The sequence below is a fragment of the Silene latifolia genome, chromosome Y, assembly GCF_048544455.1.
Source record: "Silene latifolia isolate original U9 population chromosome Y, ASM4854445v1, whole genome shotgun sequence".
NCBI lineage: Eukaryota > Viridiplantae > Streptophyta > Magnoliopsida > Caryophyllales > Caryophyllaceae > Silene > Silene latifolia.
In genome coordinates this window covers 179,002,615-179,074,703 of record NC_133538.1, presented here as the reverse complement: position 1 = coordinate 179,074,703, position 72,089 = coordinate 179,002,615, and the positions used below count along the sequence as shown (strand labels likewise).

At 36.7% G+C, this 72,089-nt stretch overlaps 3 protein-coding genes across 3 annotated transcripts; all 3 read left to right on the top strand.

Annotated features, from left to right (window-relative positions):
- The first annotated feature begins 15,028 nt into the window (after positions 1-15,028).
- LOC141629525 (uncharacterized) lies at positions 15,029-16,567 on the top strand. The gene has a single exon (XM_074442510.1). It carries the CDS (start codon positions 15,029-15,031, stop codon positions 16,565-16,567), a length of 1,539 nt encoding a protein of 512 aa, XP_074298611.1.
- A 16,679-nt stretch (positions 16,568-33,246) lies between these two features.
- On the top strand, positions 33,247-35,354 carry LOC141629524 (CDT1-like protein a, chloroplastic; the record flags this gene model as incomplete). Its single annotated transcript, XM_074442509.1, has 5 exons — positions 33,247-33,480; positions 34,045-34,623; positions 34,684-34,861; positions 35,134-35,224; positions 35,345-35,354. Coding segments are annotated over 5 exons (1,092 nt in total), but the record flags the coding sequence as incomplete, so codon positions are not given.
- A 12,502-nt stretch (positions 35,355-47,856) lies between these two features.
- On the top strand, positions 47,857-48,477 carry LOC141629523 (uncharacterized). Its single transcript, XM_074442508.1, has one exon. It carries the CDS (start codon positions 47,857-47,859, stop codon positions 48,475-48,477), a length of 621 nt encoding a protein of 206 aa, XP_074298609.1.
- The last annotated feature ends 23,612 nt before the right edge of the window (positions 48,478-72,089 follow it).

The following is a 72,089-nucleotide window of genomic DNA, read 5'->3' as shown; positions in this document are numbered from 1 at the left end:
ACTCCAAATCAGTTCATTGTCTTTCAACAATAAGAAACATAAAATCATATTACATCTAAAAAAAAAAAAAAAAAAAAAAAAAAAAAAAAAAAAAAAAACTGAAAATCATGCCAAAATTCCACTGCCCAACAAGAGTTTACCAAGATCACTCAGACAAGCAGGAATTCATCATAAAATACACAGGATGGAAACCCAAAACCTATGCCTGCTAGGATATCTTCACAACAAACACCGTTGAAAAAGAAATCTCAGATGGGAGTCAAGAGGCACATGAATTCCTAACTCTGGAGCCTATGATCAACTGTATCTTTAACAAGCTTTCAAAACCTGATAAACTTAGCATATCCCAAGCATGCAAGTGTTGGGAAAATGATTTATAGTGGGCACCCAAATATCTAAGGTTAACTATGATTATAACAGGCAATTGGTGAGGGAAAACAACGGGGGTGTGATTAGACTTTACAGGAATAGAAAGTTAGTCCACAGATTCTGCGCATGCGCATACCACAACTCGGGCAACGAAAAGAGGGCATATCACAAGAGAATGGAGAAAAAACAGGCAGCCAATGACGAGTACCTAGTCTACCAATCAAAAGCGTCAGGAAGTGAAAGCTACTATGACTCCGACTGTTAGGTGCAATGTTGTTCCACCTACATATTTGTTTTTCGGTTTATTTCCTGTTTAGATAACCTATGCTACAAAGTCTGAATTTTTCACGTAAAATATAGACTTGCGTAAGACTGTTGCAGGATGTAATGCCCTGCTGAGCATATAAGCCCAACTGATAGACTATCATGTTTGCCTTTGGGTTCCCCATTGGCTATTTTGGAGCAACTTTGTGATGTATAATACGTGTTTGTTTTAAAGTATGTTGCCATCCTAAAGCAGTTTCACAAAATGAAAATGATAACTACCGTTGTTATTTGTCCTTAGATGATAATAGTCATGTTGGTCTTCTTGACAATGATATATTGTTCTTGAGGGGAGGCTGTCATATGATAATAGGCCTAAAGTATGTTAAGCTCTTTAACGTACATGCTATATGTTTCCTTCTTTTGGGCAACTGTTACCTGTGAGTGTCGTCTTACCAATAATTGTACTGCTAATCTTGATTAATTTGTCCCCAATCTTGGTTCTATTTGTGTAAAACATTGCCCTAACAATTTAATTAACCATCCTCGAAACCCTAATTTCAGACCTTCGCCTAAAAACCCTTATTTGATAGTAGTGATAACAGTAGAATAGACTCCAAGTGCAGCACACATCTATCTGTCGTCTCTCCTTCGCTCATTTTGGGTTCTCTTTCCTGCAATTTTTTTGGTTAGTGAGCTCCTTTAATGGAATATACGATGTACAAACAGATATTCTACGATGCACAATTTTTTTTATGAGATAAATCTTATAAGGTCGTTCGCTGTACCACAATCTAAAACTGAAAAACCGATGAAAGTGAAATTATCGCACAACTGAGGAGTCTTCAAATTTTAGACTGAAGACACATTAATCAGGAAAAAAAATTGGGGGGGCATAGGGTATACATTCATTCCTGTACTAATTAACAATGATCATAAAAAAAATTAAAAAGGTCCTGCCTCAACAATTAAACAAGAGGTTAACAAAGTCAGGAGACCTAAATGGAACTAGCTGAGAGTAAGCCACCACAGGGCAGGCTGCACTGCAAGTATGTGTTGTGTAATACATCACTTTATAAATACAAAGGCCATTCTCTCTGACATGGCCAGTAGATCGTCAAATTATTTCCTCGAAACTAAGCCCAGACTACTGAACAACCATTCAGCATACAATCGAATCAACAAAACATATAAAAATAACCACTGCAGTATCTGTTAACAGGTTTGATGCAAAAACATATTTTATCAGACGTCAATGTAATAAACAATTGATGGAAGACCTCTGAATTGAGTTTTAATACATATTTTCATATAGATTAAAGAGTACGCTACAATTATGTGCAGTTCCTCTTTTACTCTGATATTTGTACACAACTTTGCTACACACTATCGGACAAATAGAAGTAACGTCAACGGAATCAATGGAACCCAACAACAACATCTTCTCTTATTCCATAGAAAGGTTCTGCGCACTGATTGTCTCTTCAACTTTTGAACATAGACTATCATGTCTGTACGTTAGAGCACATCTTAATTGTACAAGTAGCGTCCCATAAAGGTCAAACGGTTGCTTGATGGATTAATGTGCACATAGGAAACACAGACTAACAATAGCCATAACAACCGAATTCATTCTGCAATATTCAAGACATGGAAACTATACAATTAACATACCAGCACTAGTAGAAAAAACACCTATTGCGTCTATCAATTTACGTCGGTTCTACTAAAACTGACGCAAAAAGCTCTTAGTTTTGGCGGGAATCCATTTTCGCCCCATAGTCAAGGTTTTCGCGTTTGTTTTTAGACAGAACTGACGTATATAATACGTCGGTTTCTTTAGAAACTGACGTATTTTATCAAATACATCCGTTGTTTGACATAACCGACTTATTTAGAATTGTGTTTTTGCATCGGTTGTATTTTAAATCGATTTAAATGATAATAATTAAAAAAAAAGTAAATTCTTATGCTTCGCTATTACGTATCCGATCATTCCAATTATACTCAAAACCCTCATTTCCAAATTACATTCAAATAAACCCTTATTCTTCCTCACATAACCAAACCCCACCTCCACCACCACCACCGTGCTGCTCAGTCATCGCACCACCACCATCGTGCTACTGTCACACCCCACCACGGCCACCAAAGCGGTCCTCCCGTGCCGTGCTTCTGACGTCTCCAGTTATTTATTGTCATGCTTCTACTGTTGCCGCCGTCGTTCTGCCATCGCCACCCAGATTCTTCGCTGCCCTTTAACACCAATATCGTGCTGCTGTTCGTCGGGTATCAAGCTTATAGCATTGATAATTGTTCGATCATCTTACGTCTTTTTATTTTGCTCGCTGCTGTCCGTCGCCAGTTATTTATTAGGTATGCTCACTGCTGTCCGTCTTACGTCTTTTTATTTTGTTGTTCATTGAGTTTAGATGCTGTTAGATTTATTGTCGTGCTTCTGCTTACACTAATATCGTGTTGCTGTTCATCGGGTACCAATATTTTTTTTTTATTTTTATCAAGTTTACATGCTTAAATAAATTTGAATTGTATTCTTAATTTACATCATCAAGCTGTTAGATCACCTGTTACAAAAAGGGTGACAGAATTGGGATTAGAGGGGAAGGTGGTGATTCAGAATTGTCTATCGTTCACAAAGTAATTCTGGAATGTCATTATATTAGATTCATTCGTGTTTGTTTGATTGCAAAACAATCAGACAAACCAATAATTCAGGCTAGGTCGGTGTTGTTCAGTCGCGACCTACATTTGCTGGAATTTTTTTATTATTAGAATTCAGGCTAGTATTACATGTCGTTAGACTAGGCTAGAGTGTTAGACTTATTTAATAGGCGGCCGCTCTCTGTCTGACATTATTATTTAAATACAAGGTGTTGATTCAGAATTCTCTACGACTAGGCTAGAGTGTTAGACTTATTTAATAGGCCGCTCTTTGTCTGGCAAAATAGATATGACTCTAGATGAGCACGACTAGGCCAATCAAACGATTCAACAGGTTGAGTCAATACGGAGAACGTTGGGTCAGGCCTACTCACTGCAAGTTTGATGCAAAAGGAAATATTGATCAAGTAGACTACCCACAAAATTGCACACAGAAAATCTATCCTTCACTTTCTCTGTTACAACTAAACCAAGTGCTATAGAAGAAGAAAAAACAGGAGAAATGCACCAATACAAGTCCATAAAACCTCAAACAACCCTTTCCTTACAACAGTAGAAGAACCATAAGCAATCATGACTGGAAATTCATAGCCGGCCTTTGAAGGATCTTGATCAGTGATAATTGCTAGACCGTCGAAGTCACAATCCCATTAATTTTGACCCTTAACTTGATAATATATGTTGAACCCATTAAAAGCATTTCCTTGGACTATAAGATAGTTACATGAACATCCATTTCCGTCTACTGCACGTCTGTAATTGAAAAATTTAATGGCACTTGATCAATCTTTGAAGCTAATTCAATTATTTTAGATTATTTTTATGGTTCTTTAACCTTTTGCTTTCTTTTTGCATCATGACCTTTGTAAGAAGTAACTCTATACTTAAAAAAATAGATCAATTACTAAATTTTGTTGGTCATGAACAAAGCCAGTTTCAACTGTCACCCTTTTTTCAGATTAAGAATATTTTAAAACTGTGAAATTGAGAGGTACATCATCAATTATTAGCACATATTTACTTACCCAAATCCGTTACGTGGTGGCGTGTATATGTTTTTTCAGATTTGAATTTCGTTATTTATGTGATTTTTAAACTCTGAAATTGAGAGGTACGTCTATACTGGTTAGGAAAGTAGTACTGGCTGCTTTAGTTGGGGTCAGTTACGGTATTTGGAGAAGCAGAAATATGAAGTATGAAATGTGGGTATTAGGGAAAACAACTGATAAACTGAAGAATCAAGGGTATTATTTCAGGAACCCTCGATTAGTTTTATGGTTCTTTCACCACCCCTAGCATGCCACCTTCTTTATTCCTACTTGGGAATTAGTAAACAATTAGTTTGAGGGTAGAGTGAGTTGTGAGGGTAGAATGAGTGTGTGGGGGAAAATAAAGCGAGTTGTCATGCTAGATTAACGGAAAGAAGAAACTTTTGTAGCAGACTAACACAATGACCTCCTTTCTTTATACACTGCTTTGCTTTTATTTTTTTTCCTGCCTGCTAATCTCTCGCTAAGTGAGATAACAAGTAGTTGGTTAATTCCAAATTTCCAACTACTCGTTGTATCATTCCGCGAGTAGTTACTTCATTTGTAAAAAAAATAGAATGATTACGTCGACCCATTCCGTGTAAATATTTTTCTTACCTGCTCCACTCAACTATAAAAAATTAGGGTTAACTGGTTTCACAGAAATTAGGGTTAACCCCTGCCACACCACTACACCACTGTAATCCCATATTCTTACCTGCTGCACTCAACTATAATCATTCTCATTGTTTCACGGAAATTATATACATACTTTTCTCGGTGTTTATTTATAAAAAATATTCCAGGACTGTCACTGGACTGTCACTGTCCCTGGGTCTGACCATTATTCTAATACAAGCCATTATTCTATTCTTAGCGGTGTAATATGCTGGGCATGGATCGGAATTGGATGTATGGGAAATGAGATTTCTATTTTCTTAAACGGCTTGATGAATTTATCATCCATGTTGTTGCACATCAAAAACAACATGGGGATGAGGAGCATCTCATTTGTCTGTGTAGCGTATGTAAAAACCGGAAAAAGGTAAGTTGTGCAAAGGAATTGCGGGATCATTTGGTAATGAAGGGGGTTAAACCTGATTATCATGTGTGGATATGGCATGGAGAGAAAGAATATGACATGCAAGGTACCTCAAACGCTTTAAATCAGGGGAACAAGTTTGATAATGTGGATGAATTTGAGATGCATGGTTTGGATTTTAATGACATTCCGATTAATGTGGACAAGGATAACGATGATAATCATGATAAGGACAACAACGTAGAGGGTGAGAATATTGATAGAATGATGGACGATTTAGAAAGAGATTTCATAGAATGTCCGGAAATTTTCCAGAGGCTAGTTGATGATTCTAAGAAACCGTTATATCCGGGTTGCTCCAAATTCACTCGTTTATCAGCTGTGTTGAAATTGTATACCTTGAAAGCGGCGAATGGATGGAGTGATAAGAGTTTCACCGCTCTAGTGAAACTTTTATCAGAAATGTTGCCAAAAGATAATGAGCTTCCAGTTAATACTTATCGATGTAATAAAGTGTTGTGTCCATTGGCTACGAGTTACAAAAAAATTTATGCTTGCCCAAATGACTGCATTTTGTTCTGGAAAGGAGTGTCCACGGTGTAAAGCAGCGAGGTACAAGATCAAAGCAGGAGATAAGAAGAAAGGGAGCCCGATCAAGACCTTATGGTATTTGCCATTTATACCAAGGTTTATTCGTTTTTTTGCAAATCCAAAAGATGCAGAATATATGGTCTGGCATCACGAAGAGAGAAATAAAGATGGTAAACTATGACATGTGGCTGATGCACCCCAATGGAGAACAATTGATATAACCTTTCCAGACTTTGGTGGAGAGCCTAGGAATTTAAGACTAGGGCTTTGTACCGATGGAATTAATCCTTTTGGAACTCTTAGTACCCAACATAGCAGCTGGCCAGTAATGCTAATAATTTATAATATGCCTCCTTGGCTTACAACAAAGAGTAAATACATTTTACTTACGCTCCTAATATCGGGTCCTAAACAACCTGGTAATGACATAGACGTTTATTTGGCTCCACTAATAGAAGACTTGAAATTGTTATGGAATGTTGGTGTGCGGGTGTTTGATGCAGCTAGCGGCTCACACTTTCAAATGCGTGTTATGCTATATTGTACAATTAATGATTTCCCGGCTTATGGAAACCTTTCTGGTTATAGGCTGAAGACTGACAAGGGGTGTCGCGTATGTGGTGATGACACTGAATCTGAATAGTTGGTTAATTGCGGGAAATATGTATACCCGGGTAGTCGTAGATTTCTTCATAAAAATCATCAATATCGTAGGAGGAAGAAGGCATTCTATGGTAAAACTGAGCACCGGCCGGCTCCATTATTTTTGAGTGGAAAAGAGTATCACAAACAAGTTATGAACATCACCACTGAATTTCGAAAACCGTACAGACCTCCACCAGATGGGGTGTACCACACAAAGAGGTCCATCTTTTGGGACCTACCATATTGGGAGCACTTGTCGGTTAGGCATTGTATTGATGTCATGCATGTAGAGAAGAATGTGTTTGATAGTATCATTGACACTTTGTTGAACATGCCTAATAAGACCAAGGATGGGGTCAAAGCTAGATATGACATGGTTGGTAGGGAGCGTTTCGAGGTAAAACCAGTTGAAAAGGGGAAACGTACCTACTTACCCCCGACTTGCACAACTCTATCTAGGAAGGAGAAGATGGCATTGTGTGAGTCTTTAAAGGGTATGAAGGTACCGCATGGGTATTCCTCCAACATAAGCTGTCTTGTGTCACTAAAAGATTTGAAGTTACTGGGACTAAAATCTCATGATTGTCATGTTTTGTTGACACAACTCCTCCCTGTGGCTATTCGGTCCGTTTTACCTAAACATGTTAGACAAGTGATCATTATGCTTTGCAGATTCTTTAGTACAATTAATGCTAAGGACATTGATCCAGAGTCTTTAGATGAGCTTCAAGCAGATATTATTGTGACACTTTGCGAACTTGAAATGTACTTTCCCATCAGTTTTTTCGACATTATGGTTCACTTAATCATTCATTTGGTTAGAGAAATCAAACTTTGTGGCCCGGTCTTTCTCAGAAACATGTGGGCTATGGAGCGAGAGATGGGGATGTATAAGAGGCGAGTGAAGAATCGATATCGACCTGAGGCTAGCATTGTTGAAGCAACTGTTGCTTGTGAGACACTTGGATTCTACCAAGATTACTTGACTAGTGTGCAATCTATCGGACTCCCTACCTCTAGGCACGAGGGACGACTTCAAGGGAAGGGTACTTTGGGAAAAAAGTTTATTACAGTTGACCGTGTTTGTTTTGATAAGGCACATATGTATGTTTTGCAACATATGACTGAAGTTCATCCATATTTAGTTGATCATTTTACCTTAATAAAAAGACCAAATCCACATAAACGTGAAGCTTGGTTGGTAAGTGAACACAATCGGACATTTGTACAATGGTTTAAAGAAAAGGTGATGACAGAGTTCTCAGACACAACACGTGACCTAAGTGAGAACTTAAGATGGTTAGCATATGGTCCCAAGCTCACCATCATATCTTATGAAGGTTATGATATCAATGGGTTCTGCTTTTACACAAGTCGTCAGGATGCGAAAAGTACGATGCAAAATAGCGGCGTTATAGTTATGGCATCGTCAGTTGAATATGTAGGAAAGGGTAAACAACCTGTAGATATAACAAAGCCTTATTATGGGGTAGTTGAAGACATATGGGAGCTTGATTATCATGATTTTTCAGTACCCTTATTTCGATGTAAGTGGGCCGATTGTGATAAGGGAGTTAATGTTGATGATATGGGTTTCACTTTAGTAGATTTCAATTTTCTAGGTCACAAAGATGACCTCTATATTCTAGCATCTCAAGCAAAGCAAATTTTCTATATTGAGGATCCTTTATACAAGAAACGGCCAGTTGTTCGTAATGGTAAAAGACGCATTCTTGGCGTAGATGGTGTTGTTGATGAAGAAGAGTATGATCAAGTTGATGAACTTTCTCCTTTTTCGACCACATGTCAAAATTCGCAAGTACTACGTGACGAAGTCTATGTGCGAGATGACCATGATGAGGGATTATGGTTTGATAACTCCAAATAAAAAATAACATCCTTCGTTGATTTCTAAAATAATTTGTAGACGATTATGTCATTATGTCATTTGCGTTGCTGATGTATAATTATTTGAACTGAAATTTTTTATATGAAGTAATGCTATTTGCTAATATTTCACAAATTTTCGGCTCTGTTTCTTTTTTTTTTTTAATGTCATTATTTGTATTAATGAATCGAGTAGAAGCATACAAGAAGACTGCATCTGTTTTTGTTTTCATCATCCCTAACTAATTGATGACCCGTTTATCTTTATGTTCATTTTCTTAATTTTTTAATTAGGTTGTTATTTGAATCTCCAATGTTACTCCCATTTATGTATGAGGTTATTTTTCTTCATTTATTCATACTAATTTTTTTTTAATTAGATTCAGGTCCACAATATGGGTAAAAATGGAGATAAAGATTCGCGTCCAAAAAAGAAGACGAGGGGTCCGTCAACGGGACAAATTTTTGAAGAGATTCTTAGTAATACTGATATTGCAGCAGATCAAACACAAAATGAGAAAAAAGAGAAACTGTATATTGATTTTAATGAGCTTGGTCAGCCTTATGGACGGTGGTTGAAGAAATTTAGGTCTGATATGGGAAAGTTGGCGCGAAATATCAGGATCATTAAAAGTTGGAAAGATGTAACAAATGGCGAGAGAAATACAATGTGGCGTTGTGCGAAGGTAGTAAATTATTAGCATTATGATTATTTGAATTAAAAAAATTTGTATTAGATCATTAGTAGCATTATCTTTGTTTTTTTTTCCAGAAAACATGGAATCTAGAGGGTGACAAAAAGAAGTTTATTTTAAGGCTTGTGCGTAATAGATTTAAGGATTGGAAGACGAGGATGACAAGCACTTACATTTTCCCTAAAGAAAAGTCTGATGATGGAGAAGAAACAGATGGGGAAGAAAAGTCTGATGATGGGGAAGAAAAGTCTGATGGAGAAGAAAAGTCTGATAATGGAGAAGTCGCTATTAAAAGTCCAGTTGGAAAGTACAAACAACTGACGTAAGAGGATTGGGACGAGTTTGTTAAGCAGCGCATGACTGCTGATTTTCAGGTCAGTGTTGATATGGCAGAATAATCTGTCCGGTGGAATTCCTGAGTTGCTCAAATTTGGTATCAGTTGATGTTGCATTGAATTTATTATCTGGCATTATTCCTACATCTTTTGGTAATCTCAGAAATCTTTCTGAATTGATGCTTAGCAGTAATAACAATTCGGGTTCAATACCATCTAATCTTAGGAATGCTAGAAATTTGTAGTAGAGTCAGGTTAATAATAATCAAATAACAGGTACAATCCCAAATGAGTTGGGTAGGTTAGCAGGATTCAGGTTTTGTTTGCATGGCAAAATAGTTTAGAGGGAAGTATCCCTAATGAGTTGGGTAATTGCATTAGCCTTGAAGCTTTAGACTTGTCACATAACTCAATCACAGGAAGTTTGCCCAGTAGTATATTTCAGCTCTGAACTTGGGATAGGACAGTGCAAAGCCTTACAGATGCTGAACGTGGGTAATAACATCTTACTGCTTTATGCATTTTTGGTTCCTGTGGCTGCACTAATACCTTCAGCCATAGTGGTACTGGTACTCTACCAAAGTATCAAGGCGGGAGTGCTTTAAACAATGGACGACTAAACTCGTTTCTAGAGTGGCCGAAAAAGTCAAATAAAGTCATTTCTAGAATGGTTGAATGTCAAAGGGTGCCTGATGTTTAATACTCTTAGTACTTCCTCCGTTCAATTGAATTCCATGCGTTCCAGTTAATACATTTGAGGTGTATTTTAATAAACCGTATAAAATTTAACCAACGGTCCGGATCAGAGGGAGTGTGTGTTTCCAGCTCCAACGGTACTAATTTTCTTGCAGATTTGTATGTGTTTGCTATTGATGAGATCATAAAACATAAGTCAGCAGTTAGCATTCGTTTACTTATGTTATAACATTTTGGTCATATTTTGGATTCGCTTTTTATAAGAAAAGAGAAAAAAGGCTCAAAACGCACAGAAGCATAATGTACATCCACATTAATTGGGAAGAGCCTGATATGTAGGCAAGCAAGATAAATGGTATGTAAAAGAACTTAAGAAAGAGACAGACAATCAACCTAATGCAGATCACGCTCTTACACAGAAAGCGGTAGTGGACCGTCTTAGTGATAGAGGTTATGCTTGGATCAAAGCACATACCTCGCCAAGTACTGCTGAGCCTCCATCAGAATTGCAAAAAGTTATTGATGAATATGTAAGTTCATTCTAAACAAATTAATATTTTTTTCTTATCACTTCAGTAAATATGTTAGTGTGTGCATTATTATTGCATTGTATCATTTTTCCTTCATAACAGGGGATTTGGAAGGAAAAGGAGGAAAAGGGGAGTTTGTTCCTTCTAGATTTGAGGATGCGTTGGTGAAAGCATTAGGGAAACCAGAGCACTCAGGGAGTACGAGAGGAGTTGGCGGCTCTGTTGGTCTCCAAACTTATTTTGGAAAACCACCGATTCGAGATAATCGTGGAAAGCGGTATACAGATGATGACATCAAGTTGCTTATTGAGAAGGCGAAGAGTGAAGCTATGGAGCAAATGAATACACTGATGGAAAAGAAAATAGCTAAAGCTTTGAGAAATGGTAGGAAAATGTTATTATCTGATGTTACTTTGGAGAATTTGCCAAAGAATCATTCTCCTGATGAACATGATAATAGTATTTGTCATTCAACTCATCTAAGTGACCCATTCATCGAATTAAAGGTAAGTTATTGTCAAAAATTATTTATACACAAACTATTTAAATAGTAGTAGAAATTATTTAATATTCTCTCATCAAACCTCCATTTATTCACACGATCGAAGTTTTCCGTCAGCACCGCTTGTCGCCAACACCACCAGCCTCAATCTGTTCACGACGACATCACCACCACTGCCATACTCAAAGTAGATTCTGGGTAATTTTTCTGAACAAATCAATTTTTTCATATATATTGAATTTTTGCTTATTAATTTAATTTAGGGTTAGGATTATACCAAGTTTAGGGGTTTTCTTGTGAATCAAGAGTAGCTTATTTTCGTGTTATGACTTCGCTCCAGTTCTTAAAATATAGGTATTCAAATATAGGAGGTTGGTTTGACCAAAAGCGAAATAGGAAATTCTCACAAAAGCTTCAATTTAGTCTGTGTTTGATTAGCCCGAGCCCGTCGTTGTGCGTTGTTAGAATTAGTCTTCTTCTATTTTCGCAATACTCCGTATTAGTTTACCCTAAATCACATTTTTGTAATTGCCTTTGTTTCTGGTATTTTGGTGAAATTATTTAGAATTATGACTTTTGAACTAAAATGATAAATTAATTTGGGTTATTTAATTGAAATACTTCATACTATTGGTGTGCTTCTCAAAATACTACAAACTCTATTTTAACTACCAATATACTCAACTTTTACACCATTCTCTTTTGTTAAAACAGGTGGAAGGGTTACCGGCTAAACCGGTTTTATATTTATTTTTAATTTTTTACTTTATTATTTTAAACTCTTATGTTTCTTGTACTGCTGCTCTCATCTACTTTATGTAAACCCCATTGATTCTTTCTTCTCCAAATCACTGAAGCTCCATAAATCTCTCCAAAACACCATTGATTTTGTGTATAAAAATATGCAGACCAAAATTTTCCTAAACCCATCTCATCCATACACTTCTCATACTCCAAACTAATACACTCCTCTTTTTGTCAAAAATTAGATCACCATTAAAAGTAAAAAAAACGCCTCCATCATCTATTTATTGTTGGCTCCTCCACATTTTGCATTATCTCCTTCATCTCAAATCTTCTACCCATCTGTTTTCCAAAGATCAATCTTTTTGTCCAATTATTCCCCAAAACTGAAAAAAGAAAAAAAATCAATCAAAACCACCCCACCTTTCAAGCTTTGGTCAATAATGAATTCATCTCAAGAACCCTTAATAATTAAGGATAAACAAGAGATGACAAAATGGTCAAGATCAACTCAAGGTAAACCAATAGATTTAGTACCCAACACCAACCAACTTAATAAAAAAAATCCTTGAATTACATTATGAATTCAAGAGTTTGAAGCAACACAACATACATGTTATCAAATTTCCAATTGGAAATAAACAAACCCAGAATCTATATGGGACAAACTTAATATTCTGGTGATTTCAGTGAATTAGAGAGGAAATTGGGTTGACAAAAGGCTATTTTATGTTTCTTGGTTCATAGAGGAGAATTGAAGGGGAAAAAATGGAGGAAAAATAAATAAAGGCTAAAATTAATGGAGATGAAATTGCAGGAAGGGGAGATAAGAGAGGATAAGTTGAAGCTGGTAGACGATGAAGGAGGATTGATGTAGAAAATGAGTAAAATTATTAATAAAAATAAAAGTGGGACATGTCAATAGAATTTACCGGCTACATTAAGTTAAAAAATAGGCAATTCTAGGGGGTCGTTTGGTTGCCACTTAGAAAACATAGGCATTGGAAAATCACATGATTTTGAAAAACATGGGTTGTTTGGTTGCCATAAATTTTACAAAATGTAGGAATTAGAACTTCCCAGGAACTTCTAATGCCTACATGATGTGGGAAGTTGCTTACCTACCCCCCCCCTGGTCATTGGAAGTTCCTGTGGAATTTAATTCCTACATGAGCAACCAAACACTTTTCCGAAATTCACCTGAATTGGATGAGGGAACTTAATTCCGATGAATTGCATTTTCCTAGGAATATTAAATTCATTGATCAACCAAACAGCCCCTAGTAGAAGAAGATTGGAATAAAACTAGGGTATATTGGTGGTTAAATTAAAGTTTGGAGTAATTTGGAAAGCATCTCAATAGTTTGGAGTATTTCCATTAAATAACCCAATTAATTTGTTGTTGTTTTTTTATTGTACTCTATTCAGAGAGAGCTTCGTCAATCGTTATGGTCTCCCATACAACGAACCAACTTCATATCATTGCAAATTTGCAACACGTAAACTTTGCGTATAACATATTAACATCTTGTCATAATTCCTCATTAATTAAAAAATGACCTTGTCATACTTAAAGGTCGCAATCGAGTTAGTTGGATCGGGTTTGGTTTGGGCCAAGTCGGACCGGGTTATATCGGGTAAGCCTATTCTTTTGGGGCAGTCACTCAGGTCGGGTCATGTTTATCAGCTCTATCATAGCGTCTTCTTATCTATCAGACAGCTTAGGGGGTAACAAACGTTTTTCATATCTATTTAAAAGGATAATACTTAATTTTTAAATGTTAAATCGAATATATACATTTTAAGGGAAACTCACTTAATCACTACTAGGATTTAGGAACATCATTTGATTGACTCACTTCTTTAATTCGGGGATTTTGGATTCAAACACTTAATTATTTTAGTGGGACATTTGAATATTTTAAATGACTTACTTTGCATTGTTTGATGAGTGTACTGGCCAATTACTTTTCCAATGCATCTTGAATGTTTTGCTAAGAAGTATTTAATTAGCCTCTTGTATTGAAGCAAAACAGAAGGAAGTTGGCATTACTTGTGTCACTATTACTTGTGTCACTAAACGGTCAAATAAATGAAAGCATTGGTATTACATTTTCACTTTGCCATTTTTTTACCTCTTGTTGCTCAAACAAAGTACCCATTTGTAAACTAATATCTTGAAATGTCATTTTCAAGAAAGGGCCTTCTAATAAAAGACTATGAACATGTTAAATTGATAATGCAGCCAGAATGCAAATTGAATTTAAAAAGATGTCAGAATTATATTCACAATACAAAAGGCATGAACAAACAAGACCTTGTTCTAATATTTGGAATATTTATGATTGACTAACTATTGGGTGGGATTCTTTCTCGCTTTTCTCTACTAAAGCTTAGGATTTGCATAATAAGTATTCTCAAGCCGGCTATCCATGTACTAGTTAACTGTACTTTATTAGGCAGTCGGGGTCGTCTAAACAGCGTCTATTGTGAAAACCTCCTATGCTCAAATTATGCTACCAACCCCTAGTTCTATAATAGTAGTAGTGAAGATTTCCTGCCTATATATGACACTAATTAAGAACAAAAGTGTTTCAATTGAGTGAAATTTGTATATTTTAAGCCAATTATTTCTATTGATGGATTGTAAACAGTCCTACAAAAGAGCATCGACCTGAAATCAAGAACAAAAGTTTTTGTCTTATGAATTGACCTCGTAATATGTAAACTTGTTGGAGCATCTTCCTTTTGTCCTTACACTAATGACATTATAGTTCTCTCACAGCTGTCTTGTCTGTGTTAGTTAGCATAATATTCTCGTAAATATTTTCTTTGTATCTTTTTTAAAAAAGAAAGTAATGTTTCAATACCTTATTTGCATTTAAGATCAGAAAATATATCACAACATGTCTTAACACAAAATGTTATTGCTATTATTGTCCTCTTTGCTATTGATATGTTTTTAAATTCATTCTAGGTATTGTTTTCCTAGCCATGGACCGAAGTTGGATGTATAATATGAAGCGTTCAACTCTTGAATTTCGGAATTTGGTGAAAGAGAAAATTGTGAGATGTGTTTTGAAAAATGCAGTTAGAAAAGGAGACACGCGCATATTATGCCCTTGTCTTAATTGTGAAAATTTGGAAAAAGTGTTAACACCTGATGTTTGTGTGGATCATTTAGTTTTACGTGGATTTGTGAAAGATTATACACGTTGGATATTTCATGGTGAACCCATAGGTATTTCTGGAATAGAAATAGGTAGACAAGAGACACGAGAAGATGTTAATGATGATGATGATATTAAAAGGGACCGAATAGATAGCTTGATTGATGTCGTGCAAGTTAATTTTGAGGATGAGCCATGTGTTTTGGAGAGACTGTTAAGTGATGCGAAGAAACCTTTGTATCCTAATTGTGATAGATTCACCCGTTTATCTGCTGTAATGAATTTAATGTCTTTAAAAGTGGAAAATAGGTTGAGCGATAAGAGTTTCACAGCCTTGTTAGAACTCTTAGATGACATGCTTCCCGAAGGTCACGTTCTTCCAAAATCTACTTATGAAGCCAAGAAAGTTATGTGTCCAATAGGTTATGACAATGAAAAAATTCATGCATGCCCGAAAGATTGTATTTTGTACCGTAAAAAGTATAAGGATTTGCATAAATGTCCAAAGTGCGGGACATCACGATATCGGGTGAAGGACAAGGATGGCAGTTGTGAGAAAAAGGAAGGCTCTCCAGCAAAGGTGGTGTGGTATTTACCTATAATACCAAGATTTAAACGCTTTTTTGCTAATGTAAATGAAACTAAGAAGTTAAGGTGGCATTCGGAAATGAGAAAAAAAGATGGCAAGCTTAGACATCCTGCTGATGCTCCTCAATGGAGAACAATTGATAGAATGTTTCCAGAATTTGGCAAGGATTGTAGAAATTTACGCTTGGGCCTTTGCACAGATGGAATGAACCCTTTCTCTACTTTAAGTAGTCAGCATAGCACGTGGCCTGTCCTTCTTTGTATTTACAACCTGCCTCCTTATTTGTGTATGAAGCGCAAATACTTGATGTTGTTACTTCTTATACAAGGACCAAAGCAACCTGGAAACGATATAGATGTTTTTCTAGAGCCTCTCATTGATGATTTGAGATTATTTGTGGATGAAGGGGTGATGGTGTATGATGCAGTTGCAAAAGAAGATTTCAAATTGCATGCTATATTGTTGTGCACTATAAACGATTTTTATGCATATGGCAATTTGTCTGGATACTCGGTTAAAGGGAAAAAATCTTGCCCAATATGTGATCAAGGAACTATAGCTCCTTGGCTTACTTATAGTGGTAAGAATGTTTACACAAACTATCGAAGATTTTTGCGACGAAATCACCCTTATCGTAGGATGAAAAAAGCATTCAATGGGACGGTGGAGAATAAAATGGCTCCTATTCCACTAGAGGAAGATGAAGTATTTCAACAAGTCAAAGATATTAATGTTTTTTATGGAAAACCCAACCGATTTGAAAAGAATGCAAAATATAAGAAGAGGTCTATATTCTGAGACCTTCCATATTGGCAACATCTGCCCGTAAGACACTGTATTGACATTATGCATGTTGAAAAAAATGTTGCTGAGAGTCTTATAGGAACACTTCTTAATATCTCTGGAAAGACTAAAGACGGGTATAAAGCAAGGAAAGATAATGAAGAGATGGGAATTCGGAAAGAGTTGGCACCACATGAGAATGGAAAGCGTGCATATCTTCCTCCAGCTTGCTATACTTTGTCTAAGAAGGAAAAAACAATTGTGTGTGAGTGCATTCGTGGTATTAATGTACCACATGATTATTTTTCAATATGAAAAATCTTGTTTCAATGAAGGATTTGAGGTTGATTGGTCTAAAATCTAAGGATAATCATGTAATAATGCAACAGTTTTTGCCCGTTTCCATTCGATCAGTGTTGCCAAAAGATGTCAGATGTGCAATTACGAGACTTTGTCTTTTCTTTAATGTAATTTATAGCAAAGTGATTGATCCTGACTCACTTGATAAGTTGCAAGTAGACGTCGTTGAAACTTTGTATCAGTTGGAGATGTATTTCCCCCCTTCATTTTTTGATATTTCAGTACATTTGGTTGTACATTTGGTTAGGGAGGCTAAGCTATTAGGCCCCGTACACTTAAGGGATATGTATACATTTGAGTGATATATGGGCATTTTGAAAGGATATATAACTAATAGATATAGGCCGGATGCTAGTATTGTTAAAGGCTACATAGCCTGAGAGGTTATTGGGTTTTGTAAAGATTATTTGGCAAATGTTCAACCATTTGGGATTCCAAAATCTCGACATGAAGGAAGACTTGATGATAAAGGCACTATTAGAGCAAAATGGGTGTCTTTCAATTCTAAAGAACTTAGTAATGCTCATTTCCATGTCTTACAACAACTTACTGAAGTTCATCCTTACCTAGAGGAACACATGCAAACATTAAGGGTGGAACATCTCTTAAAGAGTGAGAAATTGTTAGCTGAACAACATAACAAGTCCTTTGTAAAATGGGTTAGGGGAAAAGTGTCGGGCGAGTTGTCAAATACTCCTGACACAGTGGGTGAAACCGTTAAGTGGTTAGCTTATGGCCCAAATAATGAAATTAAATCATTTGAAGGGTATGATATTAATGGCTATTATTTTTATACCGAGCGTCAAGATAGTAAGAGTATAATGCAAAATAGTGGAGTTACAGTAGTGGCTTCCAGTACTGAATTTGGCACTAGAGGTAGTACACTTGTTCATAGTCAAATGCCCTATTATGGGATCGTTGAAGACATATGGGAGTTGCAATATGCAACATTCACGATTCCGTTGTTCAAATGCAAATGGGCTGATGGTAAGAAAGGTTTACGCGTAGACGAGTATGGCTTTACATTGGTAGATTTTAGTAGGCCGCGGTAAAAGAATGAGCCTCTTATAATGGCTTCACAAGCAAAATAAATTTTCTATGTCGTGGACCCAGTAAATGATAAGTGGCGTGTTGTGCTTCAAGGCAAGAGACGCATTCTTGGAGTAGATGATGTAGAAGACGAAGAAGAATATGATCAATTTGATGATATTCCTCCTTTTTCTGATGGTTTGCCAGGAATGCCCCCTCAAAATGACACCCTAGTTAATTATGTAAGAGATGATCATGATAATGTCATTTGGGAAGAGACAAATTAAACTAACTATATGACGAGCTAATTTTATTGTTGATTTTATTTGTGGAACTTTAAATTCATGTGACAATATTTCTCTATATATTTAAATTAAAATAACTATGTGATAAGTAGTAACTTGGAGTTGTGTTAGTAGATGAATTGATGTGACAATATTTCTCTATATATTTGTGTTTGCCTTTTTTAGGCCTTGATTTAATACTACTTACATTTTCAACAAAATAAAACCCGTTATGTTTTTATTCTGTAAAATTCTACTATGTCTATTCCTGCTCCTGCTTTTAAGTCCTTATGTTCAAAGGTTAAAATTAAATAAATACCTGGTAGCAGAAATGTGGTGATTAGAAGCTGGTAAAAGCAACATTTATATGGTCACATATTATTTGGATTTTAATTGTTTACATGCTTTATATTTTGCTCTGAGTGATGTTTAATGTGTAGGAATTTTATGATGGAGGATAATTCCGAGAGTGGCAGCAGTAGTGATTCCCCTGCCGATGAAAATACAAATATGATGGAGAATGGAAAAAGAAGCCGCCCTAAACAAAAGCGAACGCGAGGACCTACTAAATTGAAGAAGCTTGAAGGTAAAGGTCCATTTCCTCTAGCATGAGATAATGCTGGTTGTCCAATGGGAGAATTTGCTACTAAGTTTTCAAGTTACTGCGGTAGGAAGGTTCATAGTCAAGTGAAAATCGCCTTCGATGATTGGGATAAAGATGTTGATGTTGGTCTTAAAAATTTACTTTGGGCAGTTATAGCTGTAAGTCTCTTTATTTGTAATTATTTTTCTAGTCAAACTTACTTGGTTATGGTTAGATATAGCTGTAATTTACTTTCGTTTTAAATTTTTTAGAAAAAGTATCAAATTCATGAGAGACATAAGGCGTCTGTGCTATCTTCTTGTGGGAGTAAGTGGAAATATTTTAAGGAAAAGTTGACTCGGAAGTATATACGTAACAAACATCTTGCTATTGTTATTGTGGCTCTGTGCTATCTTCTTGTGGGAGAAAGTGCTATCAACTAGTTATTTGTCTAACCTCTTGCTATTGTTATTCTGGTAATGTCATTTTCTTCTATAAGGAATCACTTTGAATTAGTCCTTCGGCAGCCAATAAAGTGGGATAAACATCCAAAGGTTGTGTCATCAAGCCTAATCCCATTGAGTTAAAGGTATTTTTTTATTAAGATCGTGAATTTTATTGTACTCCATACTTATTTTGACAAACAAAGTAACAATCTATGCTGGTTATTTGATTTTAATACACGTTTTATTTTACTTTTTAGGAGCCAACAAAGTGTCGACTAACTTGTGTTCATGAAGGGGTGATTTTTGACGTTGCTGAAGCTACTGTTTACCCAAATGAAGATGAGACATAGTTAGTCCATGTTACGCCATTACTTGTTGGTAATGTGAGAGTGTCAATAGATAAAGTTTTGAAAGGTACTGCCCCACTTCCTGTTCCCACACAATTTCTCGCGCGTGTAGCGGGTGCGGCTGGAAGTTTTGTCCAGTGGCCCAAGGAGCTAATTGTGATTGGAGACGAGGTGCGTATAGATTATATTTTATAAGGCTGTATAATTGTTTTTTTGGTCGATCCAACACCATTACAACTATTGACCAGTTACATAGCCTTACAGCAGCAAAGCCTTACGAAAGAACAAAACCTAGATTACAATGCAACACCCTATGCCTCTTACACCAATCCACTTCTTTTTTGCTTCAGATGACCATCAAACACCATCTGTAAACACAACTTGATCTCTGCACTTATAGTTTCCAATAATTTCACATGTCTGATTATGTAATTAGTTATTCTACATGTATTGCGAGACATCGAAACACGGTAGTAAAGTCCATCAATTGTAACACTGACCAGAAATGATTGCCTTCTTTTTTTATGTATCATCTCCCCAGTTTGCAGGCCCTTTAATTTACATCAATCCTCATCCAATCATTAAGTAAGTTGCAACATTCCCTAGTATAAATGCATTCATCAAAGAAATGCTTGTGAGATTTTGATTGAATGCCACAATGGCCATTCCTGCATATACTTGTTTTATTGTTTCTTTATATTGTTATTCTAATAATGTCGATTTTTTTTCATAAGGAATCGCTTTCTATTAGACCTTCGGCTGCCAAGAAACAAAAACAAACTTCCAAAGGTTGTGTCATCAAGCCAACAGGTGCACGTAATCCCATCAAGTTAAAGGTATTTTTGTATTAAGATTGTTAATTTTATTGTACTGCATACTTATTTTGACAAAAAAAGTAACAAACATGAACTGGTTATTTGATTTTAATACACGTTTTATTTTACTTTTTAGGAGCCAACAATGTATCGACTAACTTGTGTTCATGATGGGGTGATTTTCAATGTTGTCGAAGCTACTGTTTACCCAAATGAAGATGACACATAGTTAGTCCATGGTATGCCATTACTCGTTGGTAATGTGAGAGTGTCAATAGATAAAGTTTTGGAAGGTACTTCCCCACTTCCTGTTCCCACACAATTTCTCGAGCGTGTAGCAGATGTGGCCGAAAGGTTTGTCCAGTTTGCCAAGGAGCTAATTGTGATTGGAGACGAGGTGCTTACATATTAAATTTTATAAGGTTGTATAATTATTATTATTTTGGGTGGATCCAGCATCATTACAACCATTTGACCAGTAGCCTTACGAAAGAACAAAAGAAACTAGATTATGCCTCTTACACCAATCCACCATATTCCTGCATATACTTGTTTTATTGTTTCTTGTTATTGTTATTCTAATAATGTCAATTTTTTTCCATAAGGAATCACTTTATATTAAACCTTCGGCTGCCAAGAAACAAAAACAAACTTCCAAAGGTTCTACGATCAGGCCAACAAGTGAGCCTAAGATTGATTATTATATATGGGGCAATTGGACCTGAATGTAAGAAGTTACATAATTTGCTTTCCTTAATGGTTCCTGAAGCAAAAATCTTTGATGTAGTCTTGCCATCGAAAGTATTTTTCTCTGAGACGGATAAAACTATATTTGTAACGGAGGAAGATATTAACTAGCTACTTCGCATGGCTTTCTTGAATGTGTCATGTATTCAGTTGTTCATGATGTAAGTATATATTCTTCTCTTTATCCATATCCTAAATTCAAAGTATATATAAATACTTTATATTGTTGTGGTTCTAATTTTTTGTGTGTATGTAAGGTATTTACAAAAGCATTGTGAGGAAAAAAAATGAAGGCTCGTCTTCTATTGCTTTTTTATGTCCAACAATCATATCTCAAATAGGCGATGATAAAGAGCGTAATAATGAAGTAATGAAGTATGTGGAAAATAGCTTGTATCAAATGAAAAATGTTGGTGTCGTCTTAGTACTATTTTGTCAAGCGTAAGTATATTACCAATTTGGTGATTATCTCTATTTATATTATATTTTTGTGTGGATATTTATTTAAATTTGTTGTTTATTTATATGTAGAATGCATTGGACGCTGATAATTCTTTGTCCACTTGTACAAGAAGCGTATTTTTGTGATCCTTTGTCTAAAAAATGTGATGTGGCCTTTAAATACCTCTTACAAGGGTATATAAAGCACTTGTGCATTTTTACTAACAGTATACATACGCACTTATAAAAACTCTCTCGGCCTAACCATCAATTATATTGTTTTTATAGTGCGTTTCGAGGTTTTAAGGCGCGTGCAGGTTCTACTTTGAAATCAGGGATGTCATTAAAATGGAGCAATTTGGAAGTAAGTTTTTTTAGCCTAGCTAATTGCTATTTCAAACGTTCGGATGACTACATTTTCAGGCCTGCTCAACTACAATTGTATTTCTTTGAGTCCATATCATATACACACATCAATTCCATAATACAGTCGATCTATGCATTTTTGTTATGTTCCTGGCATTTCGCCTTTGAATTGAATTTATGACATTTTATCTTGCATTTGCTCCAATTTTCTACCAGCTACTATATAACGATTCTACTATAGGTGCACATGAAAAAAAGATGTTCATGTTCATAACCATCCATTAGATAATAGAATGTTCTGGGATAGCCATCCATACTATTCAATTCTATATACTAGCTGCATTTAGGCTCTTGGTCTCTATATTCATACCCATACTTTGTTGTATATTTATGATCATCTCCATTTCATTTACCATCTAGGTATCTTGTAGCAACTTTGTCCCTTGCATGGCAATTTTTCTCGTTTTATAGTTCTATTATATTGAAATTGGAGTAACCTTTTGATATTGGTTTTTTTTAGTGTCACCAACAACCTGGGAATACAGAGTGCGGTTATTATGCAAGTGGTACATGTTAGATATTGTGAGGCACTACAATCAGAATATAGTTGATTATAATAAGGTAGTTAATATTTAATTGACAAGTTTTGACATTATTAGTGCACATACTAACAATACAATTTTATTTTCACGTTCAATTATACATATTAATGTTTTGATGTATTGATAGTGGTTTGGATAAAAAAGGCTTATACAGTTGAAGAAGTGAACGAGGTTCGACATCTATGGGCTACTTATTTGATGACGAACCATCTCTAGTTCTAGGTAATTATATCATACTCATCACTTTTAGTCATGTTCATCTCTACTTAGTTTCTTGCTAAAATTATTTTGGAATAATGTATAATTGACGGCTTTTAGCTGTAAATGACATCTGTGTCGATGGAATTGGGAGGTGATAGAATCTTGTTTACATCCTATTCATATTGCAACTTGTTTAATGATTAGCGATTATCCTCAAAATCTACTCCCTTCTCCCTTTTTTATTACCAATCTTTCTTCATTTGCTCTTATCCTTGCATATTTCAATGTTATTGTAACGTAAATATATGTAGGTGAAATAAGCCATTTATTGAAGGTCATAAAGTTTTCAAGAGAAGCATTAAGAGATATGACGGGTGATCTATCAATCTCGACTTGTTATCATTTTTTAGGGGTCATTGAGGATGTATTTTGTGACTATGAAATATTAATCAACTTATATTGTTGAGCAACTTCAATTGTATTTGGAAATACATATGTATTACTGAGAAAGATGCTTTTTGTTATAAAATAGATCAAGTGATTTTTCTTTCATTGGTGTTTAAATGGTAAATTGTATATAGGTGGCTTTTATTTGTGATTAGTGTTTAGCAGAATAGTAGGCACAATAATGGGCATAATGGGACTTCTGACGTGTGCTTTTGGCTACGGTCGTAGACCTGTAGACCGTGGCATAATGTTCAATTTTGGCTACGGTTAATTATTAAGAACCTTAGCCTTATATACACCTTTGTCTACGGTTAAAAGACAATTACCGTAGCCTTAAATGCACTTATGAGTACTGTTCACAACCGTAGCCTTTTCTTCCCTACTTAAGGCTACCCCCAGATGTGCTACGGCTGTACGACCGATCCTTATGTCATTTTTAACCGTGGCCGTATGACATTTTTGTAATAGTGGGAGTTGGGAAATTAAAGTGACGGTAGGAGCAAATTAATTGAGGGGATGTTCAAGACAATATAACTGTCAAATCCCGTCAGTTTTAGGCGTCCCGAAACAGAAATTCGCGCCCAAAATATTTTAAGACGGAAATTTGGGGGCAATTGTTGGGGATAAAAATTACACATTTTATTATTAATGACATGGCAAGCATCTATTGGTGGAAAGCAATTGAGAGGGATCGATAATGTGGCGGACTAAGGTCCATTGGATTAAAGTAAACAAACACACTTACTTGTGCTTGTTTCTTGTGCAAAGGGGGAATGAGTTAGTCAACACCCTATTATTGTGGAACTACCCCCGAATCCGGGAGCAGAAGCAAGAGGACGTTTCTGAGACTCCAGAACTAGCAAGCAGCACCTATATAAAGTCAAACAGAGGCAGATAAAAATCCATTTGATTCTTGACCAACACTTCGACAACAATACTCCTAAGCAATCGATAAACGATACACTAGAAAAATTACCCTTGTATTTCCTTACTTGCATAATTCCGTCTTGATTATAGTGCCAAATTGGTGGAATTCCAACTCTCCCCGCGGTCGTTCCTACATCGGGTTTTCCGCGTCACCTGAATCTTTTATCTCGTTGTTCTTTCGCTCGCTAGTATCGTTACATTCATTTCATCGTTGGACATAGATCGATCATTATAACTCACCAATTAAATCAATCACTCGGTAAATTTTTACCAAAATAGTTAGTATGGTTGTGAAACAGTTTCCGCCTTTGGATAGTAAAGAAGGCGATGAGGGATGAAGGAAAATTAAGATAAGTGTACTCCCTCGGTTATAATCGTTTAAGGTGTGTTTGGATGGAAGGATTTGGAGGGAAAAGAAAAGGAAGGAGAATTTAAAATCCCTTGTTTAGATAGCAAATGAGGGTGAAGGTAAATGGAGGGGGAGAGATTTGGAGTGATCCAATTTCCCTCCACCAAGCTTAATCAAAGTCTCTCTACAATAGGCAATATTTGGAGAGAAATTGTATCCAAACAACCACACTACATTCCCTCTTCCCTTCCCTTCTCTCCCTTTCCCCTTTTCTCCTCCCCTCCCTTCCCTTTCCCCCCACTTTTGCTACCTAAACACACCCTTATTTACCCTTAAGGCTTGTTTGGATGGAGGGATTAGGAGGGAAATAAAGGGGAGGGCGAGTAGGGGATTTAAGGTTCATTGTTTGAATAACAAATAAGAGGAAAGGTAAATGGAGGGGGAAGGATTTGGAAGCCAAATCAAAATCTCTCCTATTATGGGAAAGATTTGGAGGGAAATTGTATCCAAACACTCACACCTCATTCCCCCTCCCCGTTCCTTCTCTCCCTTTCCCTTCTGATACGAGTACGGAAGGGGATAATAAACAACAAACTCAGCTGGGTAAGAGTCGAACTCGGAACCTTGATTCACGAAGGAACGAGATCGTTCTCGATAGGATATTTGACTGAAAGTCCGCCTATTCAATGTGATATTTGGGTCGAAAATCCGCCGATCACAATCTAATGGGTGTTTAAAATAAAGACGCCGATATCAAGATTTGACAAGAACCGTTCAAATCTAAGATTTGTGATCAAACTGATCAATTTTTATTAACTTCTTAAAACTTGGATGAATATTAAGGGCTACAAATTAGACTATTTATAGTAATTAAAACTAGTCCTAACGATCTAAGGAAACATGAGTTTCCTGCTCCTTCGAGACTTCTAAAAGCACCGTGTTATACGGTTTTATTTTCCTAAACTAATCGAGATTTCTATCGAACTATAATCTCCTACTGAATAAAATATATCGGGCTCTAAATTGCCTTTATTTTACTGATAAAATAAGTCCTATAGCTAATAGAAACGTAGTTGAATTTGACTACCCAGCTTGTCCTTCCACGATTAAGACTTCAACTCCTCGAGTTGCTTTTGCTCCAAGGAATGATTCCAACCTCAATTATGCTTCTTGATCTTGACCGTGCATACTACCATCCTTCGAACTCCCACTACAATCTACTACAATCTAAGCTAAACTCATCACTTACGTCATCTAATATCGTATCACCTTCCCTCCTCCCCCTTACCCTCCCATTCACTCCTATTTTGGTATCCAAACAAAGAATAAGAAAGGTAAACAAATGATTGGGATGGTGGAAATGTTTGAGATTCCAAGGTTTCCTTTAATTATTGTAGAAAAACACTGAAATCATTTATGTGATGCTCTCATGCTCAGGAGTATATATATATATATATATATATATATATATATATATATATATATATATATATATATATATATATATATATATATATATATATATATGTAAAATCAAGGTTGAAGTGATATGGATGCGACGTGCCACAACTCAAAGATTAAATACAAATATTAATTACAACTGAATATTAAATATAAACATAATAAATGCTACATAAATCTCAGCAAAATATTAAATAGAGTTTAATAAATGTATTATAAAATTACATATAACAATTACGGTGATTTTAATTTTATATAAAAAAAAAATTTGATAAAAAATTCTGCAATGTATATCATTACATTTATTGAGAAAAATGCTTTAAATTGAGTATACTTTCCATTATATTTATTGACATATTTTGATATGTATTGATGATTAAAGTGAGTGTCTCACAATGCGTTACATTACATAAAGAAAAACATTTTGAGAAAGTTAATACTTAGATCATTATATCCAACAAGAAAAATATATTTGAAAGAATCATTGTGTTTATTAAAAATAAAACTTAAAGATAACTACTAAGTGATAAGTTTTTATGATATAATAATGAAAAAATTATATTGGACAATTTAAATACATTTGAGATTTAAGAGGTTTTAAATAACGTGATAACGAGTGGAGATTTGTACATGAATGATCACTTTTTGGACTTTTCAAGTAGGTTAAAATGGGAAGGCGACTTGCTCCCTATCGTAGAAAAAAGTTAATATTTTGGTAATGATTAGTGATTACTAATTATTAATTATATTGGTACTAATTATGAAAATTGGTCCTTATATTAGTTTGTTTACCTATATTATATGTCGTTGTTTCAAAAAACAAAAGGTGTAAAATTTTATAAATATGTTGTTTGACACATAGCATATGCAAGACATACACAACCAAAACATTCGAATAAGTTGACTTTGACACATAGCATATGTTTGATACATATATATCACACGTTATACATTAAAAATTGAAAAATGCATCAAATTATATTCACATCGTTTTGAGCCAATATTAATTGAGTTTGATCATAAAGTATCATGAAATGATCAAATTTAAGAAATTAATGTTGATTGTTGCATTATTCGAATACATTTATTTTAATTAATATGATATTTGATAAGTCACAAAATTATTTATATAATAACGTTTATCATGAATAGAACTATCACTTACTCCTATTAATTATAATTAAAATTGTATTTATTTTATTTTAAAACATTGAAGTTAAACCTAAGAAAATAAGATTTGAGAAAATTAATTTATTTTTATTTATAAGTAAAGATATTAAATATCATATATGAATTATATTATTTTTCTTCAATTATAATAATAAAATGTTCAAACAGGCCGTGCGAAGCGCGATACTACCTAGTAGGAAGATATTTCTGAGTAGTCTTCTAAGGGCATTAGCAATGGACAAACCTCTAAGAGGTTTGTTCTCATGCCACATAAGCTAATATAGAAACTCATCATATATTTCTTTAATGCAATAGCCAAATGTGCTGATGTGGCATCATAGCTTTTCATCTAGAGTTGATGTGGCGGTTAAATAAAGCACAACTAAATAAGGAAAAAACAAAGAGTAATTAAAATCTGCCTTTAATAAAAAATTATTACTAAATATTATATTCAATCCTTATGTTCAATGATTTTTAATGCGTTATAAATGTCTCATTTTATGATATATTAAAATCTATTTTGAAATACATTTTAGCTGAATTTATAAGACTTATAAATTACGACTACAATTATAATTAAAAGAGGATTAACATGTGGTTTTTAAAATACTCCCTCCAATTTCCTATTATCTTCCCTTTTTTTTTTCATACAAGTTTGGTTATCTTCTCTCTTTCCTTTTTTGGTAATTCATTCATTTTTTATTAATTTCTCTCCCCTAAAAAATCAACATCTCTCATTACTTTATCTATTCTTTATTCATTATTCATTCTTTATTATTTTTTCTCCCTTATAAATTTTACAACTTATAATACTTTATTCTACTTTATTTCTTCTTTCTTCCCCTTTCTTAATTTTTGTGCCCAAAAGAAAGGGGAAGATAAAAGGAAATTGTAGGGAGTATCTTTTACGAAATTATTATTTTCTTTTCCGAAAATTAGCCAAATTTATTTTGAAAAATACTAAGTAATTTTTTTAAATAGACGAAATTTTAGCTAACTGAAGCCTATTTTGAAAAGATTTCAACTACATTAAAATGTTACACTATAAGATATAATTATTTTATGATCCCTATACATTACTCAAAGTATATTATTGGACATAGATAAAGGAAAAACTGTAACGCATATAAATTACATGTGACGAAACACTTTATATTAAAAAACATAAATATCTTATTGGGTTCTTATATATTTGAGACGGGTAAAATTAATATAATAGAACATTTATAAATAGATAAAGTGAACAATCAGTAAGATGTGATAAAAGAGATTGATTGATGAAATTGGTAAGCATTCACAATAAAAGAAAAATTCTTCAGTGTACCCGGGATATGACGTTATCATACACTTAAACAAATAAGAATATTTTTTTTTTGCTAAAGGGTAAGCTTTCATTAATAATTTAAGCATTACAAAGAGATTTTTTCGGGTAGAAGCATGTTGACACTAAAGTGCTAATGAGACTCTAATTGCACTCTAATCAACCAAGCTCTATCCTTACTCGACACATTACAAGATTTATAAAGACAATAACGAATTCTAAGAGCCTGTTGAACTTGAGCAATAACAAAAGAGGCAACACTATGCAATGATGTAACTGCCCGATTCCTCTCGCAACTGCACCGCATACCAAAGAATGAAATATAGCAAAGACAAAGAAATATTCTTCCGGAGTCTACCCCATCTACTTCTTGTAACTTTCATCAAAATATCATCGAGTAAGATCGAATGAAGCCACCGACCCACTCTTGCAGAACCGATCACTATACACACAAAGTGATGAAATAAGTGCACATGATTTTCTTCTCAGAATCGACAGATGCAACAAAGATTATCAGGTGCAATGTGCAGCTGAAACAGTTTACTCTTAAGCATTAAGGCATTGCTGGTGATAAGCCAAGCAACAAAAGCGTGCTTGGGGGCACCCAGATTACTCCAGATGGTCTTGCACCACCAGACATCCACATGCTTGTTTCTCAACCAATTGTAACAACTTTTAACAGTAAAACCCTCAGGCCTTATCTTCCAAACAAGATCCTCAAAACAGTCTATCAACATCTCTTTTACCTTGCAGATTTTCTTCCAATACCAACTAGTATCAGAATGAGGGGAATAAGAGAGGAAAGACTGCCCTTTTAAATAAACATGATGTATCCATTGAACCCAAAGTGTATCCTGCTTAGCAACAATCCACCATACAAGCTTCCCAACTAAAGAAGCTTTCCAAACCACACTTTGCTTAAGGCCTAACCCTCCTTCCTTCTTTGGCACACACACATTTGTCCAAGCTATTCTAGGAGCTTTAGAGTATTCAGTACTCCCTTCCCATAGAAAATTCCTGCAGATTGCATCAACTCTATCCAACACCCCTTTTGGCAATATGAACATAGCTGCCCAGTAATTATATAAGGTAGAGAGAACATAAGTGACTAAAACCAACCTGCCTGCATAAGAAAGCTTCTTAGCTCCTAAGCTTCTTATTCTTTCAACAATTTTATCAATAAGCACAGAACAATCTCTCTTCTTTAATCTTCCTGCTGTAATAGGCACTCCTAAATATTTGAATGGAAGAGTGCCTTCCTGAAAACCAGAAACACTCAGTATTTCTCTCTTGAGTTGATTTCCTACCCCATTAAAGTAGGCATTAGATTTCTGAGCATTCATCTTTAAACCAGAAGCAGCAGAAAAGGAAGCATAAGCTCTTAGCAACACCATTATAGAAGCAGCATCCCCTTTACAATAGAGCAACAAGTCGTCTGCAAACATGAGATGGGTGAGCTTCATTTGTTTGCATAAGGGATGGTAGCTGAACTTCATCTTCTCGAGCAACTCTCAATATTACGGTTAAGTACTCCATACAGAGAGTGAACAGAAGAGGAGAAATTGGATCTCCTTGCCTCAGTCCTCTCTTACCAGGGAAGAAACCAAAAACTTCACCATTCACTGCAATAGAGAAGGTGGGACTGCTAATACACTCCATAACCAGATCACTGAACTGAGGGGGAAACATAAAAGCATCCAGGATCTCCTTAACATATTGCCAATCGACCGAGTCATAAGCTTTCATCAGATCCATTTTAAACATACATCTGGGAGTGCAAGCTTGCCTATTATAGAGCTCGACAAGGTCTTGACACACAGAATATTCTCAATAATGCTTTCGCCTTTAATGAACCCACCTTGATTCATACTCACTAAGTCGGCAAAACACCAAAGCAAGCCTATTACACAGATCTTGGATATGCACTTATAAAGGACATTGCAACATGCAATGGGCCTAAATTGGGTGACATGAGTAGGAACAGTGCATTTAGGTATGAGAGTAAGAATAGTTGAATTCAATTGCTTGAGAATTTTGCCCGACCTAAACACATCCAATACTGACTTCACAAACTTCATCTCCAATGATGCTCCAGAATCTTTATAAAAACCACTGGAAAACCCATCGGGGCCAGTGCCTTATGCTCGGGGATAGAAAAAATAGCTTCTTTAATTTTCGCTTAGTAAATGAGGCTTGATAAAATATCCCTATGATTCTCTCGAGCAAACATTACCCTTCCTTATGATGAGAGAATTGACAGGAGTAGTTTTCACTTCAGTACCCAAAAGATGCTTATAGTAATGTAGGAAAGCATCCTGGATACTCTGAGGATCATCACATTCCTCACCCATCATGTCTTTAATATAGAGGACTTGATTTCTCAAAAATTTACTTTTAATCACCCCATGGAAATATTTAGAATTGCAGTCCCCATCTTTAACCCAAGCTGTCTTAGCCTTTTGACTTAAAAAACGATTAGAAGCATCCAAAAGCTCTTTGTATTCCGGACTAGCACTTGCTCCTTTTCCATCCGAAGACATCCCCAGGATTACTTGCAATCTGCATTTGAATGTATTCAAGGTTCTTTAAAGCAATCCCAGTACTATTCTCAATGTCAGAAAAGTGCTCTCTATTATATCTCCTGAAATGATGCTTGAGATTCTTAAGCTTGCTAACTAACTTATACATTTTAGTACCCTGAGTTTGAAACTCCCACCATTCAAGAAGATGAGGGAATGCTGTGGTGCTTTACCCCACATATTAAAATACTTGAATGGCTTCTTGGACCTCAGACCCTGGCTCTTGCTTTTAATGATACAAGGGGTATGATCAAAGATACCTTCAGGCAGGAAGTTAGCATAAACATCAGGCATACTCTGACTCCATTCAGCATTAATAAGAGCCCTATCTAATCTGCTATATCTCCTGGACTCTATTCCTTGTTTGTTATTCCAAGTGAAAAAGGAACCCATTGCTGGGGCATCAGTCAGACCACAACAAGTTAAACAGTTCTGAAAATCATCAATCTCCTGATCACAAGTAGTACCCCCTAGTCTCTCAGCATAAGATAAAACACAATTAAAGTCTCCACAAACCAACCAAGGCTCATGGACAGTGGCAGCAAATTGGACTAGTTGATCCCAAAGACTCGTCCTTCCATTTAAGTCATTGAAGGCATACACCATTGAAACACAAAAGGTAGTACTTGTGGCTAATTCAGTAACTTTCATATTTATGCATTGAGGAGAGTAGTCAAAAAAATCAATATTAAACACAGCAGATTCCACAAGACCCATACTCTTCCCCCCTTATGGCAACTATTATTTGTTGTTAAGCTCCAACCATCCATAAGAATGCTATTTAAACAATTCTGAGACAAGGCTTTCACCTTAGTCTCAAGGAGTCCAAACAAACCAACCTGATTTCTATGCATAAACCACTTGACATATCTTTGTTTAGTAGGTTTGTTAAGACCCCTAACATTCCAGAAGCCGAGATTATACATTCCCCACCAATTGGTGAGGAACACTACCACTTATCCCAATCCCTTCCTTGGGTGTAGAAGAATTGTTCAAGGCTTCCATGAACGTAACTTGACCAAATTTATGCACTGTATAGGCTCCATCCGTCACCTCTTGCCTGGCCAATCTCATGATTGGTCGAGCAGGAGTATATCCCATAGAATATTTGCCAGACCTATGCCACACAACAGGAGTTTGTAGAGGGATATCTATAGGTAGAGTAGTCATATCTTCAGTTTCTACCATTGGCCCTTTTCCCTTACTCAGTTGAGTAGCAGTCTTCTGTTGAGTAACTGGTTGAACAACTATAATTATAAACATTGTGACTAAATGAGGGGTCTCATTGTTTAGGGCGTACAAAAACATAGTAGAATTATACACATAAGGAAGAAACTTTGTGACTAAAAAATCGAGAATATACATAATTGACAAACTTTTTTTATATGTTAATAAGAATATATAAGAAACTATAATAAATATGTATAAGGTGATCGAGTACATTAAAATAATGAAAAAAAATATTTAAATCACATATTGTGAGGGTCACGAATATTCTGAAAAATAATTTCAATCTCAAAATATTAGTTTTTATGAATATTCACAATGAAATAGCAATATTTTATATTAAATATTTTAAAGTAGGCCCGTGAATTTTTACGGGTTTAAATCTAGTTTACCTACAAACCTCTTACCAACAACAAATAAACCTATTCAAGGTTTATATCATGGTCAACTATACTTTTTTTATTCTCCTCTCACATTCTCTCTCCACAAACCTGGTTACTAATTTGTAACCCCTCTCATTCATGAACCTCAACACTCATCACCAACAATAGAAGGTTTGTTGACAAACCTCTAAAACGATGGACATGTCATCCTACAAATCTCTTGATGAACCTCTATTACTAATGGCCTAATGACTTAATTAAATGCATGTTATTTTCATTTTTCACGAGGGGTATATCAATTTAATGAGTCATCAAAATGCGTGGAAGAACTCGTATCTCGTTCATATGCTACATTCGAATATTTCACATTGATTATTGATGAGTGAATTGATGAAGTATACTGGGTTACTCCTTTGATTGTTAAATAGTTTTGGGACGGAACTTGAATTTGACGGGCTCATGAAAATGTTAGGGTTGGTTGATAGTTCTTTTGTCACCAGTCACCACCGAAGTTTTCCTTTGTGATAATACTTTACTTGATTGCATTGGTAATAGATTGATATCTAGAAAATTGTCTAGGCATTAGCGGCGTTAGATGTATAGCTGTAATCCAGGAGGTTTACTCATCAACATTTGGCGCAATTGAAGTTTCTTTTGCCAGATGAGATTGAAGTGGGGAAGGTCTTATTTCCTGATGAGGAAACTCGCTGTATGAAGTATGATCTTCATCTCACAATAACTGGTTCTAACAAAAGGAAGCGAGGAAAGAAATACTCCTGCCTTAGACACCGCCTAGTCTCAAGGCTTTCGCAATTCCTTAAAGCCCACCGGCCCCACCCTGAGGTAAGAGTGCATGCTGCTTTGTACATATCTCTTAGACGTTCCTTGAAATTTCACTTTGTTCAAAAACTTGTTTGCTGAGCTCAGGGTAGGAAGCTTTATTGATCATTCAATGGTTATAACTTATGACCAATGAACAGTACCAAATTCTGTCTGTTCTCTAGACTATGCCAAGTTTCTAACGACAGAAGTATTGATACATTCCTAAGGTCCATTGACTACCATTTGATGATAAGAATATATTCTCGATATGACTTTTTTCTCCCTTCCTCCTTCCCTGAAAGGAAGGACATGTTTGTGACGTCTCTGTTTTGAGGTGTAGCGTCTGTGCTTCCAGTCGTTCCCTCCTAATGCCAGGGTGTGGAAATTGGTCTCTGTATTATGATGAGACACCTTCAGCTGAAAACTAATTTTTCTGTCGGTATAGTAGCAATCAAGACTATAAAATGCAATTGAATTCATGTTGTTGAGTGGCTGGCTACTTTTCTCTTTTATGGAATTAATCTTCATATCAGTTTACCAATACTTGTCAAGCTACTAAGACCACATTCGCTGTCTATGTCGTAGGGAACTGAGATACCAGAGAAAGAACTGCCAGAGCCTTTCAATCAACTAAAGCAGGATCAGTTATTAAATACCATCAAACAATCAAGCTCTTCCACAAATGCGCATAAATACTCTTACGAGTCTAAAGAACACGGACAAGCACAAGCACAAGCATCTCATCTATCTATATCATTCAAAAAGCATTTTTCAAAGAAAGGCTTGGGTAATCGAATTCAAAGCACTATTCAAAGTTCATCAGTGCCCTGTTACCATTCACCGTCTATATGTACCTCGAATCCCAGTGACGACGAGTTGAAATCTGTCATCCTAGTATCTGGAGCGGCACAATCTAGGCGGCCTGCAGCTCAAATAAAGTATAAGTCTTCTATAGATCATGAGACTTGCCCTTTTCATGTTGTCAAAACTCAGGCAACGTCTATAAAATCAGTTGGAGCAGCAATGATGCCAGCCGCACCATCCCTCCGGACACCGAAAATGTGTAAGCGTACTTCAGACATAGTTGATGTCCTTCCTGGGAATCTGTTACATCTGGTAATATTCAATATTTCACATGTCCAGTATCAGCGCCGTTGTCCTGCTTAGTGCATCTCTCTCCCCTCTTTTAATTTTGATGTTCATGGCTACTGTGTTTTGGTGCAGCTAATGGAGGAAGAGAAGAAAAAGGTAGAACAATCAAAGAGGAAACTGATGATAGTCAACCTGCCAAAGATGTTTGACAGGATCCAATTATTGTTCCAGAACCCTAAATCTTCAGCTATTAGAAAAGAGGCCCTGATTCGCAACCTGACTGTCTGCCATTCAGACATAACTGATGAAAGTAAGCTTGGACAATTACAAGTTCCGTTTCCCAATAGTATACTAATATTTCAATATGCGGCTGTCCCAATATACTGTTATCATAAGAATGACCAAAATGAGGTTTAAATGGAATAGTAATTATCTTAGTGAGTTTATGGGTATGAGTATATTATTTATATAACTAATGAGTTGGTCTCACATTTCATCAAACATTAGATCAATCTTTCATGAGACTAAATGGAAGAATATACAAGATGGAGAAATTTATGGAATACTGCATTGTATTTACAGGTGAAATTGAGGAGCAGCTAAAACTATTGGAAGAAATTATTCCAGAATGGATTGTCCACAATTTTTCACCTTCCGGAAATAAACTGTGCAGGTTAGATATTTTGTTCTTTGTTTTCACATGCTTTGAATTATACATTGTATTCCTTCCTGTAAGATATTTTGTTCTTGCTTTCACATGCTTTGAATTATACATTGTATTCCTTCCTGTAAGCTTTTCATAACTGCGCATGTTGGACACATATTCAGCATCAATCAATCAATATATATATATATATATAGAAGAAGGATCAAGTGAGTCCACCCAAATTCATTGAGTCCATGAGTCGTCTTAAGGGCCATTGAAAAGATAGGATGGAGGGTTGAGATTGAAGGGGAAAAGGGAGGGATTAATGCTAAATGAAGGGGATTGAAGCTAATTAATCACTTTCTCTCCCTACCTTCACTAATCAACCACTAATTTTACTATATAACATTTATTTTTCACTCACTTTTCTCTCATCTCACACAATTATCATTCCTCTCATCTCTCTAAAAATCAAAAAAATTCAATTCCTTTCAAAAATCCAACAAAAATCAAAAACCAAATAATTCAAAAAAATCAAAAAAAAAAATTTCCCCCTCATCAGTCATCACCCGCCACCACCACGACACACCACCCACCACTCACACACCCGCCACCACCACTACGACGCACCTCTCCTGCCGGCCACTCACACACCACCATCCACCCACACACCCGTCACCACCACTCCCCGCAACAACCACACACGACCCGACCAAAAACGCCACAGATCTCCTCCCCTCCTATGCCGCCTTCTCTCTCCCGCTTCTCCCGAAAAACACCCACCCACCACCGCACTCCTCTCTCCCGCTTCTTCCAGGTCTGACCAATACCACCACACACAACCCCATAAAAAGCCAGTTCCACACCACACCACTACCCGACACCAACCGACTGACCAACTCCCTCCCTTTCATCCGACTCCCTAACCGACCTCCCTCACTCGACTCCTCCCTCCAACCACAACCTCCAACCAGAACCGCAGATCTGCCTCACGCACCACAACAGCCACCACCTTCCCCCGTCTTTTTCGAACACACCACCACCACCACCTCCTTCAACCACCACCCTCACGCACCACGGCAGCCACCACCTTCCCCTGCTTTTTCGAACACACCACCACCCTCACGCACCACACCAGCCACCACCTTCCCCTGCTTTTTCGAATACACCACCACCGCCGCCTCCTTCAACCACCACCCACAGCAACACGAGATCTGAATTTAGAAATATTAATGGTGTTGTTGTCGATCAGAAATATGGGTATTGTTTGGTTATGTCATGATGTATGGTGTTTGCTTGTTGTGTTTGGTTAAATAAAAGAATACGGTGATTTTGCTTTTTTTTTTTTTCTTTTCTATTTCAGATATTTTTTTTTTCCAAAATTGCTTGGTAATGTTGTTGTTGTTACAAAAAAAATTTTATTATTATTTTCATTTGTTATTGTGGGTGGTTAATTTTTACTTGCATATTTCGTCTTTTTTTGTTTTTCTTTTTTAGATCTATTCAGATCTATTTATTTTTTTGTGTTATTTTAAAGTTACACGTTTTTCTTTAAATTTACACTTGTATTTCCTCACATTTACACTCGCATTTCTTTACATTTACACTCTTATGAAGTATAATAAATTGTTCTCAGATTTTGTTGATTTACCAAATATGAAATATATTATTTATTATGTAAGTATATTTTGTTGATCTTATTCGTAGATCTAATAAATATATAGTTGATTTTTGAAAAAAAAAACGTATTATCATCATTTTTATTCTTAGATCTGATAAATATATTTATTTTACTCATATTTTTTTACATTTACAATCGTACTTCTTTACATTTACACTCATATTTTGTTACATTTACACTCATATTTCTCTACATTTACACTCATATTTCTTTACATTTACACTCATGTTTTCTTACATTTACACTCATGTTTCTTACATTTACACTCATATTACCTTACATTTACACCCGTATATCTGTACATTTACACTCGTTAAAGTTATATAGATTTGCATTCATAGTTTTTTGTGGATATGAGTTAGTGGTGGAGGACGACGTTGGTGGTGTTTGTTGATAGTCGGACTAAAGTTTTACTCGTAAAGGACCAAAGTTACGCTTGTAAAGGACCAAAGTTACACTAAAAGGACCAAAATTACACTCTTAAACCTTCAAATTTACACTCGTAGACCTTCAAATTTACACTTAAAATACTACATTTACACTCGTAAAACATCACATTTACACTTGTAAAATGTTCAAATTATATAAATTCAAAATTTCCGTCACAAAAAATCAAATTTACACTCTTAAAATGTTACATTTACACTCGTAAAATATCAAATTTACACTTGTAAATGTTAAAATTATATAAATTCAAAATTTCCGTCACAAAAAATCAAATTTACACTCTTAAAATGTTACATTTACACTCGTAAAACATCACATTTACACTTGTAAAATGTTAAAATTATATAAATTCAAAATTTCCGTCACAAAAAAACAAATTTACACTCTTAAAATGTTACATTTACACTCGTAAAACATCACATTTACACTTGTAAAACTCATACAACATTACATTTACACTTCTGAAATCTGAAACTCAAAACTGATTAATTAGGGGCTAGAGAGAGAAAGAAAAATTAATTAGTGTATAGAAATTTGATTAGTGGTAATTTTTTTTGGTAATTTTCAATCTCAACCACCCATCTCAATCCAACCATCCACATTTTTTTCCTTTTTTTTTTAATAGCCCTTAATCAAATTAATCTCAACCATCCATTGAGTCCATCCAATGGCCCTTAGAGGGACTTATGGACTCAATGACACATGTTGGACTCATTAGAACTCCCATCTCTCTCTCTCTCTCTCTCTCTCTCTCTCTCTCTCTCTATATATATATATATATATATATATATATATATATATATATATATATATATATATATATATATTTATAGAGATAGGTTGTGTAAGTCCACAAATTTGGTTGAGTCCCTAAGTCCCATTCTTAGCCAATCATTTTTTAGTGTAACTTTACTACTTTATGAGTGTAATTTTACTCATTTATTGATTCATGAGTGGAACTTTTGTCTTTAAGGTCATTTTGTATATGAAAATTTGAATTTATAAATTGGAATTTATGTAATTTTAACAAAAGTATATGTAACTTTATTTTTTTACGAGTATAACTTTAGTCGTTTTAGTTGTAACTTTAGTCATTTTAGATGTAACTTTAGTCGTATGGTGGTTTCTATACTTTTACAGGTGTAATTTTACCCCTTTTAAGGGTAACTTTAGTCATTGGAGTTGTAACTTTAGTCATAATAGTGAATTGTATGTGAAAATTTGAATTAATATATTTTGTTATTGTAACTTTAGTCCTTTCAAGTGTAACTTTTGTCCTTCAAAAGTGTAACTTTAGTCAATAAAGGTGTAATTTTATTGACTAACGAGTGTAACTCTAGTCCGTAAATTTGTAACTTTAGTACACAGAAGTGTAACTTTATGCTAACAACTCTTCTTTCACCATCACCACCATCCTACCACCTCCTACCCCAACCACCACAGCACCACCACCTCCAAACCGCAACAACCAACAACAACATCAACCACTTATTATCTCATATCTGGAAAAAAAAAAAAAAAAGAAAGAGAAGGACAAGGCTGCACCACGCACCACGCACCACGCACCACCAGCCCACTCCCTCCACCACCACCAAACCGGAAAGACCAACAACAACATCAACCCTAAACCCTAAACAACACCTCCACGGCATCACCACCAACAGCACGGCATCACCACCCCCAACAATAACATCAACACCAACACACAAAAAACCCCAAATCTGAAAAAAACTCACCATAAAAACGAGTTGATGTCGGAAGGGGTAGCAGGGACTATGAGGGAGGCGGCATATGATGAGGAGATGCGGTAAAGGAAGAGGAGGGAGAGGCGGCGGACGAGAGAGGCGGCAAATCTGTGAAAAAAAAAAAAAAAAAAAAGAGAAGGGAGGACGGTTGTGAGTTGGCTGTCGGTGAGTGGTGGTGCGAGGAGGGTGGCCGGCGTCATAGGCGTCATTGGTGGGTGGTGGCGGCGCCAACAGGTGGCAGGTGGTGGCGGGTAAGATGGGAGAAAGGCTGAGGGAGAGTTTTTTTTTTTTAGTCAGAGAAAGTGGGTGAGTGAATTGTGAGGGAGAGTCAGGGTTTGTCTAATTTAATCTTAGCCTTTCATTTTGTTTTAATCTTAGCCTTTTATCTTTCTCATCTAAGGGCCTAGATTAGGACTTACGGACTCAACCTAAAATGGTGGACTTACATGATCCCTTTATATATATATATACATGTATATATATATATATATATATATATATATATATATATATATATATATATATATATATATATATATATATATATATATGAAGAAATTGCATCAAGTGAGTCTAGGTATCTTAGGTGAGTCTAGCATTTTAATCTCATCCATTAGATCTACTCCTAATGAATGGCTGAGATTAATTCTAGCTCACCTATATAAACCCCAAATCATCATTTTCTACCGTCATAATTAAAGATTACTTTCTCTCTCTATAAGCACATCTCTCTAAATCTCATTATTCCTCTGTAAATTAATTCATCTCCTTCACAATTCCAGCAAAATTAATCTCAACCATTAACGCTGAAACTTTAAAGATTTTTACATTCACACGTGTTTCACAGTTCATCCACGATTTTTGCAATTTACGATTCAATAATTCAGAGTAGATTAGTTAAACTCTGATTTCGCATCCTTCGATCGCGCATCTTCAATCGATCGATTTTCAAAGTTAGTTATATTTGCTTTGAAATTCTTATTCAATTACAACAAATCTATTTATTATTGAATTTCAATTTTTTTAATTGATGTTCAACTTAGAATGTCGATTTTATGAATTCAAGCAATTCGTGATTCTATTAGTTTAATCAATTCAAGCAATTTATGATTCAAGCAATCCAAGATTGAATCGGTTCAATAATTTAAACAATTTAATCAATTTCCGATTTCATATCCTTTAATTAAAATCGCATATTTAGATCGCATACCTTCACCTGATTTTTAGGTTTTTTTTCTAGATCTACACCTTTGTAGTTGCTTTTAAATTTTTATTCAATTACAGCAACTCGATTTGGTTATTGAATTTTTAATTTTCGTAATTGATGTTCAACTTATAATTTTTACGATACGTATTTTCGATGATGCTTTTTGTTTCTCGTATTTTATTTTCATTACTTGTATTGTTATGCATGATACTGAGAACAACATGCGTACAAATAATTTTATTATTGATTTTACTTTTGAGGTTCTTAGAATGCGTTTTAAATATGTGTATAAATTTTTCAGGGATCGCGTTTTCAATGACGATTACTGGAAACTTGAAACTTCTAATTTTTGTGATTTTATATAACTTCGCTAGTTCGATTGTCTGATTTTTTTCATTAAATTTGAAACCTCTAGAATGTGTTTACAATACGCACATTCTTTATGTTATTGAATTTGAATCATGCTACTGATTGTTCGCGTTTTGTTTGATGTGTCATTTTTTTAAACTAGTTTTATTTGTTACTTACATGTTCATCAAGTTCGATTTGCGGATTTCATTGCGGATCGTAATATTATTATCGTAACATTATTATGTAACATTATTACTTCATGGAATATTCGGGTTTGACAAATCATATTCCTTCTTGTCAAGGCATGAATAGAAGGTATAACTTAATAGCGTAAAAATATGATTGCGGTAAATGTGAGGATTCAATTAGTTTTCGTAAAAAAATAATCAACGACTTTATTCTTCGTAATAGCGTTAAAGTAACATTAAAAATCGCATGTGAGAATTGAACTTAAAATATTCTTACAACATTGTATATTTGATGTTATGTGATTTTTTTCAAATAAATATGGTTTAACATTGTCACAAACTCACAATGATGTTCTTTGTAATGATGTTCTTGTAATATTGTTATTCTTGTGAAATTATCATTAATAATGGACCATTTGAATTTCGCATATGGTTTATCTAGTAATTGTCGAATGTTTTGTTTTTGTTGTCGTTAATTGAAGAAAGAAGAAGGTTTAAGAAATCAACCAACATAAAAAAAGGCGCACATGGATACAATATATACAAACAAAAGCAAGACGTTGAATAATCAATCACGGAGATAGGCATGAAGAAAGCAATGTTATTGAAGTGGGAATGCTAGTGGACACTTTTACCATTGTTGTGTTGTTTGTTGTATGGTTAACACCACTTTATTGTTTTAATTTATTAGATAACTTTGTACTTTCCTCCTAATTCCAATACAACCAATCCTTATTCTACCACGTCACAGCAATAGTGCTACAGTAACATCAGTCATTAATCAAAGTTACACAGTGTTACTGTAACATCTTCGTTATATTTAATTCATCAATGGTATATCAATATTACTGTAACAATGTTACTGTAAAACATTAATTCATTAAACTAACATGACAACAATGTTACAATAATTATTATTTAGTTCGTGTATTATATAAGACGGTGTATAATGTAGTTCTGAAGTGTAATGATAAAGATTTTTTTGCATTTTTAAAGTGACGTGTATTCTTGTAACATCATTTACGCAACAAAGTAACAATGATATAGTAATTGTGTTTCTTTGTAACATCATTACATTTACGCAACAAAATAACACGTCGATGGAATTGTGTTCTTTGTAATATCATTCATTTATCAAAGTAACACATATACTATGTTAAACGATCAAACTTTAATTATTACAATAATAAAAAGCAAGTGAATACTTGATTCGCCCCCGATATGCTAAAATGTATGTGAAAATCCTACAACAAGTATATACATAATCATACATAATAAAAGTCTCTACTAGTATTTCAATTTCAATAACGTTGTTTTCTTCACGCCTATCTTCATGACTGATTTGTGAGTGTGGTACTTTTTTTTTATATACCATCTTTTGGGTGACTTTTTTTTTCAGAACTTGATTTCTCAAACTTCTTCTTCAAATTTCCGACATTCAAAACAAAGCATTGGATCATTAATAATAAAAAAATATGCAAAAGCCGGTGGCCCTCTATTAGTTATCAACAATAATGTTATACCATCAAATTTAATTGAGTTAAATCTCACAACATCAAAGATACAATGTTTTAACACTATTTCAAGTTGATTCAATAATGATTGACCATTCCTCAATATCCATTATATTATGTAATGCAAGAACAATATTACGATAATATTGTTAGAGTAACAATACCACAATAACAATGTTACGAAAGAATGATTACAAGATAACATGTGCCGAGAATTTTACAAAACATAATTTAATCGTCACGCTTAGCCCCAATTTTCATGAAAATTATCCGGATATGAATCTCACAATGTCATAACCCTAATTTTTTGTCAAATACTATTTATACTTAGAATTGACAATTAACAGTAAAAATGATATTATAACACGATTTAACAACTCATAAAATCGTAATCATTACATAATTTAATCGTAAATTCACCAAAAAAAACAAATTAAAACTATGAGTTTCTAACAATTTTATACCAATATTTTGATTCAATTCAATAACAACTGATATTCCTCAATAATAACAACTGATATTCCTCAATAATAACTACAAATTAAAATTATTGCTCAATTTCACCATCTCATAACCCTAACTTTTCGCACAAACACTATGAATACATACAATCGACAATAATAATATGAACAATCGACGATAACAATAAGAACACATAAAATATCAGATCGAATATATAGAAAATAAGAATTAAAATAGCGGAAAGAACGTTGATTCTTACCTCTTCATTTGTGTGTAAGAAACGCGATTCTTGATAAGAAGCATATTTGATTAATTTTTTTTGATTTTCGATTGATTTACTTCTTCAAGATAAGAAGCATGTTTGATTTTGAGAGATTTTGATTATATTCTTACATCTTCAATCGATTTTCGATTGATATTTGCATATTCCTTCTTGAATTTGGGGATTTTTTTAGCTTTTTTTAGGGTTTTGGGAGAGAGAGAAAAAAGTTCGAGAAATTTAGAAAACGTGAATGAGAAAAATCACTGGTATGGGTTTTCTTATGAGGATTTGTTTAGGGTGACGTGGAAGAATGAGGGTTTTGTTGGATCTTCCGATCCAACGGTTCTTATTGATATGCTAGACTCATCTAAGATGCTAGACTCATGGGATGCTCACTCTATATATATATATATATATATATATATATATATATATATATATATATATATATATATATATATATATAGGGGCGGGATCCCGTGCGAACTAACTTACATGCGGCGAAATGCACGAACCAACCCATTATACTTTGTTATCTTCTTCTTACGCGCTTCTATCTTCTTCCACAAAACAAGAAAAACGACTTCCATGGTTCTCTTCTTCAACCTTTCGCGATTCTCTTCTTGGTAAACTAGTTTCTACCATCACTATCCTCTACGAAACAAGCTTCTAGATTTACAACATTCAGCTCATCATTAATTCATCAAACAAGGTTAGCTTCAATTACTGTTATTTTTTCATAAAATAATTTAATCGAAAATTTTACATTTAATTGATTTGGTATTTTAGATCAATGCACATATATGGATTGTAGAGTAGTTTATGAGGTTAATTTTATGAAGAAATTTCAAATTGTTTGATAAATTAGGGTTTGTAATAACCGAAAAATTCAAATCGTTTTTTTAGGGTTTCAATTGGGTTAAATTCTTTAAAGATGGTAACAGTCTCAACCAATTGTTCTTCAACTTCTGGTACAAATTCTTCATTTTGTTGTGCGATTAACATTTTAATTGCAGATTTTTAGATGCACTTACTAAGATACTATTGTGATTTTAATTGCAGATGTTTGTACTCAAGAACATGCCTCAATAACTGAAACCGTAAATGATGAAGATGATTCCCAAATGGTAGATGGTACGAATTCTTTCACTCTTTTTGCATTGATTCTGCATTTTATATTAAAAAGAGATGGCTGCAAATTTGGTTCATAAAATCTGAAAAAGGGATCTTCTTTTTTTGTTTGGTTGTGTGTAAGAACTGGGTTCATGATAAGTTTGTTATTTGATTGATTGTTAAAGTTAGGTGTTTGCCTGTTTGCCTGTTTGTATGACACTATTTGGTTCATAAAGTTACGAATTCTTTCACTCTTTTTGCTCTTTTTGTATGACACTGTTTGCCTGTCTGTATCGAATTTTCTCCCTAAGTGTCTTGGGCACATATACTATGAATACTCTCATCTTTGTACATTGCGAACATTTCATATTATTCGATCAATTTATTGCCTCCTGACTTGGATATTCCTTCATATGCTAATTCATAGAATCCGACTATCCGTCCTTTTGTCTCTTTTTAACTGAGGTATATGCATAGATAATGCTGTACTTTTGCGGGGCGATACCGCTTTGTAACAAAGCGACAACTTTTTTTTAGCTTTCTTAGTAATTATTATAACCATTATTAGTCCTTGTCTTCCTCTATCTTTACATTTTCATGCCACGCAAACTGGCAACTTTTTCGTCAATTCCTTCAGTGAAATGCAATGTTTTTGGATTGACTATTAGCAGTTACAATTAAATCTAGGATGGAGCCGATAGTTAAATTCCATAAAGGAAACTGGTCTGCTCTTTTGTGTATTATGACTTTAGAGATTGAGTTGCGTTGTTCATGACCAATGTATCACTTTCAACGACTCATATATGTTTCATAACTAGGTTTTCCACTCTATTTTGGACTATCTTGGGGACTATCTTGTATCATTTAATTTCTGATCGTTACTTGTTCAATTAATTGTTCTTCAACTGGTTCCATTATTCTCATTTTCGGTGGACAAATTGTTCCATTGCCTAAGATGCCAGCTTTTGAGTTGTTAATTTACAGTCGTTACTTAACGTACCTGGGTAATTTAGACGAAACGTACCCACAATATATGTAAAACGAACCCAAGACTATTTCGAAAAGTAAGTAGTATGTAAAAGGGTTTTGGAGATGTTGGCTCTTTTTGGCTTTAGTTTAGAAGTATCTGCTTATGTTAGAAGTGTGTTTTGGAAGTTGAAATTGATGTAAAAATTTCTGGAATATTGTTTTCTAATCAATATTAATCGTAGTAATTTGATTTCTCTTGTTCTTTGAGTTCTTTGTAATTTTTTTTTTTTGGGATTTTGAATTCTGAGTTCTTAAATGGCATGTGTATCCTACTGTTTTCCATTTCATTAGTATCCATTCGATTTCGTTTGGTATCCGATTTCAGTTCAGTATGATTGAATACCCCTGAATTCTGTGGCCGTTGGCTGTTATCTTCCCATTTTCTTTGCAACGATTTACATTCTCTGGATTAATGCTTGTTGGGCCTTGTTTGTTTACTTTGGTCTTGTTTAACCTGTGCTTTGTATTGGGCCGGTGTATGAAATATTTTGAGCTATTTTGAGCGGGAATGGGTTATGGGTTATTTAGACGAAACGTACCCACAATATATGTAAAATGAACCTAAGACTATTTCGAAACGTACCTAGTACGTAAAAGGGATTAAACGGGGGGCGGGTATCCTAAAATGGGACGAGAAAGGGATAATTGAACAATTTTAATTTTTTTGCTCTGTTAATTGAACAATTGATTATTTGATTGATTGTTAAAGTTAGGTGTTTGCCTGTTTGTATGACAATGTTGGCAATTTTGTTGTTTCGTACACTTTCCCTCGTTACTTTTCCTAATACCCTTTCCCTTGTGACAATTTTAGCTGTTGAATTACATTAGTTCGAGCTAGGACAATCATCATTTTTCAAAATTATTAGCGAATAAGTGCTCATTTGGCCATTCGTTGTTTCTGCAGCTATAGTTGGTGATACTAATGACATGGATATTTCAACAAATCCAGAAGAAGATATATTATTGCTTACTAATTGTCCAGATCAATTATTAGTGAATGATGTGCCATTAGTGAATGATGTGCCAGGTAAATCATTTAGTTTTATTTATTGCATTTTGTTAGTGTGAAGCAAGACGACAGTTTATAAGTAATTGTTGTTAATTTGATTCTTCCAGATAGCCCGGAAGTTGTTGCTAGTAGTGAGATTCACGGAGTGCCTCATTGTTCAGAAGAGCTTAAACCATTTGTTGGAATGAAATTTGAGAATTTGGAGCAAGGGTTGGATTTCTACAAAGCATATGCCAAAGCTTGTGGCTTTAGTCCGAGATTGGATTCAAGTAAAATCATTCAAGGAGTTACTACACATAAGAGCTGTGTGTGTAACAAAGAAGGTAATAGGCAGCATGGTGGGCAAAAAAGGAGGAGGGCAATAACAAGAGTTGGGTGTCCTGCCAAGATTAAGTTTAAGAGACTTCTTTGGTGAGTATGAGGTGTATGAATTTATCGAGGTGCACTCACATGCAATGGTAACTCCAGCCACAATGATTCACTTAAAGTCATTTAGGAAGCTCAACCTTGTGCATAAGAAAATGATAATGGATAACTCACGTGTTAACCAGGGGCCTGTGAAGACATTTCGAATGTTTAAAGAGTACGTTAGGGGATATAAAAACGTAGGGGTTTCCTTAGAAGATTTTAAGAATTTTTCAAGGGATGTAAAGAAATACATCAAAGAATATGATGCGGAAATGCTGATAGAGGGCTTCATGCAAAAAAGAGCTAGGTTTCCCTCATTTTACTTTGATTTTGATGTTGATGACAACAAATGACTCACTAAGGTTTTCTGGGCTTATCCAATTGCAATTAAGAACTATGCACTCTTTGGTGATTCTGTGTCTTTTGACACCACATTCGATTTTAATGAATACCGTATGGTGTCTTGTCCTTTTACGGGGGTTGACAACCATAAAAAATGTGTCACTTTTGCGGCTGGTTTGATAATGCGGGAGAATGAAGAGTCTTTTACCGGCTTTTTGACAATTTTATGAAGGCAATGGGTGGGTGTTATCCTACTACTCGATTCTTGACCAATGTCCGGGTATTAAAGCGGGGGTTAAAAATGTGTTTTCAGGCAACACAACACACAGATTACGTATGTGGCATATCATGAAAAAATTGCACGACAAAGTTGGTTCAACCATTTACAAAGACACAGACTTTCTAAAAGAAATAAGTTCTATTGTTTGGAATGAAGATATTGAGCCAACTGAATTTGAGTCGAAATTTGGTGTTCAATTATGGAAAAACATGATTTGTCCGGAAATGAGTGGCTAAAATCCATGTTTGAGGACCGCAAATTATGGATTCCTGCATATTTTCGGGACACTTATATGGGTGGGCTTCTAAGAACAACTTCAAGGTCGAATCGAGAATAGTTTCTTCGGCAACTTCACCAACCCCAACCTATCACTTGTTCAGTTTTGGATGCGCTTTCGATCAAGCAATGGATGCTCAACGCTGGAAGCATTCTAAATTAACTGCTGATTCTAAAAACTCCTCTCCTATATTATCAACTCCTCTTTCTATATAAAAGAAATGTGCTGAATTTTACACACCACCTGTGTTTTATGATTTTCAAGAAGAGTTGAAAGGTGCATGCTACTCTTGTAATGAGGCCAACAAAAGCACGAAAGAAAGGGACGTGGAGCGTTTATTTGTTATGGATCGTGAGAGCAAGAAAGTCTATGAAGTCGATGTTGATGGGAAAACTTTAGTGTGTTCATGCAAGAGGTTTCAGAGATTTGGGATACTTTGTAGACATTGTGTATGGGTGTTGCATAATAAGGGGTTTGATGAAATACCTTCTGAATATCTATTGCCGAGGTGGAGCAATTATGCAACATTTCGTCCTATCTTTAATGTTGTAGGGACGTCCTTAGAAGCTGATTGTGCGTCAATTGACACAAGACAAAACACTATCAGTGAATTATGGTCAGGGGTGTTCACTGCTGTGTCACTTGTGGAGGATGATGAGGAGAAAGAGAAAGAGTTACTCGAATTGCTTCAGAGTTTCAATGAGAAGTTGTTGATTTCAAGTAGTGGTGGGAAGTCAAAAAGCAAGAAAACTCAAATCGAGACGCTTCTTGGGTCTAAAATCCCTACTAAAGCTCATATTCTTCCTCCAAATCAAGCAAAAAATAAGGGATCTGGTAGAAGGATGACTTCTGAAAAAGAAAAGGCAATGGAGGAGCACGCTAAGCCTCTTAGAAAATGTCGTGCTTGTGGAGAAATGGCACGCCATGATAGTAGAAATTGCCCGAGTCAACTTCCTAACAAGTAATCTCATAATCATAATCAGGTATTTTATTTGCTTGTTTTTTTTAAAATTTACATATTAGTGGAAGAGGGCATATATACAAAGTATTAATGATATTTTACATGATTTGATGATGTAGGTATTGTCAATGAAACAGTTGTGGATTGGGATGTGCAAAGCAATTGTAGCTGTAGAAGGGTGTAAAAATTAGCGACTACAATGGATATTGTATTTTGTTGATGTTAGCTGTTGGCGTATGTTTTGACCTCTATTAGTTATGTTTGAATTTGAATTAGTATTCTCATTTTCGGTGGATAAATTGTTCCATTGCCTACGATGCCAGCTTCTGAGTTAGTTTGTCTTGTTTAGGGACCTTGATATTATATTTTGTTACTGTCCAAATGTAGGAGGAAGCTTTAATTTGAATGGATATTGTATTTTGTAAATGTTAGCTGTTGGCGTGTGTTGTCACGTCTATTATTTACGTTTCAATTTGAATCATTATTCTCATTTTCGGTGGATAAATTGTTCCATTGCCTAAGATGCCAGCTTTTGAGTTGTTAATTTAAAGTCGTTACTTAACGTACCTGGGTTATTTAGACGAAACGTACCCACAATATATGTAAAACGAACCCAAGACAATTTCGAAACGTAACTAGTATGTAAAAGGGTTTTGGAGATATTGGCTCTTTTTGGCTTTAGTTTAGAAGTATCTGCTTATGTTAGAAGTGTGTTTTGGAAGTTGAAATTGATGTATTCACCTGGACGACAAACTGCCGTTTGGAAGTGTGTTTTGGAAGTATCTGCTTAGGTAATTTATTTTCTTCTTTTTAAGTCCTATTAGTTGATGCCCAGTTTTTGTGACGGGATGTCATTTGAGGATTAATTTAGAACTGCCGTTTTCCTCGACATTGTTTTCGATTGTTTAAGCGTCCTATTATAGGGTTTTGTCCGGATCTGAATTATTGGTGAAATCGAAAGACCGTAACAGTGAAGAGCGTACCAAACATCGTATAATTCTGATTTGTGCTTTTGAACAGTTAATCTTAGTTAGTATAGTATTTCAATCTTTGCTTCGTTCATTTCATTTTTAGGTAATGATATTTTCACACTCCTACAACGCAAACTGCTAACGCGGGTCCGCCTAATCCAACCCAAAACCCTTTCCCTTGTTATCGGGAATGGGTTATTTAGACGAAACGTACCCACAATATATGTAAAACGAACCTAAGACTATTTCAAAACGTACCTAGTACGTAAAAGGATTTAAACGGGGGCGGGTACCCTAAAACGAGACGGGAAAGGGCTTAGGGTTGGATTAGGCGGACCGCTAACGCGGGTCCGCCTAATCCAACCCTAAACCTTTCCCTTGTAATCGAAACGGGAACCGTAAACTGAGCCCTGAAAGGGGAAGGGTGAACCCCTTTTCGAGGGGACCGGGTATCCTAAAACGGGACGGGAAAGGGTTTAGGGTTGGATTAGGCGGACCGCTAACGCGGGTCCGCCTAATCCAACCCTAAACCCTTTCCCTTGTTATCGAAACGGGAACCGTAAACTGAGCCCTAAAAGGGGAAGGGTGAACCCTTTCCGAGGGGACCGGGTATCCTAAAACGGGACGGGAAAGGGTTTAGGGTTGGATTAGACGGACCGCTAACGCGGGTCCGCCTAATCCAACCCTAAACCCTTTCCCTTGTTATCGGGAATGGGTTATTTAGACGAAACGTACCCACAATATATGTAAAACGAACCCAAGACTATTTCGAAACGTACCTAGTACGTAAAAGGGATTAAACGGGGGGCGTGTATCCTAAAACGGGACGGGAAAGGATTTCGAGTTGGATTAGGCGGACCGCTAACGCGGGTCCGCCTAATCCAACCCTAAACCCTTTCCCTTGTTATCGAAACGGGAACCGTAAACTGAGCCTTAAAAGGGGAAGGGTGAACCCCTTTCCGAGGTGACCGGGTATCCTAAAACGGGACGGGAAAGGGTTTAGGGTTGGATTAGGCGGACCGCTAACGCGGGTCCGCTTAATCCAACACTAAACCCTTTCCCTTGTTATCGAGAATGGGTTATTTAGACGAAACGTACCCACAATATATGTAAAACGAACCCAAGACTATTTCGAAACGTACCTAGTACGTAAAAAGGTTTAAACGGGGGCGGGTACCCTTCTTTCATACAATCCGATTCTTTTTTCAGAATCATCCGAAGAAACAGAAAAGACCAAAAAGTTCGAAAAACGGGACGGGAACCGTAAACTGAGCCCTAAAAGGGGAAGGGTGAACCCCTTTCCGAGGGGACCGGGTATCCTAAAACGGGACGGGAAAGGGTTTAGGGTTGGATTAGGCGGACCGCTAATGCGGGTCCGCCTAATCCAACCCTAAGCCCTTTCCCTTGTTATCGGGAATGGGTTATTTAGACGAAACGTACCCACAATATATGTAAAACAAACCCAAGACTATTTCGAAACGTACCTAGTACGTAAAAGGGTTTAAACGGGAGGCGGGTACCCTAAAACGGGACGGGAAAGGGTTTAGGGTTGGATTAGGCGGACCGCTAACACGGGTCCGCCTAATCCAACCCTAAACCCTTTCCCTTGTTATCGAAACGGGAACCGTAAACTGAACCCTAAAAGCGGAAGGGTGAACCCCTTTCCGAGGGGACCGGGTATCCTAAAATGGGACGGGAAAGGGTTTAGGGTTGGATTAGGCGGACCGCTAATGCGGGTCCGCCTAATCCAACCCTAAGCCCTTTCCCTTGTTATCGGGAATGGGTTATTTAGACGAAACGTACCCACAATATATGTAAAACAAACCCAAGACTATTTCGAAACGTACCTAGTACGTAAAAGGGTTTAAACGGGAGGCGGGTACCCTAAAACGGGACGGGAAAGGGTTTAGGGTTGGATTAGGCGGACCGCTAACGCGGGTCCGCCTAATCCAACCCTAAACCCTTTCCTTTGTTATCGAAACGGAACCGAATCGAACCCTAAAAGGGAAGGGTGAACCCCTTTCCGAGGGGACCGGGTATCCTAAAACGGGACGGGAAAGGGTTTAGGGTTGGATTAGGCGTACCGCTAACGCGGGTCCGCCTAATCCAACCCTAAACCCTTTCCCTTGTTATCGAAACGGGAACCGTAAACTGAGCCCTAAAAGGGGAAGGGTGAACCCCTTTCCGAGGGGACCGGGTATCCTAAAACAGGACGGGAAAGGATTTAGGGTTGGATTAGGCGGACCGCTGACGCGGGTCCGCCTAATCCAACCCTAAACCCTTTCCCTTGTTATCGGGAATGGGTTATTTAGACGAAACGTACCCACAATATATGTAAAACGAACCTAAGACTATTTCGAAACGTACCTAGTACGTAAAAGGGTTTAAAAGTGGGCGGGTATCCTAAAACGGGACGGGAAAGGGTTTAGGGTTGGATTAGGCGTCTCGCTAACGTGGGTCCGTCTAATCCAACCCTAAACCCTTTCCCTTGTTATCGAAACGGGAACCGTAAACTGAGCCCTAAAAGAGGAAGGGTGAAACCCTTTCCGAGGAGACCGGGTATCTTAAAACGGGACGGGAAAGGGTTATTTAGACGAAACGTACCCACAATATATGTAAAACGAACCTAAGACTATTTTGAAACGTACCTAGTACGTAAAAGGGATTAAACGGGGGGCGGGTATCCTAAAACGGGACGGGCAAGGGTTTAGGGTTGGATTAGGCGGACCGCTAACGCGGGTCTGCCTAATCCAACCCTAAACCCTTTCCCTTGTTATCGAGAATGGGTTATTTAGACGAAACCTACCCACAATATATGTAAAACGAACCCAAGACTATTTTGAAACGTACCTAGTACGTAAAAGGGTTTAAACGGGAGGCGGGTACCCTAAAACGGGACGGGAAAGGGTTTAGGGTTGGATTAGGCGGACCGCTAACGCGGGTCCGCCCAATCCAACCCTAAACCCTTTCCCTTGTTATCGAAACGGGAACCGTAAAATGAACCCTAAAAGGGGAAGGGTGAACCCCTTTCCGAGGGTATCGGGTATCCTAAAACGGGACGGGAAAGGGTTTAGGGTTGGATTAGGCGGACCGCTAACGCGGGTCCGCCTAATCCAACCCTAAACCCTTTCCATTGTTATCGGTAATGGGTTATTTAGACGAAACGTACCCACAATATATGTAAAACGAACCCAAGACTATTTCGAAACGTACCTAGTACGTAAAAGGGTTTAAACGGGAGGCGAGTACCCTAAAACGGGACGGGAAAGGGTTTAGGGTTGGATTAGGCGGACCGCTAACGCGGGTCCGCCTAATCCAACGCTAAACCCTTTCCCTTATTATCGAAACGGAACCGTGAATCGAACCCTAAAAGGGGAAGGGTGAACCCCTTCCGAGGGGACCGGGTATCCTAAACGGGACGGGAAAGGGTTTAGGGTTGGATTAGGCGGACCGCTAACGCGGGTCCGCCTAATCCAACCCTAAACCCTTTCCCTTGTTATCGAAACGGGAACCGTAAACTGAGCCCTAAAAGGGGAAGGGTGAACCCCTTTCCGAGTCGACCGGGTATCCTAAAACGGGACGGGAAAGGATTTAGGGTTGGATTAGGCGGACCGCTGACGCGGGTCTGCCTAATCCAACCCTAAACCCTTTCCCTTGTTATCGGGAATGAGTTATTTAGACGAAACGTACCCACAATATATGTAAAACGAACCTAAGACTATTTCGAAACGTACCTAGTACGTAAAAGGGTTTAAAAGTGGGCGGGTATCCTAAAACGGGACGGGAAAGGGTTTAGGGTTGGATTAGGCGTCCCGCTAACGTGGGTCCCCCTAATCCAACCCTAAACCCTTTCCCTTGTTATCGAAACGGGAACCGTAAACTGAGCCCTAAAAGGGGAAGGGTGAAACCCTTTCCGAGGGGACCCGGTATCTTAAAACGGGACGGGAAAGGGTTATTTAGACGAAACGTACCCACAATATATGTAAAACGAACCTAAGACTATTTTGAAACGTACCTAGTACGTAAAAGGGATTAAACGGGGGGCGGGTATCCTAAAACGGGACGGGCAAGGGTTTAGGGTTGGATTAGGCGGACCGCTAACGCGGGTCTGCCTAATCCAACCCTAAACCCTTTCCATTGTTATCGAGAATGGGTTATTTAGACGAAACGTACCCACAATATATGTAAAACGTCATAACATTTAGCTACAACAAATATCACATGTCAATAATTAACATAGTCATTAATAAAGACTCACAAGAGCCGCTCCTGCAAAATCATCAAAATCTCTTCTAGTCTGAAAACTTTTTGAGAAGTCTCTAATTATATGCAAGACGAATAATTTTAATAACATAAGAAATAACAATAAGAAGTAAAATACTGAAATGACACTTACGGTACACATTCTGAGAGGCATATAGAACCTTGACAATGATTCACGTGATTTTAATTTTTCACTCTGATTCAACATATGACACCACATACATGTAACCGTCTCAGACAGTCTCTCACCGGAGAGTATAGTCTTCAAATCTACCCGAGTAAGTGAATGGATGGCGTTTTCGAAAAGAATTTCACTGCAAGGGTAAATAGAAAATTTAGTAGAAGTGTATGTAAAAGATCAAAATAAAGTATCTAACCTGACTAGTTATAAGCTGCATACCTGTCATCAAACGACTCCCCAAAAACATACTCCAATACTTCTTTTTCAGACTGATTCAAGTCCCCCACGACACTAACATTCCTCTCTAGAAAAGGTGATCTAAACACCTCAGCAAGCACTCTACTCCTCTTATGTGGCAGAATTTCAGCTGGTGGAAATGCAGAAGATGAAGGAATAACTGGCTCTCGCTCTGGTGATAAGGAAGAGACAGGTGACACACAAAGAGGTGATCCAAGAGGGGGCACTTGTGGTGATCTTTCACATGGAGGTGATTGTGGAGAGTCACCTTGTTGCGACTCTGAACTGAGTAGTTTAAAAGAAGGTGGCGTAATAATAGGAGGTGACGGAAAAAAAGGGGGTGTAAACCTTGGAGGTGGTGTAAACCGTCGTGATGTAGATGCTTGCTTCTCAAAGTTCAGTGGCTCAAGTTCCTGAGACTCCGAGTCCACTAAAATGACAGGAGACATCTATGAGGTGGCAGGTACACTTAAAGGCTCCTTTCTTACCTCACTTACAGTCTCTTTTGGTACCTCACTTAGAGTCTCCTTTGTTACCTCACTTACAAGCTCGTTGGTTTCACTAACGGGGCGTTTACCCAAAGCAATTTCAAGTTTCACAAGGGCTGCCCATAACTCGTCTTCGCTTGAGAATTTGCGCTTAGCAAATTCACTACGTGGATCAGAAGCTAGATCTTCAACCCCTCCGGCCATGTTGCATTCATCAGTGTCATTTTCAATCCCCTTTCCATTTACAGAAGCCGTTCTAGCTCCATGATTGACTTCATCTTTGCTTGGCTGAGACGATTGATAGCCTTAACCCAATGCTTCTGCCATGGACGCCATCTGTCGCACAAGATCACAATCGGGCCGCTCTATTTTAGCTTCAGACAGGACATCCAAGAATGTATTATAAGCAACAGCAAACCCGTTTGCAGCTTCCGCTAACTTCTTAACAATATAGCTTCCCTTCTTCAGCTTATCTATCGTCTCAGGTGCTTGATCAGAAGGTCCAGCAGGTGGGTCCATGGGCTCTTGGACAGAAGGCCCAACTGTGGTGTGTGATAGGTTGGGATTGCTCTCTCCATCAACAGTAGGCTTTACTATACGAGGTTGAACAACTCTCCTCCCAAACCCTGCCGGATGCTCATCTTTCAGCCGTTTTGAAATAGCATTTTTGGACCATGAAGTCAATGTCGGGAAGACTCGTGGAATCTTGTCATACTTGAATTTAACTCTATTCAGATAGATGAAAACCAGAACCATGACTGGACCTCCAAAATTAGATGTGTCACAATTGGTGCGGTTCCAAGAATCTACACTGTTAATTAGGTGCTTGAGTGTAAACCCACACCAGTTCAAAGATTGAACACAAGAAAGATCCTTAAGACACTTCAAAATTCGAAGGCTTGCATGAATACCTTTAACACCCATTAAAAATGTTGAGACAATAAAAACTATGAAGTTCCTTTTAAAGTCATCTCCACCTTATTTTTGGGTAATCAACAAATCAAATAGTTCTGATGTCGTTACTTTTGTGTGGCTATCAGTAAACTGCTTCAACCAAGCACGTTTTAGTTTCAAAAACTCCTCATTCGGGTCATTTAAGCTGGCTATTTCTACTTCATTAGGACCCATGGGAATACCCGTAGCTAGGTGAATATCTTCTTCGATAATCACAAGTTTTTCATCCATAAGAGATGTTGAACACGTGTTGAAGTTGGAAACCAACCAATAAGATAAATACCCGGGTACCATGTCAGTGTTAAGCAGTAATAGGCCACCAAAACCCATTGACTGGATATCTGACTTTTGTTTATCACTCATATGTTGCTTGATAAATTTTAAAAGCAATTTTGGTGACATTATGGTCCTCAAAAATACATCAGGAACATCATTTCCGTCTCCCTCCCCAATGGAAATAGTAGTCCGAGCAGGAGATCGTTTGGATGATATTGGAACTAGAGTAGACTTACTTGTACTTGCACGGGCTTTCGAACTGCTCGGCTGTAATTGCTTCGAAGCTGTTCATATATAAAGGAACATGTCACAACGATGATTTCATGTTATGGTAAAGACTGACTAGCAGAAAATGGAAATGCTAAGAAACTGACCTTCAGGTAGAACCATAATGGAAGCATGATCTCTTTTTCTTTTCCTAGCGGGGAGAGCCCTTCGTCTTGCTTGGACTTGGACTAGGATCACTTATCGCCTTTTTCTTCATTTCTGTTGAACCAGGAAAAACCAATTTAGAGGAAACTCTAGCAAAGAACTTGTAAGACAGAAACTAAGCTAGCAGAAATCAAAATGCGAATACAAGCATAGATAAATGGAACAAAATTTGTGTATGTAACGAAATTAGAGCATTCACAAATGCAACGAAATTTGAGTATGTACAAGCATAGATAAATGTATCTAGCATGAAAAGGACAAATGAAGCTACCACGGGAAGCACAAACTAAGCTATCATCAAATCAAAATCAGGAAAACGGGTTCAAATCAAAATTTACGAAACCCTAACTTTTAAGTGGAATTGTTTAGTAAACCGGAGTGTTTGAATACAAATTGGTAACTAAATAAGAAATAAAAGTGTGAATTGAAACTTACCTTTAATTATAATGGAGCCGTAACTATGGAAGTTGATGAATTGCGGAAGAGACGAAGAGTAAGTAGACGAAAGTTGGAGATGAAATGATACTCTTGGTCAGAGCACGACATGCGACGTCGGTCTGGAAGGTCCGATGGTCGGTGGCAATGGCGGTGGCGGTGGCGGTGGAAAGGGACGAAACTCAGGTGGTATTGAGTGAATAAATGTGTCGGGGGTGTTGGTGTTACTGTTGTAAGAATTGGGAGGTAATTAAATGAGTGTTTTAATATTGGTTCGCACGGTTCGTACCGTAAGATGGTTCGCACGAGAACCTGATTATATATATATAGTGAAGTTCAAATGAGTTCACCTAAAATGGTGAGTCCTTAAGTCCTAATCTTAGCCATTAGATCTTTTAAGATTGATGGTTGAAATTTGAAATTTATGAGATGAAACTTTAGTGTTTTATAAGTGTAACTTTAATCTATGAGTGTAACTTTAATTCTTTACGATTGTAATTTTAATATTTAAGGTCATTTGGTAAGTAAAAATTTAAATTTATGTTATAAAATGTAATTTTAAACATATAAATTTAATTTTTGAGTGAAACTTTAATGTTTACGAGTGAAACTTTAATGGTAAAAATAGCAACTTTAAATTTTTTGGCGATTTCTAATATAAAAATTTGAATTTATGTAATAATGTAATTGTGACAAATGTTTATTTAATTTCACTGATTTATGAATGCAACTTTAATGTTTTACGACTGAAACTTTAATGCTAAAAATTACAACTTTAATTTTTTTAGGCCATTTCTAATATAAAAATTTGAATTTAAGTAATAATGTAATTGTGACTATTATTTATTTAATTTCACTGATTTTTGAGTGTAACTTTAATGGTTTACGAGTGTAACTTTATTTTTTTTTAGGCCATTTCTAATATAAAAATTTGAATTTATGAACTAATGTAATTGTGACTAATATTTATTTAATTTTACTGATTTAGAAATGAAACTTTAATGTCAAACGAGTGAAACTTTAATTTTTTAAGTCTATTTTCAATATAAAAACTTTAATGGTACGCGACTGAAACTTTAATGCTTGCGAGTTGAAACTTATTTGCGAGTCATTATATATATAGTCAATAACCACCAACCACCACCAACGTGCACCACGACCCCCCACCTGACCCACCACCAACACCCACCCCAATCACCATAGCAACACCGCCACACAGCCACCACTCAGTTTTGAAAACTAAAAGAGAAAGGAGAGCTGCGGCGGATCCACCTCCGCGCCACCACTGCCCTTACCAACCACCACAATCACGCCAACAATAACAACACCACCAACTGCCATCCAAAAAAATTTCAGATTTGAAAAAATCTCACCAAAAAAAAAGAAAGGCGGAAAAGCGGGATTTCTGAGAAGGAACAGAGGAAAATGCGAAGAGTGGTGGTGCGCGGCTTTTGTTGGTGGCGATGTTGGGCAGCATGGGCTGCAAGAGGGAGAACGGCAAAACAAAGACAACCCCATATCTGAAAAGAGGAAAAAAATTAAAAGAGGAAGGGCGGTGGTGGGTTGTCGTGGTGGCGGGTGGGTGAGAAAATGAAGAGCGGTGGTGGGTCGTCTTAGTGGCGGCTGCGTGAGAAAAGTGAAGATATGAAAAGGAGTCGGCCTGAAAAGGAGGTGTGTTATTCTCATGTTGGTGGCGCGAATGGTGGAGAAGAAGAGGTGGTGTGTTGTAGTTGGTGGTGGGTGGTGTGTTGTTGTCGGTGGTGGGCGGTGGCTGTCGTGGATGTTGTAGTTGGTGGTGGTGCTGGGGTTGGATGGTTAGAGGGAGTGGTGGTGGCCGGTGGTGTGGGTGAGGGAGTTAGAGAGAGAAATGAGAGTGAAGGAGGCAAAGGGAATGAATGAGTAAGGGAGAGTGGATTAGGGTTTGTTTGCGTTTTATATCTTGGCTCTTTTTTTTTTTTTTTTTTTTTTTTTTTTTTTTTTTTTTTAATCCTAGCCATTGATTTTCTATGATCCAAGGGTGTAAAATAGGACTTAGGGACTCATCTAAGTAGGGTGGACTTAGTTGAACCTTATATATATATATATATATATATATATGTATATATATATATATATATGTATGTATATATATATATGTATGTATATATATATATGTATGTATATATATATATGTATGTATATATATATATGTATGTATATATATATATATATATATATACATATATATATATATATATATATATATATACATATATATATTACAATTGACCAAATAAAACCAAAACTACTGCTACTCTATTACGATCAAAAAATCGCACAAAAATTCTTCTAAATTGATCAGCAAAATCATCGATTCTTCATATTGTTTTTTGTAAATTGCAGAAGTTTACACAAAATTCATTCACAAATTCGATTAATTCAATTGAAACTATCAATTTTTTCTTAATACTCAGATTTTGGAAAACCCTAACTCTTCAAATAAAAAAGAAGGTATGAATATTTCTTACGATTTCATATTTAATACTCGAATAACTTCAGTCTTTGAATCAAACAACAAATTCTTATGATTTATATGTTTTTTTCGTGATTAGTAACATTAGTATTTCGATTAATTGTATATTTTTTGGTGATTTGCAGGTGGAATGACGTTGAACATGGATAATTGATGCTTAATGGAATAGTTGACGTCGTATAATAGAATAACTGATGTTGTATGATAGAATAATTATGTTACTGTAATAAAATAACTTGTTTACCGAGAATAATGTTCTCTAATATGTATAGTTATTTCAATGTAGAAACTCAATTATTGTAATAAAGAAACATAGTTATTTTATAGTTAACTCAGTTGTTTACCAAGAAAAATGTTCCCTGGCAGTGATAGTTATTTTAATGTATAAACTCAGTTATTGTAATGAATAACTCATGTTATTGTATTGAACTGAAGCTCAAATATAGCCAACTTTCTATCTTTTGTTTGTTTTTATCTTGTTTAATTGAATAACATGCCATTTTCAATAGAATTATTGATTTTCATCAATGAAATGATTGAGATTAGTTAATACAATAACCAAGCTAATATACACCCTTCCGAATTTGTTGAGCGTTCATTAGAAGAAGAAGGTGAGGAAGATAAATAAGAAGTTGGATGATAAAAAGAGGATGAAGATGAATTGGAATCTGAATTGGACAACAGCAACACTTATTTACAACATAAAAATAGAGTAATTACATCAGAGTCGTATAATAATTGCCTTTTATTACAATAACCGTGATTGAACTTTACAATAACCATGAGTAAACTATTGTGTATTACAATAACCGTGATTGAACTTTACAATAACCGTGATTGAACTTTACAATAACCATGATTGAACTATTGTGTACTTTTTCTCATACTTTATCCTCAGAGTTAAACATTAAAAAGAAGTTGTCTTGCTCGTGTTTTCACCATTCTTCCCAACGAGAACCATGTCTAGCCTATTGATGAGAGTTGAACCAGCAAAAAGCGAAAGCTCGCTGAAAGAAATAAAAACAAAGAAGAGCGTAAGTTGAAAATAACTATGCAACTGAAATACAATAATCACCCATAAGTATTGAAATAACCATAAAAAATTAAAAAACACTATAAAAATAATTGGATATTTTAGAGAAATAAAAGCATATTTTGTCAGAATGGAGTAACTAAGCAAAATGAAATACAATAATCCAACTAATGCATTGAAATAACTGAAACAACACAATACAATAACTGGTTATTTCAGAGAAATAATAATGTACAAAAAAACGCAACTACATTAAGACGCACCATTGTTAGCAACATTAGATACTGTAAACAACCTCATTGTTGTGTCACCCATCTACATTCATAATACTTTGATTGAACATCAGAAAGAACAACATCCAATTCAAAAATTAGGTGAAAAAACGCAAAATACAAATCACAAAACCCTAGAATTTGTGAAAATGAAAGTGTGGACATGGGCCACCCGCGCGTTGTGATGTTTAAGGCGGCGGTACTTCTCCCACGGAACCTTGGATAGCCAAAGCACGTCATGCGCCGTTACCGATTTGTGAGGCATTGAAACCGATGAAAGGTTGAATAAGCCTGCATTTGTGGAGTCGCCACTAATTTTTATTGGAAATTGAAACCGTTCGAGTACCTCGTGCCATGTCAAGACACAAAGTAGTGACATGAACACTAACAACTCGTTACTCTTAGCAGTCTATGTCTAGAATGGCTCTCGTGGATGTCAATGAACACGGATGCTCACAGAGATTTAGAGTAAGGGGTGATGGTACGTATTAGGAAGTCCTTTTACTGAACACCTAATCCCGCCCGCTTCGATAACGGCCTCTACTAATGATTAGGGAAATTATTCATATTTGATATGTTGTCGATTATATGCATGCAATGCAACATCCACAAATTAATCCTAGCATGTGAATTAAACTATGTCGGTGAGCAAATAATTTTGCAATTAATAATGTCGAATTGGGATTTAGAATTGATTACATGTGAATTACAAAGGTTAATTGATTTACGTCAAGAGTACACTTAAGACGGAATTTTGAAGATAAAAAGGAGAAAATAAAAGGGTTGAAAATTAAAGTAATAAAATAGGTCAGATTAAGGGTGATATTATGATTATTAGTTAATTAAACACATAATTAATGGCTAGGTCAAAGCGAGAACGGGAGTTCAGGGACAGAAATTATCTCAGAACAGGCGCAGCAATTGCTGCGTCCCTTGGAAGAGGCGCAACTATTCCTGCGTCTGTTCTTGAGTTGAGCTCTGGCTGTGAAGTCAGAACCGTGGTCTGTTACTATACGTTGGCATAATTACGATTAATTATTGATACTAAGACTCAAGTGGAAGTGATTTAGCATATTAATTACATCTGGAACCGTCATAAAAACGATAAAAACGGATTAAAACGAGTTAGAACGAATTAGATTTATTTACGATGTCAGAATTACAAAAGGAACAACTTGGAAAATCGAATGAAACTTGATAAACTGAAATTAAATAAAGGAAACTATGTACCAAAGAATGAATCCCAGAAACTTGATATGAACAAATCGAGTTTCTAAAATCCGGGTTTGATTTAATGACGAAAACCCGCAAATATCGAGTTATAAGGGATTTAAGTCGAGATAAGACATTGTAATTAAAAGGAATTATTAAAAACATGGTTTATGTACTGAAGAAAGAAAGAAAGTAAGAAACTAAGACAAAAAGGAACGAAACCACAGAAACCCGAGGAAGAATAAGAAGAGTAGGAGCAGCGGCAACCTCTGGAAGAGGCGCAGCAGATGCTGCGACCCTTCGAAGTGGCGCAGCTGCTGCTGCGTTTCTTCTTGACGTCTGGTATCCGCTGTTGCGTAAAAACAGCTTTATAAAAGGGTTTTTATAAGTCGGTTTTAAATATACTTTGGACGTAAACCTTACATTAATGAGTACAAAAATAAAATACAATAAATTAAAAGTGGGATTTACACCCTCAGACTTACATGCTTGACGAAACGAGATTTGACTAAGTTAACGTTAGTGATTGCTAGACTCGAATGTATGTAGAAAGTGCCCTCGTTGGAGGATTTTAGATTAATTGATTGATGTGAAGTGGTCAAATTGGTCGGTCATGAACCGTGACTAGTACTCAGAATGATATGAGCTTACGTGCTCGATTGATCAAGCACATAGGCGTCAAAAGCTTAGAGCAAGGTCTAGAATGCAAAGGGAGAAGAGAAGGGCGGACACTCGCGTGAAAAATATGGAGACCGGAAATCTCTATTTATACCAAAAAATGTGAAGAGTTTTGGAATGACACAAACTTTGGAAAGAAATCACGGAAATATTCGGTAAACAGCAAAAACAGGCTCGAGAAGAAGCGCAGCAGCTGCTGCGGTCTTTCCAAGAGGCGCAGCCTCTGCTGCGTCATTTCCCTAGAGGTTTCCTCCTGCGGAAGAAAGATTTCTGCATTTCTATTATGGAATTACGGTAGATCTCTACTTCCTTATTCCGTAAAATATGATATATGGGATATATTTTACCAAAAGATATAAAATTTAATTTAGGAATAAATATCTAGAACATTCTAGAACATTCCGACTCGGCATTTTAAACGGTTTCTTAGACAATGAAGCGTTTTTTACCAGGACTCCAAATGAACTCAAATTACTGTCAAAACGACCGTATCGGTGCATAGATCATTCCATGTACCAAACATGTCGTCCAATCATCAATCGTTCCGTGTACCGAACAAGTGTTTGAGCTATCACCTGACGATAAAACCTACGCACTGTCATAAATCGTTCCGTGTACCAAACATGCGGTCCAATCATCAATGGGTGGTTGGCGGAAGATGTAGAAATGAGGTATCTACAGAACCCCCACTTAACCAAGGCTTGGATAAGGCGAAAGTCAAAGTATAGCCATCAGGTCAATCGAAGATTACAACCTGACGACTATGGCGACGCAAAGCGGCTCAAAGGGTCTGAACCAAGGACCTGTCGTCGGGAACATATTAGAATCTGTCGACTATCGGGGAGGGTCGTTTAAAGTCCATTAGACTACGTAAGGAAGCTCGCCTGCCATAAGAAGAAATCATACCTGAGAATCTCCTGGGTGAAATGGGATTGAAGGCGTTTCGGCGAAACTTTGGTCTGAAGATGACTTGGGTGTCTGTAGGCATAAAGAATTTCCTAAAAGATCTGAAGAATTATCTGAATGATAAAAGATTATCTAAAAGAACTGAAGAATTTGAAGGAGGTCAGCAGGACGTTGGGAGAACTGCTGGAGAATCTGCTTGCGTCGGTCTTCAAGCGAACTTTGCTTCTGAGAAATTCGTGGACTGTAAATGGCAACGAAATCTCGCTTGGGGAAATACATAATGTCTTGATTGTCAACAGCAATACTGCAAAATATCGCTGGAGAAATATATGTCGACGACTAGGAACATCTTGATCGTCATGAGCAACACTGCAAAATACTGCTGGGGAAAATATGGATGTCTCTGTCTGGATTGAGTCATTCCTGGGAGATCTGCTTGTGTCTGCTTTCAAATGAACTCCGCTTCTTGAGAAGTACATTGGCTTTCGTGAACTCTCGCTGGGAATATAAATATATTGATAAAGGTGTGTCTTAACACCGTCGAGGAAAATGAAGAGGCTTGACTGATAGCGGCGCGTCTTGAGCACCGCGGAAATCCGCTCGGTTGTTGCAAGCGAAATCCTGATAAATATGGATGAGCTCGTGAAATGGGTTCAAAGGATCCTTGCTGGGAAACAAAATGTGATGGCTTGGCAGTCCGTTTAGAAAGAAAATGCGGGTCTGGACGAAAGGAACGCCCAAAAGAACCAAGTGTATAATATAAGACGTTGGAGAAAAGGCGCACAAAACTTGGGCCCATAAATAACAAACTTATAACGAACTTTTGAATTTGAGCTGGAATGTCGCTGGGGAACAGGCGTAGCAAGAGCTGCGGTAGTTGGAAGGGGCGCAGCTAGTGCTGCGTCTTTTCTTGGGCTTGTCCCTGTCTGGGTAAAAATACGACTAAACCCGTGTTCTATTCATTTATACAAAACACAAATTTCATTTAAACACTCTCAAATTTTAACCAAAACTCGTTAAAACTTGATCAATTCATGCCATAAATCATGACTAATCGAGGTATGTATCTTATTCTTGCTTTAAATTCGCGTTTTTGCTTGAATTAGGGCCAAAAATTAGGGTTCTTCCCCCTTTAATGTCGAAAAATTGGGGTTTTTGCCTCAAATGAATTTGCTTGACAAAATTGACATTAGAAATGGATAATTGGCAATGTTAGGAACATAACCATGTATTCTTTTTGAATTTTCGTCAAGTATTGAGCATTTGGCGAAAAATGAGACGGTTTCTTAGCTGTTTCGAAAATCGCTTCGAAAATGACCTTAGGACACTTTTTAGGGTAAACTTGCTATCATGTCGAATTTTCGATTTGTGACAACTCTTTCAGGACACTTTTTAGGGCATAATCGCTATTATAGTGAAATGCTGCCGAAATTTCGACTCTAACCCGCGACTAGGCTTGAACTTGGACTTGACTTACCCCAACCTTCCACATGTGTGGTCGAGTTTTGAAAGAAATAGCTAAAGATGGCGAGAAAATACACGTTTAGGGCTTGAAAATGCTTGAAACGACCTCAAAGAGACTTGTCATGGCTTGATATAGCCTTGTTTTCCTTGGTTTTGCAGGTGACGTGCCATCTACGTTGGGGAGGGATCCCATGGACGTGGACTTCGACCCTTCTCGTGCTCTCGTGGGTGGAAAGGGACAGGAGGATGTCGAGGAGGGTTGAGGAGGTACCGAGGAGGGCCAACGTGGGACGAGGTGGTCGCCAGCTTGTGGGTGCACCCGAGTGGGCCGAGAAATGGGATGGTAGACATCTCACTTGGGCGGCAGAGAGCCACCTGTCTTACAGGATGGCAAGGAGTCTGGTAAGTGATACCCGTCGTTGTGAGTACCAAAAATAATATTTATAAAACCTATTAAAACTAACAGAAGCTAGTGGTAACAGGGTCGAACCACAGAGAGGCAGATGTAATTATTAGTTGTCTAATTTCGGTCTAAGGTAACAGTATGTGGGGGTTGATTGATTTGAGTGATCTATAGCTAAGGCAATAAAAGTAAAACAAACTAAACAGTAGATGAAATCAAGAATTAAAAGGGTGCTAAGATGGTCGGTTCACTATAGTTTCGGCGGCAGCATACTAGGTAGGTCTAAATCAACACGTGAGACGGGAAAATAAGAGGTCCTCTCGGTCCACTCTCACAAGTAGCATCCTTCGATCTCGCTACAGGTCCCTAATATCACTAAAACTAACTTTCGTCCTGAAAAGTGATTTAAAAGGCTAAACTAACTTATCTTCCGACCTCGTTAATCTAGTCGTCTTAATTAGGTAGGCTATCTCCCTTCCCTATCTTTCGATCTTTATTGGGTCGGTCAAATCCTAAACATTCAACTAGTCGCGTGCACTCGATTCGTCAAATATAGAATTTAAATCAATTAAAACGAAGCAAAACCTCACGTGGCCAGTCGATCGACCAGGTAGGGTGGTCGATCGACCAACACGCGATTTCAGGTCTACATAATTCTAATGCCGCCTAACCTACAGATCCCCTACATCCTAGCACGATGAATTTAGCTACTCATAATATTGATGAAAACAATAACAATATAAACGAAATAAACCACTGAATTCATGCTTAAGTTAATTAAATAACAAATAACAATAAACGATAATTGGCTTCGGGAAACTAACTAGCAAATCTATACTATGAACGGAATATAAGCACTAAAACTGAACAAGAACAGGAGAATACGGAATGGAAGAATTGCAGGAATAGAATCCAGAAAACGAATGGAAAAAGTAACTTGTATTGAATACGAAACAATATTCGGAACCCTAATTATTTCCTAAAGAACTGTATGCTAAAACTTGAATAAAACTCCACAAAAGGAAGCGCCTTATCTGAAACTAAAGCTACGTTATATAGGAATACAACGTAGTTCTTATTTCCTAAAACCTAATACAATGGGCTTCAAATTTCACGATCTTTTAATTCACGTCTAAAAGAGCGTCTTGGTCGATCGACCAAGCAAGGCAGTCGATCGACTGCTCTTCGCTGAACAGTGGCTACTGGAACTCGTGGGTTGGTCGATCGACTATGGGCAGCGGTCGATCGACTAAAGTAGCTACTATTTGACTTCTAACTTCTCGTGGATTTGTCTTTCGGGCCTCGAAATGCGCACCAAGCTCGTTCCTTGAGCAAATACTTCACGTCAAATGAAATTCAAGATACTCGGGGACGGATTTGGCTCAATATCTACTCATTTCCGCATAAATCTGCAATATTACATAAAAATACGAAAGTAGACGAAATGGGGCAAATAGTAGCCTTAAACTACATAAATGAACTCTGAAATGCGTGTAAAATAGGGTGTAAAACATCATATAAATGACACGCATTAAACTTCCCCAAACCAAACCCTTTCTTGTCCCTAAGCAAGAACTACACTCGATCCTAAAAACCTAATGGAACGAGTTCAATCTCATAGCGTAATGCACAAGTAAAGCCTAAACAAATTTAATGCAAAAACCAACAATCAATTAGAAATGTGAATCATGCAAACGAGTTATGTAGTCGTCAAAAACTGCTGAACCGTCAACTGTAGAGACTTATCAAATTGGACTCTCATGGGTCGCTCAAATCACTCAATAAATACAGGTGAATATATGTGAAAGATAGAAAGAATTCATTTTGTTAGTGACACTCACCTAACTACGACCTATAAGAACATGCCTGCAATATAATATGAAAGTAATCTCTACAACCGTACATATGCATTCTAACCGAACAAATGACCATGACACATGCCGAGGTAAATAAGAGATATATGAGGTAATGTGCAGGAAGAGGCAAAACATTTATGGGAACGTGGAGGTATAGGTGATCAAGCTAGTACCGTAACAAAACCATATGACAATATCCACTTCTTGCTCAAACTTCAATCCACACGGTGCTATAGCAAGCACAAAACTCACAATCTCCGAAATAATCAACTCCCCATAAGATACACATGAAACATGGGAGCAAAAATCGCCATTTGATTAAAGACTTGAATCATGCGAATTGATTTCTTTTCTTCTCGGGCATCGGTCGATCGACCAAGTAGAGCAGTCGATCGATTGCATTAAACAGTACATCACTCTCTTTTTTCTTTTTCCGAATCATTTTTCTTCTTTTTTTTTCATTGTTCCTTTCTTTCTTTCCTTTTTCCCAACTTCCCAACTTCATCTCAAAACGAGCATATGCCACCAAAAACGTAGTAACAATCCCAAAAACTAAACTACTAGCTTGACAAGGGCGGCTAAATGTAGGATGTAGTAAACGGGACAAAAAGGCTATTTTTGGCAGTGTGGAGTTTATGGGTAAGACGAGAAAAAGGGGACCTCTAACACATGTGTCAACAAACCACAGACCGAATGCACACAGGTATTAAGAAATTAAGTTCATATTTATGCAAATTAATGAAACATGTCTCATAAGGAGTAACTACTCACATCCTAGATAAACTGGTCATAGATGACACCAGTTATAGGCTCTAAATCTCAGAAAATGATGTAGTTTGCCAAATTTCTAAGTCAAGTCTCAAGTTCAGCAAATAAATTAACGAAAACTCGTAGACTATGCAATTGATTCTACTAATAACATGTCAATTAGCAAGGCTTAGGCAGAAACGGCTGAAAATGCAATGTCATCATTGAAATACTACCGTTCCGACTCGACCTATATGCTAAAATAACGTGCATTTTTTGAAATTTTTGAAATTTTCAGATTTTTTTTTTGAATTTTCTGTAAAAATGGAGAAACAATGCAAGACAAACTGTAAACGTGAATGCAAAAACATATGAAATGCAACGCAAAACCCTTCCCCAAACCAAATCGCACAATGTCCTCATTGTGCAAAATCATGTAATGAAGAAAAGGAAAACGGGAATTTGCGAGAAAATTAAGTAAATAAGATATGAAGTAAGGACAGGAACTCACAAGACTTTAAGCGCAGCAAAAGGAAACCTCCCCAAACCAGCGTGAGCTAGGAGGTTTCAGTATCCAGCAGTGCTACTAAAAGGTACCTGAAAAGACAACAATACCACGCATAAAACCGAGAAAGCAGTGTGGGAGCGGTAATTACGTGCATAAGATAAAGAAATTGAAGAAAACGAAATTATGTCGGAAAATAAAGAGGAGGAAAGACTCCCTCAATTCCGCAAAACGACCAAACACAGTAGGGGAAAGGTCGTGAACAGTACAAAGAAATGCGACAACGATCGATCGACCATAGCAAAATCAATCGATCGCAATGAACGAGAACGAAGCTCCTGGTAGTCGCACCTCAGTCGATCGACCAGGGTAGGCGGTCGATCGACTGGAAATACTGCTGTAATTTCCTGATTTCTTTGAATTAGCTCGAGAACTTGAGCTAATATGGTCTATAAACCTGCAAACGCACATAATACCGCGCCAAAAATTGCGCAAAACCCAAAGTAACGGTATAAAGTACTAAAAATCCTAAGCAAACTTAAAATGCGAAGTCTCGCGCACACAAAACAATAAAAAGTTCAATGAAAGCAATAAAGTGTATAGTTTTTGAAAAAGTCTTAATCAACTAATAGTTGATCAAGAATGGCCACGGAATGGCCCACTTGGTCGGCTTCTGGATACAAGAGGTAGCCTCAATAGTGCTCATCTTCTCAGCTGCACTCTTCTCAGCTCCAGTATCCGCAGAACTCAACGGATCAGCATGTCGGACATCTTCCCATTCAATGACCTCTTCAGACTCGTCGGAATCCCAGATCAGACTCCGTTGCTTTGACTGGCTCATCTTCGGGCTCCTCATCCGTGCCATAGCTAAGGCATCCTAGACCGCCTCTTTGAACTATTGGCTCCTTCACAGCTGGAGCGACATGCAGCTTTTCCTTCCCCAAACCAGCTCCTGTAATATCTAAAACAGAAGAATCTTCCTCCACTTTGCTCCCAGTCTGGGGCGGAGGTGTCACAACAGGAGTAGGGACAGAGATAGGCATATAAGGAAGTATAAAATAAGATTTCTTTTCAGAAACCATATTGCAAGTGACGGGCCACATGGGGTCTTTCTTCCTAGCTGTCTGGGCAAAGACAATGGAGTGCTTCCCTACCTTAAAGGTCAAAGTACCCGAACCAACATCAATAACTGCACCATCAGTGTGCAGGAATGGTCTACCTAGAATAATAGGAATGTGGGCATCTTCGGGTATATCAAGTACTACGAAGTCAACAGGGAAGAAGAACTTCCCTATTTGCACGAGAATGTCCTCTAAGACTCCTATTGGCTGGACCGCAGAACGGTCAACCATCTGTACTATCATGTTCGTGACTGCAAACCTATTCAATTTTAACTTCCTAGCAAGACTCAAGGGCATTACACTAATACTGGCTCCTAGGTCACATAAGGCCTTCTCAATAGGAAAAGTGCCAATATTACATGGGACTGAAAAACTACCCGGGTCTTCTAGCTTAAGGGGTGCAGTATGGGTAAAATAAGAGCATGATTCCTCAGTGAGTGCGACAGTGTGCACAGTTTCAAGTGACTTCTTTTTAGATAAAAGTTGCTTCATGAATTTCATATAAGCAGGCACTTGATTGACTAACTCAAGAAAAGGAACTTGTACGTTTAAACTACGAATAACATTTTCAAACTTATTAAATGATACCTGTTCCTTCGTCGGCACTAATCTCTCCGGATAAGGGGCTGAAAGTAGCAACTTAGCCCTCTCCTCTAAATCTCTCATGCCGGCATCGGTGGATTTAGGCTCAAAATCCACCACCTTCTCCTTGTTGTAGCTTGACCCTTCTTCAGACCGTCTCAAATGTGAACCATTAATCGACAAAGGGTTGTACTTCGGAACCGGAACGGACCCATCAACAGTGCTGAGAAATGCGTAGGGTACTCGATCGAGTGGCCCTCACTCGATCGACTGCACCCCTTGTTACTCGATCGAGTAGCCCTGGTAATTTCTTATACGTGCTTCTGACCTTCGCCTACTCGATCGAGTAGGCTGTACTAGGTCTAGTGATCCCTGATTTGGGTCATATGCTTATCTTTTGACTTCATTGCATATTATGTTTAATTCAAAGGTGTTATTTTGCTTCTTTATGCATTATTTTACGTGTGTGTCAGCCTTGATGCGTAAGTTACCCAATCTCATGATGTATTGAGTGGCACCTTATGGTGGGTATGAGTTCGGTGGGGAGGACATGAGTTATATGTGGTCGTGATGGATAGTGGAAAAAGAAAAGGAACTTTGATGAGCTGATTGAGGCATGGTGCAAGTTTTGTGAGACGTGGTGAGTGATATTATTGCGAATTTGAGTAATGCAAACGTAAATGTATATGAATGGAGTGATGTAAGTGTAAGGAACATGAGAATGAAAATGTTGAAAGGAAGGATGTGGGTAGTAGTAACTTGAGATATGTAAGGAATTATGGAGGGAGATGGTTAGATTGTGTTGGTTAAGAATATATGTAATGAAAGGTCGTTGTAAGAGGATGGAGAAGAGTGGTATATAGTGAACTTAGATGGAGACATGTCGCGACATGGATTTGTAGATAGTGAGTGAGTTTGGGAGATTTGGTTTATTAAGAGGTAAAAGTAGTTTGTGCTTTTCTTGGGCAATTAACGGTATGAAACAAGTTTTGGTTTGTGAGTGATAGCATGATGAAGAAAGATTGAGATGGTACTGATATGAAATAATGGAGCTTGAGTTTTGGAGCAACGAAAAGGTAACTGGATTAATAGAGAGTTTGGTACAAGGAGTAAGGAGATGAACTATTAATTGGTATTGTTGAGTGTAAAGAGAAAAGAAGGATAAAAGCAAGCTGAGAAAATATTGACCGGAGTTATGTGATATAGATGTAAGGAATCGCCGAGATGTACGATACTATCATGAGGATATGAGTTAATTGTTCTATAGGAGTTTCGGGACAACATGTTATGAGTTTCGAGGAATTAAGGAGAGTAAAAGTCGGTAAAATATTGGCACGTTATGAGATTTTCGGTAGGGAGTTAGGTGACGATATAATTACGGATAGAATTGGAATGAATGATCAGGTAAATGTTGTAGATGGATTTAAGGTATGTTATTTGGGATGGTAACCGAAGATAGGAAAGAAACCGCGATATATAGAGATGAGTGTAAGAGGTTTGATGTACGAACGGTGGTAGTGTGGAGGTGTTGTCACTAGTGGTTAAGGGCGATGATAAGCAGGAAACATAGCCATTTTAAAGAGGTTGGTTTTTGTAGAGCTCGGATTGGTATATATGGTTGTGAGGGGGTATACGATATGGACATAGGAGGCGGTTGCTAGTAGTTGAGTATTAGCCATATGGTTATATCTGGCAGGAGGTGATGGTTATACGAATGGGAGAATATGTTATGATGGGCATACGAGTTAAGCTCGGGCGAGAGGTAACCTTTATCAAGTGGTAACTTACGTATTCAGGATTGACTAGTTGGGTGTGATTACGGGTCTATGATATGTATAAACGGTTGTGTGGGGTTATGACCTCACGATAAGTGGTATGGTGTGATAGTTATAAAGTTGTTATTTGAATGTTCTGTAATGCATGTTGGGTACGGTAACCTAATGGAATGATATTAAAAAAAATGATAATTTGGGTGATCTGGCATGGCTAGTTATACTTGTATGTGTATGGATGATACATGTTTCTTCCGTGAAAAGGTATGGATGATATTCATGAGGTTCTTATCTATTTATTCGGTATGATTTGTTG

Coding starts and splice junctions, on each gene's coding strand:
- LOC141629523 (XM_074442508.1), top strand. CDS start 47,857: ATGGATCGTGAGAGCAAGAAAGTCTATGAAGTCGATGTTGATGGGAAA.
- LOC141629525 (XM_074442510.1), top strand. CDS start 15,029: ATGAAGCGTTCAACTCTTGAATTTCGGAATTTGGTGAAAGAGAAAATT.